The 72,089-nt window shown below is 45.2% G+C and overlaps 1 protein-coding gene and 1 pseudogene across 1 annotated transcript; one reads left to right on the top strand and one right to left on the bottom strand.

Moving 5' to 3' along the window:
* Positions 1-25,197: 25,197 nt before the first annotated feature.
* Positions 25,198-25,281, bottom strand: LOC125128569 (uncharacterized; annotated as a pseudogene).
* Positions 25,282-42,527: 17,246 nt separating this feature from the next.
* On the top strand, positions 42,528-70,765 carry SLC1A4 (solute carrier family 1 member 4). The gene is made up of 8 exons (XM_047781930.1): positions 42,528-43,307; positions 53,225-53,267; positions 55,047-55,109; positions 57,408-57,574; positions 62,657-62,890; positions 64,281-64,475; positions 64,765-64,899; positions 67,870-70,765. The coding sequence occupies exons 1-8, from the start codon at positions 42,781-42,783 to the stop codon at positions 68,096-68,098; spliced, it is 1,593 nt and encodes a 530-aa protein (XP_047637886.1). The 5' UTR covers positions 42,528-42,780; the 3' UTR covers positions 68,099-70,765.
* Positions 70,766-72,089: the final 1,324 nt, after the last annotated feature.

Raw genomic sequence — 72,089 nt, 5'->3', positions numbered from 1 at the left:
CTGGCAGCACTTGCTTGCCCTTTGCCTTGGCATTACCATCCTGCTTGCTGGAATGCCAACTGGCTCCCAGGTGCCCATCTCTCCCTGCCACCTTGGCAGTCGCTCTGGTGCTCCTGGTGCAGCACTGGGGCCTGGTACTAGGACCCAGAGGTGCTGCACCCAGCCCCATTGTTTTACAGAAGTGGAACTGAGTCCCAAAGGGATGTGGTGACTTGCCCAAAGTCCAAGGCTAGTTGGTGGCCGAGCCTAAGCAAAACCGCCCAGTCCATAGTTTCTGACTGTTGCCTCCTATCCGGCTTCCTTCTCCAGAGATCCTCCAAGCTGCTTCCCACTCCAGACCTGGGAGCTACTTCCTTTTGCCAAGTCCTAGCACCAGTCCTGCCCACCTTTGCTCATACCCAGCCATAGCAGTGACCTCCCAGATGCCTCTCAGCCTTCACTTCTGCCCCCTCCAATCCATTCTCCACCCTAAAGCCAGATGGACCTTTACAAAAACCAAGTCAGGTTAGCCATTGCCCTATTAAAAGCCCTGAATAGGAGTTCCCATTGTAGCTCACCTTAGTTAAGAACCTGACTAGTATCCATGAGGATGCAGGTTCAATCCCTGGCCTCGCTCAGTAGGTCGGGGGTCTAGCATTGCTGTGGCGTAGGTCACAGATGCAGCTTGGATTTGGCATTGCTGTGGCTCTGGTGTAGGCTGGTAGCTACAGCTCCAATTCAGCCCCTAGCCTGGGAACTTCCATATTAGGATATGGGAGCCCTAAAAATAAAATAAAATAAGCCCTGGATAACTTCTGCCCACCCTGTGGATGGATCCCTAGTGTGGCATCTGGTCCTCTCCAGCCTAGTCTCCTCCTCCCTCAGCGGGGTTATTCCCAAAGCCCCTCTTGTGTGCACCTGACCTCTCAGCCTAGCTCAAAGCTGCTGTGAGAATCACACACCAGCTGGTGTGCACAGCACCTGGAGCAGAGGAATTGCTCAGCAAACATTGGCTACCCTGGTAGGCTGGGCACTTCCCCTCCAAGTTCGCTTCCAGAGCCCAGCAGGGCTCTGCTCTGAGCCAGGGGACATGCCCTTAGCTGTGACCCTGGCCAGGTCTTCAACTCCTCAGATCCAGGTTACAACCCCCAAGAAAAGGGTAAAATGAAGATCACCTTGCCAACTATTTCTCAGGGCCTTTGTGTGTATGTGTGTGTGTGTGTGTGTGTGTGTGTGTGTGTGTGTGTGAAGAAAAAGTATGGAGGCAATACATTTGGAATAGCTACACAGTTCATTATTCTTTCCTATCCTCTGAGTGCAGGGGAGCCACTGTCCCCTTGGGTCCCTACACACAGCTGCGGGTCTCTATTCAGGACCAGGAAAGGACATAAGGATTATTCACTCCAAAGCACAGGGGTGATATCCGGTAGCAAGTTCTAACTACTTATTACCACATGTAGGTTCTTGTTGTCCGATAGGCAAAAGCAAGGAGCCATTTCAAGAATGCATTGTATTACATCCAGAGGTGAGCAGGGAGCACTCCCGCAGCTGAGGGGGACCACCTCTGTGAACCTGCATGAGGAAGGCAGATTCCAACTTGTACTGAGAACCTGGCAGCTGTTGGTTCATTAGGTTGTCTGTCCATTCATCCATCTGTTTATCCAGAGAACATTGATTTTTGCATCTCTTCCTTGTTTGTTGCCACATAAGACACTGTGGAAGAATACCATGAATTGGATATTTGTGTCTCCACAAAAGTCATATGTTGAAGGCCTAATCCTTAATATGATGGTGTCAGAGGTGGTGGGCCTTTGGAAGTAATTCATTTTTTCTGGGGTGGTGGGGGTAGAGCCCCCATGATAGGATTAGTGCCCTTACAAGAAGAGCTTTTGGTAGGATGGTGGCCATCGGCAAACCAGGAGGAGAACCCTTACCAGACATGGATTCTTCTAGCACCTTGATTTTAGACTTCCCAGCCTCCAGAATTGTGAGAAATATTTGCTGTTTTTACCCCCCCCCCAGTCTATAATGTTTTGTCATAGCACCCCAAAGGAAGACAAAGCATAAGGAAAATCAGAAAAGCAATCCAGCTCTCCCAGGACTCTTGGGATCCTTCCTTCCTCTTTCCTTCCCCTCTTTCTTCTATCTGGAGGATGCATAGGGAGTTACTAATATGATAAGTTACAGACAAGGTAAACTCAGTCCTTTCTCCCCCTTTATTGTAGTCAGTTTTTTATTTGAAAAATTTTTTTAGCTTATGAAGTACTTGAAACATATGGAAAATTATAGAGAATAAGGTAACAGTCATCTAGGTACCCATCCCCCACTCCAATGAATATTAACCTTTTGACATTTGCTTTGAAAAATGTTTTTTTGAAACAAGATGTCACAGATCCAGTTGAAGTGTTTGGGCAGGCTTTGGGCTTTTAGCCCCTGGGTGTAGGTCCATAAGCAATACATAGTTTTTGTAGCTTGGGATTTCATGTAGATTATATCATACTACAGGCATCCTTTTGCAACGTGCTTTTTAATTTTATTGGAGTTTTAAAAAATATCTGTGTAATAGATGCTGGTTGTAACAAGTCAGGCAACACAGACATGGATAAAGGTGAATCATCTCCATCTGCCCCTTCCAATCGCACTGCCGGAGGTAGCCACTCTTAACAGGTGACAGCCTTCCTTCTGCATGTTTGCTTCTGCTCACACAACACACACACAAGGGCTCTAACGCTGCGGGAAGAGCCAGGGAGGGTTTGGGACAGGCTGGAGCAGCCAGGGGTGCCACATGAACTGAGGTAGGAGGTAGATGGGCCCGCAGGCTGAGAACAGATGGGACTTGTTAGGCTGAGTAAATTTAGCCTTGCTTCTCTTTGACACTTCAAGGAGAAAGTTAATGGCAGAAACTCCACTCTGCTGGAGTAGAAAGATAAGATGACCACATCAATCACTCTTGGGGTCAAGGAGATCTCCCCAATTACACATGTACAGAAAGACTCCTAGGTGTCAAAAAAATCCTAATACTGTCCCAGAACGCTTTGGTCTAGAATCCATCTTTGCCAAAACATGTGCACATGTATTGGCGAAGGTCTGGTGTCCAGTTAGGTATGAGACATAAAATAATTGGCCAAAGGAAACAAAGACCCAGAAGAACTGTCCTGTGTAAGTGAAGTAAACCCCCTCACCGGTGCGCTTCTCATTGAGGGGGACGCCCACACCCACACTCCTCTTTGGGTGTGTGTTACAAAGCTTGACTGCTTTTCTGATTTTCCTTATTCTTTGTCTTTGTTTGGGATTCTGTGACAAATAATAGACCAGGGGTGGGGGTGTAGAAACAGCAAATATTTCTCACAATTCTGGAGTCTAGGAAGTCTAAAATCAAGGTACTAGAACATTCCATGTCTGGTAAGGGTTCTACTGTAGATAAATAGACTGCTTCTCTTGTGTGCTCTCCCACATGTTGTACTGTGTTTCTAACAATAAACTTTACACCTGTTTTTACAGTCTTCACCTCCTTGAAACATGCTTGCTTTCAACAAGGGGCAAGAATCAGGGAAATTCTGCTTCTTGCCTCTCGCTGGTCTAGTGGCTAGGATTCCTGGTTTTCTCCCAGGCTATCCAGGTTCAATTTCTGAGCAGAGAATTAAGATCTCACTTCAAGCCATCACTCACTGCTCTCTCTCTGAGATGAGAACAGACCCTTGTGCTGCTGGGTGAGAGGAAGGGCAGTCGGAGGCTGTGGAGGGAGGTGTGCAACTTCTCTGGCCGTTAGCCCACAGTCTGCCGGTTTCGCCACCAACAACCTCTCCCAACAGGCCTTGTGGTCTGCGGGGTGTCCAGGGTCAGTTAAGGAGCTTTGTCCTTCTATTGTGTCCTTGGGATGAGACACAGGAAGGGTCTCCTTCGTCTGGCTGGGTGACTTGTGATGAAGGGCCCATAGGATCTCTGCAGCCCTTTCTGATGGATGATTGTCAGCCAGATTGTTCTAACCAAGAGCTGACCTGCCTGTGGGTCCCAGATGTTAGAGAAGTACTTGGGAGGCCAAGCTGGCTTTAGCCATGACCAAGAAGACTTTCACAGATGATATGTTTTCTGACCGTTCTATGAACCTGGAGTGAGGACACAGAATGCTAAGAAAGTTTCCAAGGTTGTTTTTGGGGTTGGGTTTTTTTTTTTTTTTAACTCTTTAAAAGTGGACAGGACCAAACATGTTATGCTCAGAGCTGGACTGGAATTTTTTTTTCCTCTCCAAAAAAAAAAAAGCTAATAATTAGAGCTTACAGTTACAGCTGTCTTGTTTTGTTTTTCAAAATGAGTTTCATGTCATGGCAAAGCAGTAAAAGAACCTAGATGTGACTTGATCAATCCCTATCGTGGAGCCTGCCCAACTTTTCTACCCTTCCAGGCTGCAATAGTTTGAAGAGAAGCATGAAGTTTGCTGGGGCTTATAAATCAAGATTTGAGATTGACCCTAGGGAACCCTGCAGTTGTTATACTCTATAGTAACGTGTTTTTTCTTTTTTCCCATTCATTCATTCAATGCATTTTTCTTTTGAGTGCCTGCTCTGTGTCAGCCATTGTTCCAAGAGCTGGGGACACCAGCGACAGATCAGACAAACCCCTGCCCTCAGGGAACTAAGAACTCCTGAAAAAGGGTCTCAAAACATGAAGACTTGGAGTTCCTGTCATGGCACAGTGGTTAACGAATCCGACTAGGAACCATGAGGTTGCGGGTTCGGTCCCTGCCCTTGCTCAGTGGGTTAAGGATCCGGCATTGCCGTGAGCTGTGGTGTAGGTTGCAGATGTGGCTCAGATCCCGCGTTGCTGTGGCTCTGGCGTAGGCCAGAGATTACAGCTCCGATTCGACCCCTAGCCTGGGAACCTCCATATGCTGCGGGAGCGGCCCAAGAAATAGCAAAAAGACAAAACAGAAAACAAAAAAAAACATGAAGACTCACACTCTGTATCAACATTCAAATCATTTATTCATTCATCCTTCAGAATAAATTAATCCCTACAACACCCTCCTGCCAGTGGTTAGGACAGGTCTTCCTGGTCCCATTTTCCGAATGGCCAGACCAAGCACTCATAAATAGGAGTGAGGAGCATCCGTAGGAGCCCTGCAGCCTCTGAGGAAACACAGAGGTGGAAAGGCCCCCATCTCACTGCTCAGAACCTCTCTCTAGCTGCTCTCACAGGCTGGGAAAACTGGAAAGTGCACATCTTCCAAAGAAACCTCTGTTTGTTTGTTTGTTTGCTTGTTTCTTTCTTTCTCTTTTCTTCTGAAGAGACCCTAGTTTCCAGAAATGACTTAAGAAATAGGCAATGAATTCTAGAAAATGATAATTGAGTCAGGGAGGCAATTCCTTGAGCAAATAAGTGCTCCCTGCACTTCTCCATTTCTTTGAAAAGTTTGGGTCCCCATTTGACATCCTAAGAGCTGAAAACAGCTCTCTCTCTTCATTCTTTTCTTTCTTGCATTCTCCCTGGCCTTGTGTTGGTCCCAACGACACCACCCTACATCCAGGCTGGGGCCCTGATGCCTCCTCAGGCCCAGGGAATGCATCCCATGCTGAGCCCAGGACTCCCTAAATTGCCCAATGAGACTTTTATACGATATTTAATGGCTTATCCATGGCTCTGGCTCCCCTAGTTCCAGGCTCCCCGCCAAGTTTTCCAAATTGTTTCCATTAGCAGTGAAAGGCCTTCCTAGCCTTGCAGCAGAATTCAAGGGCTTTTCTCTCTTTTCCTTGCAGGGCTGGGAAGACCTTTTCAGGCTGCTGTCCTCTCGCAGCACAGATCATCCATCAGTAGGTGCCCAGTCCCAAATGTGGGCCTCCGGGTGAGATGGTGGCTCCCAACAAACTCTGCAGGAGGCTCCAAGTTGGCAGCACAGGCATAAAGGATTATCCGAACATTTTCTGTTCCTAAAAAGGTGCTTGAGATTTTAGGGTAGCAAATGTCTATATTTTGTTAGTTAAAATGGGGAAAATGATAATGCATTCTCAACTCAACCGAAATCCCCAACAAGTATCCTTGCAATAACGAAAACACTGAGATACTTATAAAAAACCCACGGAGGAGCTCTAAATAGTATATATAAATCACTGGTCCCTAAAGCATGATCCCAGGCCAGGAAGCATCAGCATCATGTGGGAACTACAAAATGCAAATTCTTAGGCCCCATCCTAGACCTGCCACATCAGAAACTCTGGGATTGGGTCTAGCACTCTTGAGTTTTAGGGGATTCTGGTACATGTTAAGGTCTAGGGACCACTAATATAAAACATTTAACAATTAATTATTTAACATATAATGAACTCATCAGTGTACCTTTGCATCTAAGACATAATTTTCCTTCTCCATCACAATGATGGAATATAAACAAATGATGAAATTTTTTCTATACAGCAGAAATAGGCACAACGTTGTAAATCAACTATAATAAAAAAAGAATTTTTTTGTTTAAGATTCAAAATGAATGCATAGAAATCACAGAAAGAAATTGCACACAAGGTTGACAGGATTTGTGCACGGCTACGTAAACATGTCTTGTGTTTTCACATCTCACAATGTACTTTTTGTCTTCTCAACTCTTCCTCTTTGAAACTATGGGGTTTTTTTTAGGCCTCTTTGGCTCAATTATTTAATTCACAGGCTTTTAAACTTTCTTCCAAGACATCTTCGTAATACTTATGAACAACATGGGCACAAGAGGTGCTTCTACCAAGAGAAGAGCTGAGATGTGTCTGTGGTACATCCTTTACCCAGGATTTTGGAAACATCAATGTTGTTGTTGGAGCAGCAATTCTATAATGGAACGATTTTTGTTTTTGTTTTTTTTTTAAATTGAACTATAGTTGATTTATAATATTGTGTTAGTTTCAGGTGTATAGCAAAGTGATTCAGTTTTACATATGTATATTTTTTATATTCTTTTCCAGATTCTTTTTCTATAATGGGATGCACCCATGGCATGTGGACCAGGGTTCAAACGCAAGCCACAGCTGTAACCAGAACCACAGCAGTGACAACACCAGGTCCTTAACCTATTGAGTCACAAGGGAGCTCCTAACAGGAGTATTTTTGCCAAGGTTTTTTTTTTTTTTTTTTTTGCTTTTTAGAGCCAAACTTGTGGCATACAGAATTTGCCAGGCTAGGGGTCCAGTCGGAGTTACACTGCTAGCGAACACTACAGCCACAGCAATGCCAGATCCGAGACACATCTGTGACCCACACCACAGCTCATGGCAGTGCCAGCTCCTTAACCCACTGAGTGAGGCCAGGGATTGAACCCATATCCTCATGGACACTAGTCAGGTTTGTTACCACTGAGCTTCAGTGGGAACTCCATGTTGCCAAGCCTTTATAGCACATACTTAGAGAGTGAGAGTTCAGGTGGTGATGGGGAGCTCAGGATGGTGAAAAACAATGGGTCACCCTCTTTGAGAAAATCATCTCCATTGGATAGATGGATATTGGCCTAAGTTCTGGACCTGCCCATGCCCTGCAGGCTCATTTCAGGAGCTAACTCCATACTCCCTGGAAGGATTACAGACACTCTCCACTCATTTGTTCACAGAATTCCTGTCCTCATTTCAAACACAAACATCACAAGTGCTTCCTCCCTACAGATCCACAAGAAATGGTGGGCAAGTAAGATGCTTTTACCTTGTCCAAAAAAACTCCCATGACAGTTCCCTCTTAGCTCAGTGGGATTAAGGATCTGGCATTGTCACTGCTGGTTACAGCTGTGACACAGGTCCAATCCCTGGCCCAGGAACCTGCACATGCTATGGACAAAGCCAAAAAAAGAAACAAACAAAACAAAACCCAAAAAACTTAAAAAAAAAACCCAAAAACCTTCCCGTGCTCACCACTTCCCATAGGAAACTACATGGTAGGGGGGGCTCCCCCCTGACACTGCTGCTGTCAGGTGGTTTCTGGGGGTGAGGTTCTCTGCAGGGACTTCCTCATTTCCAGTCTGTGATCTGGGTGGATGCCTTTCTCTCCTTTCAAGGGTGGGAAAACTGTGAGAGGCTGGGCAAATGAGTGGCACAATTCTTGGCAGCTTCTCTTGATGAAGGAATCAATGGTGTCCAGTTCCCAAGGCTCATCGTGGAGTAAATGGCTCCCACCTTTCTGCCTGCCCCCACCACCTTGCCTACATCCCGGAGCTTCTCTTGCCTTGTGGGACAATTAAGAGGCCTTTGTTTTCTAAAGCTCAGGTTCAGGTCACAGTGGTGTGAGGCGAGGCTATAAAGTTTAAAGGATGGATATGAACTCAATAGAGAAGAGACAGGTGCACTGGAGATGGAGGACCCAGGGGAGAAAGGGGTGCCACAGTAGTGAAGCCTGCATGCACTCCCCTACAGAGCCCTGGGGAGGCTCCTTGTGACCCCATATGTCATGAAGGCTTTCTCTGAACCCACTCAGGGCAGCAGGGGTGGGACCAGCTCAGCAACTGCATCTTGCAGCAAAAGGGTGACTGCACTGCCGGCCCTTCCCTTGGACTAAGGATCAAGTTCCTCACAGCTTCTTGGCATCACCTAAGCTTCTTGACTCCATCTGGTCCCATGGAGATGGGGGCCAGCTCCAGAAATGGCCACATCAGACTTATCAGTTGGCAGGCACTTGCTCACAACTGGATGGATTAGTGATTTTTTTTAAGAAGATATATGATGGTTTCATACCTGAATATTTCATACCTGAAAATGTATACATATTAGACTTGATCATGGATCAGTGTGACCCTGCAGCTTCCTGTCAACTCAGAGGCATTGGGAGAAGGGCTACAGGGAAGGGGCCCTGGGAGCCTCAGAACAAAGCCCTCCTCCGAGGAGATGAAGAGACTCTCTTTTGGCCAAAAGCAAACAAAAAGGGACACTCACAGGGCACATGCAAAATAGAAATGCCCTTTACCACAGGAGAGTCTGCCAGTGTCCTGTGGAGTCTGTGAGATTCAGAAGGAGTGGACTAATGACTTAGAGCTTGTGAAGGCCAAACATAGGGCATCTGTGTGGTCCCTCAGGGCTGGAGCTGGACAGAGGACTGGGCTGGAACCAAACACTCCAAGAAGACCAGCCATGTCTTCAGCCATGGTGAGTGAGGTAACAGGCTCTCCCAAGATGGAGAATTTGGCTGTAGAGGAGGGGGGAGTGACCCCGATGCACATACTAATTACCTGATCCATATCACTGTACATTCCTCGATGTTCTCTAAACTAAATGTAACTCTGTGCAGAGAGCTTGAGGGAAGAGCGTTATCTGGTTTAGTGGGATGGATAGTCCCCAAAGTTGAGACACTGTTTGAGGTCTATGCCCCACCGCTGCTGGCTCAGAATCCGCCATCTTTTTATCACCCCTTGAACACAGCTGATTGGACCAGGGGAGGACACCTGTCCCAAGATGCGCCAATCAGCTTCCCTTTCTTAGGAATATGGGTGTGGCAGTGAGAGACTGCCAGTTATTCTCAACTTGAGGGTACGTAGTTGTTTCCAAGTGAACTTGGGAGCCGTGGGAAAAGGAAGTCATTGAGCATATTCCATCCTGTGGGCCAGAGAGAGAGAATGAGGATGAAGTAGAATCACAGAATAGCGGAGACAAGGAAGAGTCCCAACAGCCCTCCAATTCTTGACTCCAGTCCTCTGAGATCTCTCAGCCTGCCCTTGGGATCTTGAGATACACACCTGCCTCCTTGCACATCTCTTTTCTTTGCTGAAGCTAGCTGTTATTTGTTCTGTAACTTACAACCAAAGAATCTTAACCAACCACCAGGAATAATACATATGAAACGAAGAAAGTCAGTGACTCACCATATTCTTTTTATTGTGGTGGTGCTCAAATATACATAACATAAAACCTTTTAAGTTAGCCATTTTAAGTTGTACAGTTTTGTGGCATTAAGTGCTTTCACACTGTCCTACAATCATGACTACTGTCCATCTCCAGAACTCCTTGCCATTTTTTTTTTGGGGGGGGGCGTATTTTTGCCATTTCTTGGGTGGCTCCCACGCATATGGAGGTTCCCAGGCTAGGGGTCGAATTGGAGCTGTAGCCACCGGCCTATACCAGAGCCACAGCATTGCGGGATCCGAGCCGCATCTGTGACCTACACCACCGCTCACAGCAACGCCGGATCCTTAACCCACTGAGCAAGGCCAGGGATCGAACCCGAAACCTCATGGTTCCTAGTCAGATTCGTTAACCACTGAGCCACGACTGGAACTCCTCTTTGCTATTTCCTTAATCAGGGTCCTCATGATGTAAGTGTTAATCATTGCAGTTGATCAGCAGGGGCTCAGGTTGTGACACGTCAGCACTGTGAGGTAGCTTTGGGATCCATTTGCTTTAGTTATATTCTTAGTTTATTGTCAAGTGACTTGCTTTTTCCCGTAATTTCAGAAGAAAGAAATTGTAGTTATTTGAAGATTCCACTTCACCCAGTGTTCATTATAAAAATGTTGCCTGTTTGATAAAATTCATTGGCAGTTGCTTTGATTTAATACCCTCTTGCTAAACCTCACAAATAACTTTATACCTAGATATACACCCAAGTAATCTCCATTTTATATAACAACTTCTCTCAAAGGAGTTTATAGGCAGTCCCTTAATTTCCTGCTCCTTAAAACTATTTTAAAATACACCAAATTTGTATATTTCTAGGGATTTCAAAAACAGGTATAAAAGTAACAAATATTCCTAGAGATTTAAAAAGTATAATAGCTCTTGTCTTTTGAACATAATTTTGAACATCTATATCCACCATGTGTGACGGTCACCTTGGTGGAGCCATGGGGCCCAAATATGTGGTCAGATACTGTTCCAGATATTTCTGTGAGGATATTGTTGGGTGAGATGAATATTGAAATCTGTGGACTTTAAGTAAAGCATATTGCCTGTCATAATGTGGGTGGGCCTCACCCAATTGGTTGAAGGCCTGAATAGAACAAATGCTTGAACTTCTTGAGCAAGAGGGAATCCTACCAGCAGATGCCCTTCAGATTTGAACTGAAACATAGGCATTTCCTGATTCTCCATCTTGACAGCCTTCAGGCTTGAACTGTAGATTTTTGACTCGCCATTCCTTAATATATATAGATAGATATATCTATATATATCTATATCTATATATATCCCTCCTATATATCTATATCTATATATATCCCTCCTATATATATATCTATATATATAATCCCTCCATTTTATATATATATATATATATATATATATATATAAAATCTCTCTTTGTGTGTGTGTGTGTGTATATACATACACACAGTTGACATTGGAGTTTAACTGTGAAGGAAAAGAAAAAAATGAAAGAAAAAAAAAACCATGTATTAGTCAGGGTTCTCCAGAGAAACAGAACCGATGCGATGTGTGTGTATGTATATGTGTGTGTGTGTTTATATATATTGTTTCTCTGGAGAACCCTGACGAATACATCATGTCATACTTGGGATTTTGTTTTGTTTTGTTTTCATTTTTCTCCTTTCCTTCACAGTTAAACCCAAAAGTCAACTAGCATAAATAAATATACAAAGCAAGATTAACTATTCCTAGTATTCAGAATACCTAGTGAGCTCCATCTTTGCCTTAATTGAATCAAGTTTGAGTACTTCTTCTTTTTTTTTTTTTTGTCTCCTTTGCCTTTTCTAGAGCTGCACCCATGGCATATGGAGGTTCCTAGGCTAGGGGTATAATTAGAGCTGTAGTCACTGGCCTACGCCAGAGACACAGCAATGCCGGCGCCAAGCCATGTCTGCGACCTACACCACAGCTCACGGCAATACCGGATCCTTAACCCATGAGCAAGGCCAGGGATCGAACCTGTAACCTCATGGTTCCTAGTCAGATTCGTTAACCACTGAGCCACGACGGGAACTCCCCGAGCTCTTCGTTTTTTATCACTGGGATGAACACTGATTTTCCCACTTTATATTTGTTTTGTAAAAATAAACACTGGAAATGTAATAAAATATTTAAATAATGGTCCCCAAACTGCCATGCTGACAAAAATGATGAAACTTCAGAACAGAGCAGTTGGCTGGGAAGCAACTCTGCCATGCGACAGCAGGAAATGTTCATTTTTGTCAGCTGATGCCTGAAGAGCTGAATTTGGCATAGAATCCTGACTTGGGGAGTATCAGGATGTAAAAAGAGTTGAGGGTGTTTTAAAGCCCAGCCATTCATGTTGAGAACAACCAGTGCTATGTAGTGAAGTATAAGTAAACAGCTAACTCTAAGTGACTGAAAGGGAACCAAGGAAGGGCAGCAAGAGGCTGCAGCAAGGGTAGCTCCCATCTGCTTTCAGGGGGAGGGGTTCCAGGGATGGCATTTGTTCTGGGCCCTAATGGATGGAGAAACTTGGACACACAGATAAGGATCATTGGGGTTTTAGGAAGTCAAAGAAATAATATTCCCCCCCGCCCCCGACCATAAGTTTTGAACTACTTGAGATGGAGACATAGGAATCTGGCATTTGGGAATGAAAATATCACTCTTATTATCTATACAGCCGTTAAGATAACATGACTAAGGTCTGTGGCCAAGAGGGTTCATGGAGGCTTAACCTCTGAATTAAACATATTCCCAGTCTGGGGCCCAGCTTGGTGAATTCTTTAACCTGCATAGCAGAGATGTTGACCCCAGGCTATCCCAAAAGAGGAAGGGGTGCAGCCAGCATGCCCAGATCTTTCTCTTAGAGCCACCTACCAGATGTCACTTGTGAGAGGAAGACAGGGCGGGGCAGCAGAGAGGGGGAAGCTGGGAGCGTGGCTCTAGGTAGACTCTTGCATGGGAAATGTGAGCAGTGGGGAGCAGGTGCCCACACAACAAGCTCCATCCACCTGTTCTCCCAATGCCTTGGGTTTCTCCATCACGTTTGCCATCAACTAGGGATGTGACAACCCCCTCAGGAGAGAGAAAACAGCAGACTAGCTGGATGGTCCTGCCCCACCTCTGAAACTGCCTGGTGCTCTGAGCATCCTCTGAGGACTGCTGACAGGCTGTGTACATTTTATCCCCAAAGACTCTGGAATGGGTCAGGCAAATACACTAAGTCAATCATGTTCCAGTTGTCCGTTGCTGCATAATAAGTCACTCCAAATTTAGTGTCAAAACCTGACAATCTCCTACTATTCTCTCCAACAGTTCTGAGTTGACAAGGCTCCGCAGGCAGCGGGGACACTCTCAGCAGCTGGAGCAGGATTGCCTCAAAGCCCTCCTTGTGTGTCTGGCACCTCGGCTGGGGCTTCTTGGGCATCTCTCTATCTCTGTGTGACCTCCCCGCATGGTCTCTCTCGAAGGGCAGCTTCGGCACCATGCAGGGCTCCAAAAGTACATGTGGAAAGGGACAACCAGGTAGAGCCTGCAAATCTTCTATGACTGAGTCTTGAAATTGTGCAACATCACTTCTGCCGTCCTCTGCTGTCCTTGGAGGTTCAAAAGAGCAGAGCAGTCATGGGGTTCCTGTTGTGGCTCAGCAGATTAAGGACCTGAAATTGTCTCAGTGAGGATGCAGTTTCGATCCCTGACCTCATTATTAATGATAAATCTTTTATGAAAGAAACAAACTTGAAGGTTTCTCCCCATTCCTGCACAAAGCCCATCACTGGGCAGACTTCATTTGCCCTGGCCAGGAAGCCACACCTGCATCCGGAAGGCCTACAGAGCACAGAACGCTGGAGGGGAAGCAAGAACTTGATAAGGCTTGAACCCAAACTAGATTGGACTCTCTGATATGCTGAACCAAAACCCCTCCCCAACACCACCATGCCTCATTTGCCTCTCATCTGGGGAGGAGATGTGAGGTGAGATGCAATTTGGATAATCAAGTTTCCTCCTCCCAAAGCCCTCAATCATTTGGGGTGATTTTTTTCTCCTAAAATATCTTGCCTATTTTCTTGCCATCTTAAACACACCATCAGAAACCTCTTCAGTATCTTATTAATGTGGCTGCATCATCACATTGAACATCTATACCAGGAGGTGAGATTATTAAGCTATTTTATCTTTTAGCTGTTTAGTGTTTGTCTTTTTTTTTTTTTTCTTTCTGTTGTCTTTTTAGGGCCCCACCCACAGCATATGGAGGTTCCCAGGCTAGGGGCTGAATTGGAGCCGTACCTGCCCGCCTACACCACAGCCACAGCAATGAGGGATCTGAGCTATGTCTGGGACCTACACCACAGCTCATGGCAACACTGGATCCTTAACCTGCTGATCGAGGCCAGGGACTGAACTTGTGTCCTCATTGATGCTAGTAGGATTCATTTCTGCTAAGCCACAACAGGAACTCTTTTTTTTTTTCCTTTTTTTCTTTTTATGGCTGCACTTGTGGCATGTGGAAGTTCCTAGACCAGGTTGAATTGGAGCTGCAGCTGCAGGCCTACACCACAACCAAGGCAACATCAGATCTGAGCCACATCTGCAACTTGTGCTGCAGTTTACGGCAATGCTGGATCCTTTTTTTTTTTTTTTTTGCTTTTTTAGGGCCACACCCACGACATATTATGGAGGTTGCCAGGCTAGGGGTCCAGTCGGAGCTACAGCTGCCAGCCTATGCCATAGCCACAGCAAACATCAGATCCGAGCTGAGTCTGCAACTACACCACAGCTCACAGCAAAGTCGGATCCTTAACCCACTGAGCAAGGCCAGGGATCGAACCCGAAACCTCAGAGAGAAAATGTTGGTCCTTAACTCACTGAGTCACAAGAGGAACTCCTGTCAAGGTTTTGACATGAAAGGATATCTGAGGCTCCCAAATGTCCTTTTCGCCTGAGGTGAAATGACATTCTTTCCCTGTATTATTGTCCTATTGCTGCTGTAACAAATGACCACAAATTTCGTGGCTTAACATAACACAGTTATATTATCCTATAGTTCCAGAGGTCACAAGTCTGAAATGGGTCTTAATGCGCTGAAATCAAGGTGTTGGCAGGCCTGCAGTCCTTTCTGGAAGCTTAAGGGGAAAATCCCTTTTCTTGACTTTTGCAGCTTCTATAGGAACCTGCATTTCTTGCCTTTAACCCCTGTCCAGCTTCAAAGCCAGCCATGAATGACCAGTCAAATTTTTCTCACTGGACACCACCCTGACAGTCTTCTGCCTCCCTCTCTCACATGGCAGGACCCTTGTGATTATATTGGGTCCACCTGGATAATCCAGGATAATCTCCCTATTTTTGGGTGATCTGATTAGTAACCTAATTCCATTTACTACAATTCTCCTTTGTTGTATAATGTAATATATTCGCAGGTTCTGAGGATTTGGATTCAGACTTTGAGGGGTCATCATTCGGATTACTACAGTCCCCTTATTTTATGATAAACATCTGAAGGTGAAGCTTTTAATTTTTGAAAAACTAGAAAATAGAGTGATGGCCAAGTGGAGGGGAACAATGATCACCCCAGTGGCCCTCATTCTTGTGGCATCTCTGAAATAGGTTTGATTTCCATGAGGCCCATTTGCCTACCACCTTTCGGAATGACCTTGAAAACCATAAGATGCCTGTAGCTCTTATACATTTTCTAATTTGCAGTTTTATCTGATTTGGTGCAGTTTTGGAAACCAAATAATTTATTTTGGGATTGTATCAAAAAAGGGAATAACAAATGTTTGTGCAATGCTCACTAAGTGCCAGGAATTATTCTAGGTGCTTTTCTTTATTTTCTTTTTTTTGATCTTTTGTCTTTTTAGGGCCACACCTGCAGCATATGGAGGTTCCCAGGCTAGGGGTCTAATCCAAGCTGTAGCTGCTGGCCTATGCCAGAGCCACAGCAACGCCAGATCCGAGCCTGTCTGTGACCTACACCTCAGCTCACAGCAATGCCAGATCCTTAACCCAATGAGTGAGGCCAGAGATTAAACCCGCAACCTCATGGTTCCTAGTCGGATTCGTTTCCACTATGCCACTACGGGAACTCCTTATTCTAGGTGCTTTTATTTCCAGTCCTTCCAACACTCTTAGAGGGTAGATTTATTCGGCCCATTTTAGAGAAGAGGAAACTGAGGCTTTGAGAGATGCTGCTGCTGAAAAGTGAGTTTTTTTCCTCAAGAAAAACAACTAAGCCAAAATAATTTTTTAAAGAAAAACCTCCTAGTAATCCCATTTCAACCAAAACCATAAACCATAATATAACTAAAATACCACTTGACGGAGTCCTAAGTTCCCTAAATATAACCTGATAAAATTTGAGGAGCTGCTCTGTCTTTGGCAGACACCACTGGTTGCTCACCCAAAAGCCCCACCTCCACCTTCACATGGCACTTTCCTCCCCATCACTTGATTTTATTCACCCTCCTCCCAGTGGCTGGGGATGGTTCTTGATTAGTCTGAGCCTATCCTAGCTGACTCAGTCCCGGGTTTCTAAGTGATTGTTTAAACAAAGACATGGATGTGATTGAAGCTAATAAGACATGGAGTAAAGTTTGCAAGAGTGTTTTGGGAAAAATTTCCCTCACTTTCGAAAAGCAACGGATGATGGGGAAATTTCCTTTTTTGGTCATGGTATGCCATTCTGTAAGTATGTGACGCTGCAGCCTTCTTGTATCCATGAGAAACAAGCTTGAAAACAAGAGCCAGTCACTGAGCATGGCAGAGCAGAGACACGGAGAGACGTTGGGTCTTGATGTTGTCATTGAACTTCTGAGCTAAGAACAGGACTCCCCCGACCCCCTGCCCTGCCACCCAGACTTCTCATTATATGAGAGAATAATAAAGATTCCATCTGAAAGCCTGTTTTCGACAGATTTTCTATTTTTATGGTGAAAATGATCCTAATATATATATTATACAACTTTCCAAAAGAAAAATATCTTTCAAGGGTAGTTCTGGAAAATTTCTGACTCAGAAATCTTGACACAGGATAACACTAAAATGTTCTTAATCAAATCATTCTCTAGAATATTGGTTTTGCTACCTTACATGTCAAAATTAGGCAAAATTCATTTCAAGATTGCAGCAAATTCATTTCAAGTTTAAAAGACTGGAAGCATTTTGTTTCAAGTGAAAAGGAAGACCAAAGAAACTTTGTGGTAACATCAGCAAATTCACCTTTCAAACTTGGAGTCCATGAGGATAGAACAAATGAAAGGGGGAGCAGAGTGTGGAGTGAAAATGGCAGGTACAGAATAATTCCATTAAGAGAGACTGATGAGCAAGCAACAAGTTAAAACGTGATGCAGTGCTTCAGCCGTTTTTTGTTTAAGGATTCTGTTGCCTACTCCCGGATCATTTTATTGCAAAATCTTAGAAGCAAAGAAAAAAAGAGTTGAGAACTGAGTTACATAACTCTTGCAACCAACAAGAAACAATATTACTGATAAAAAGAATGGGTTAGACTAGCTGTTCTCACTGTGGCTCAGTGGGTTAAGAACCCAACAAGTATCCATGAGGATGTGGGTTTGATCCCTGGCTTCAATCAGTGGGTTAAGGATCCCGTGTTGCCACAAGCTGCAGTGTAAGTTGCAGATGCAACCCGGATCTGATGTTGCCATGGCTGTGGTGCAAGCTGGCAGCTGCAGCTCTGATTAGACACCTAGCCTGGGAACTTCTATATGCTGTGGGTACAACCTTAAAAAGAAGAAAAAACAATGGGTTAGACTAATTTACACATATATAATGAAATGACCCATCCAAAGAAATTCTAAATCACTGCATAATTAATAGAGATATGGAAAGATATGCAGGATGTATTAAGTGAAAAAAAAATTCCAGAATTTTCTATAATGTAGGGTGACCAATGGTCCAGGTTTTCCAGAGACTGAAGGGGTTCCTGGGATATAGGACTTTTAGTTTTAAGACCTGGAAAGCCCTGTGCAAATGGGGACAAGATGATGAACCTAGAAAATGAGATTCCATTTCTATAATAATAACAAAAATATATAACTTGTCCATTATGATGTCGTCAGCTGAAAAACACAGAACCCTCTAAACAATAAGAACTTTTGCTCACATGCCCTTACAAGAAGTCCATATACAACTTACCTTTGTCTTCTGGCTCAGTTCCTCAAGGACAGAGATGGTGGCCGTGGTTCTGGATGTTCAACTCAGATAAGGCAACAACCAGAGGAGGAAGAGAGGTTGCCTCTGCCTGGTCATGTGAGGAGTCTCCCAGAAAACCCCAGCCAATTGCTTCTCATTGGTCAGAATCTCATCATATGCCCTTTTCTTGGTTACAGGCTTGAATAATAGCTTGAGTTTCTTCCACAAAATGGGGTTGTTTAGAAAAGAGCAAGAGTGGATGCTGTGTAGACAGTCAACAATATATTCTATCTGTACATTTTACATGTTAAAAATATATATGTGTTCAAACATTCTGCAAGAGTATAAATAATGTTAACAGTTATCTATGAGAGGGAACTTGTGCTAAGGTATTAATGTCTGTGATTTTTTTTTACAATGAGCCTGTATTTTTTTCATAACAGGCATTATTTTTACATTTAAAAATGAAGTCATGGAGTTCCCACTGTGGTACAGTGGGTTAATGATCCAGCTTGTCTCTGTGGAGGCGTGGGTTTGATCCCCAGCCTGGTGCAGTGGGTTGAGGATCCAGCCCAGGATTGCTAAAGCTATGGCAGAGGCCGTGGCTCCAGCTTGGATTTGATCCCTGGCCCGGGAACTCCCATATGCCTTGGCTGTGGCCATAAAAAAGGAAAAACAAAATGAAATCATGACCTTGTAAATCAAAAATACTTCAGTAAAAATAAATAAATAAAAAAAAATGAAATCGGAATTCCCGTCGTGGCTCAGTGGTTAACTGACTAGGAACCATGAAGTTGCGGGTTTGATCCCTGGCCTTGCTCAGTGGGTTAAGGATCAGGCGTTGCTGTGAGCTGTGGTGTAGGTTGGCGGCTACAGCTCTGATTGGACGCCTAGCCTGGGAACCTCCGTATGCCCTAGGAAAGACAAAATAAATAAATAAATAAATAAATAAAGTCATTCAGAATTGAAAGCAGGAAAGAAGGATTAATTTCACTCAGGAAGTGGACCAGTGTCAGTAGAAAGAGTAAAAGAAGACTTTGTGACAGTAGCAGGGAGAGAGGACCAAAATAATGAAGCAGACACTCCAAAGATTCAGATTAACAAATGCACATCATTGTTTCTAGAAGGGTTATGTTAGAAGTGCACAATGTGTTACTATTGATCTATTTGGAATTTGGAAATGAAAATTTGTAGACCTCAGTAAGATACACTAAGTTTTGTGCTGAGATGTACAAATGGATTTTTAAATCTTAATTAAATTAAGAAAAAAACTTAACTGAGAGAGGTATGAGTTAAAGAAATCTTGAGGTTGGGGTTTTCTTTCTTTCTTTCCTTCTTTCTTTCTTTCTTTCAGCCATGCATAGGGCATGAGTAAGTTCCCCGGGGTCAGGGATCAACCCACACCACAACAGTGATCCAAGCCACAACGTAACAACACCAGATCCTTAACCCCCTGTACCACCTGGGAACGCCAAGGGTTTTCTCAATGTAAAATATACCTGTCATTTGGAATACGTTGTTTCTATCACTTAAGGCCAGGATTTCCTAAACTGTGCTCTGAAGATTTTTTTTTTTTTTTTTGTCTTTTTGCCTTTTCTAGGGCTGCTCCCACAGCATATGGAGGGTCCCAGGCTAGGGGTCTAATCAGAGCTGTAGCTGCTGGCCTACACCAGAGCCACAGCAATGCCGGATCCTTAACCCACTGAGCAAGGCCAGGCACCGAACCTGCAACCTCATGGTTCCTAGTGGGATTCGTTAACCACTGCGCCACGACGGGAACTCCCTGAAGAAATTTAATATGTGTTCTGTGAAAATAACTAATGCCGATACTATATTACAAAAATTTACTCTAGAAAAAACACATATGTTAAAAATCAGCTAAATAAATATTACTTTAATCATGTAGTAAGCTGCCTTTAGCAGAAACAGCAGGAGCAATCCCTGGAGGACATTTGCTCTGTGCTCTGATACAGGAGCAGCACTTACCACCAACAGACTTTTAACTCTTGGTGGCCAAGACTGAAACTGCCTACACAACATCCACTCTCAACTTCCTTACCAGTAGATAACCTGGTTTTGTTCAGGGTGCTCAAGGCCCAGGTACAAGATTTGATTTTTATCAGCTTCTTGACAACTAGTAGTGGCCATGAAATGTAAGGGACATCTGCTAAATGGGCTTCCTGAAATAAGCTTTCCTGGCGAAAGGGGAAAACTCAGCTGCTTTGCACCTTTTTCCTTTGGCCCTGTCTGCCTTTCTTCTGCCTGAGACACAGACTTGACATCTGGAGCTGCAGCAGCCAACTTGTGATCAAGAGGACATATGTCACATGCTAAGGATAGTGACCCAAGGAGCCAGTCTAAGTTGGAGTCCTTGATGATATCACAGAATCAAGGTACCAATTCTGGTCTGCTCATCTCTTAATTCCATGTTATAGGGGGGAAAAACCCTATTTAGTTAAACCATTGTTGTTATATTCCTGTTATATGCAGCCAAATGCATTCCTATTGTACACCCATGTACATCATCTTTTGATTGATTACCATAAATGTCCATACCTAGGCACATAGTTTCAGCAACAGTCCATGAAATTAAGCAGTGTTTATCCAATATTAAGCTATCAGCCAACACTAACATCCTTTCTCCTGATCTATGGCTAAAGTAAGAAAGATTTGAATGAAATGAAGTTCTTAGGATCCTAAATGGTATCTGAACCAACACAAATTTAGAAGATTTTAAAGTAGAAATGAGTAATCTGAGCTTTAACTTTCTAAAAGAAAAAAAAAATCTTGGAGTTCCTGGTGTGGCTCAGTGATTAACGAACTGGACTAGTATCCATGAGGATGCAAGTTTGAACCCTGGCCCTGCTCAGTGGCTTAAGGATCCAGCGTTGCCTTGAGCTGTGGTATAGTTTGCAGACATGGCTAAGATTTGGCATTTCTGTGGCTGTGGCATAGGCTGGCAGCTGCAGCTCAGATTTAACCCCTAGCCAAGGAACTTCCATATGCCACAAGAGTGGCCCTAAAAAAAAAAAAAAAAAAATCTAGATGTGTGCTGCCCAGGATGAAACAATGAGCACTAAATGAGCCTAACTTAAGAAGACACAAATATCACACAGCAGATAGCTCACATCCTTTGTCCCTTGGTGCCAATGTATCTGGGCAGGTAGGACTTTTCTTTGCACACTGCATTGAAAGTGCAGACTAGCAGCTACATCTGATGTATCGCTCAGCAACAGCAAGGCTGTTTCCAGTAGAGAGGTGAATTTTAAAAAGACAAAAAATTTAAAACACAAATATACAGAAGACATAAAATATATAAAAACAACTTTAAAAGTTTTGTAAGAACATGGAAACCAAAAAGATGTTTTGCTTCAATTTTTTTCCTTAAGGAAGTTCGTCAGTGAGACCCTTTACACCTGCTTTCTTTCCAACTAGCTTGCATTGTAGCAAATGTGCACCGGCTGGGGTTCTGTCAATACGCTATCATTTCCATGATCAAGGGTGATAAGTTTGGAAAACACTATCCTAAACTGATCCATCTCTAGTCTCACCCAAAAAAATGTTTAAAAATCATAGTCCAAGGATAGGAGTTGGTCTGGCTTAGGAAATCCAGGTTACCATTCATAAGGAGAGCTTACTGCTAATTGCTTTTATTCAGCTTTCTGTTGCATTTTTTATTCATAAAAAAATCAGATTACGAAAGTAGGTCATGTCCATTGAGAGCAATTCCCACAGTACGGGAGTGCACAAAGTCCTCCCCTGCTGGACTGTAGACTCTGCAAGGCGAGCCATGCCCATTTTATCTACCTCAGCCTCTCCAGTCCTTAACCCTGCACACAGAAAGGGTTCCAAGGGACAGCACTTTCTTTCCAGAGTTACAAGGCTAAGGTGTTGCATTGCAGAACTCTCCTATGCAGAGCTGTAAAATAAATTTTAATTTTAGAGAAATCTCAGACTTACAGAAAAATTATAAAGGTAATGCAGACAATTTCTATATACCCACATTTATCTTTCCCTGTTTTGAATATCTTACTATAGGATGCTACATTTGTCACAATTAATGAACCACTTATTGACACTTTATTCAGATTTCCTTAGTTTTTACCTAATATCCATTTCTGTTCAGAATCCCATCAGGCTACCACACTACATTTAGTCATCATGTCTCCTTAGGCCCCTGTTGGCTGTGACAATTTCTCAGACTTTCTTTGTTTTGATGACCTTGGTAGTTTTGAGGAGTATTGGCCAATTATTTTATTTTTGGATTTGTCTGATGTTCTTATGACTAGATAGGGTTGTGAGTTTTTGAGAGGCAAACCATAGAAGTAAAGTCCCCATCCTCATCACTTCATTATTATTCTTATTATTATTATCATCATCATCATCATTATTTTTTGCTTTAAGAGCCATACCCATAGCACATGGAGCTTCCCAAGCTAGGGGTCTAATTGGAGCTACAGCCGCCAGCCTACACCACAGCCACAGAAACATGGGATCCAAACCGTGTCTGTGACCTACACCACAGTTCATGGCAATGCTGGATCCTTAACCCAGCGATTGAACCTGCAACCTCATGGTTCCTAGTTGGATTCATTTCCACTGCACCACAATGGGACTCCCTCATCGCTTCATTATTAAGGGTTATGTATTATACAGATGACTTTTTTTTTTTTTTTAATTTGGCCATGCCTGCAGCATATGGAAATTCCTAGGCCAGGGATCGAATCCAAGCCATAGTTACAGCCTGTGCCACAGCAGTGGCAATGCCAGATCCTTAACCTGCTAGGCCACAGGGAACTTCCTCAATATGACTTACTGCTGTTGATATTGACTTTGGCTCCTGTGCAGATTTAAACATCCCTCACATACTGTAAATGGAATCCCTCTGCCTTTCACATCAAGACGAGGATCTTATTCCAATTTGTAACAGTCAGTGTCCCCATTTAGATTGGACTTGGGCAGCCTAAACACTCAAATGATTCAAAAGAGAAACATGTGACCTTCATACTGGCCCTGAGCATAAGAGGAGGGGGCAGGGTGGAGAGGAGGCAGGATGACCTGCCCACTCCAACAGCATGCCAAAACCACCAGGGAGGCTTGCCAAGGGCCAAGGTCAGCCGCCAAGCAGGGCCAAATGCCCAGTCCCTTTCCTATCCACTGCTGATGACCTTTCATGGTGCCACTTGGAACTTTCAGCCCCCTCCCTTCTGCAAGTGCCTTCTGTGTGTGGTGACTCACTTCCCAGCACTCTCAGAGGCAGTAAGAGTTCAGGATAGCCAGGCTAGCATACAAAGCGAAGAGAAAAGAACACATGGAATTAGATATGACAGGTTCACTAGAAAAATGTCTAACCTGGCTCTCTGTTACACTGTGAGGTTTTCTTGGATTCTTCCTTGCATTATTCAAACACAGCATGAACAAGAATTCAAATTCTTTTTTTTTCTTTTTCTTTTTCTTTTTTTGTCTATTTGCCATTTCTTGGGCCGCTCCCTCGGCATGTGGAGATTCGCAGGCTAGGGGTTGAATCGGAGCCATAGCCACTGGCCTACACTAGAGCCACAGCAACGCGGGATCCGAGCTGCGTCTGCGATCTACATCACAGCTCACGGCAATGCCAGATCCTTAACCCACTGAGCGAGGCCAGGGATCGAACTGCAACCTCATGGTTCCTAGTCGGATTCATTAACCACTGCGCCATGACGGGAACTCCTTTTTTTCTTTTTTTAAAAAAAATTTTTATAGTTGATTTACAATGTTCAGTCAATTTCTGCTGTACAGCGAAGTGACCCAGTTATATATACATGTATATATATATGTGTATATATATATATATATACACACACATTATTTTTCTCACATTATCCTCCATTATGCTCCATCACAAGTGATTATAGTTCCCTGTGCTATACAGCAGGATCTCATTGCTTATCCACTCCAAATGCAATAGTTTGCATCTACTAACCCCAGACTCCCAGTCCACTCCACTCCCTCCCCCCACCCCCAGCAACCACAAGTCCATTCTCCATGTCCCTGAGTTTGTTTCTTTTCTGTAGATGGGTTCATTTGTGCCATATATTAGATTCCAGAATTTGTCTTTCTCTTTCTGACTTAATTTACTTGTATGAGAGTCTCTAGTTCCATCCATGTTGCTATAAGTGGCATTATTCCTTTCTTTTTTATGGCTGAGTAGTATTCCATTGTACATATGTATCACATCTTCTTAATCCATTCATCTGTCAATAGACATTTAAGTTGTTTCCATGTCTTGGTGATAGGGATAGAGTAGACACAGGTGGTTATAGAAGTCCCAATAGGGAATCAGAGATAAAGAGGGGAACCTGGGAGATGTTGGGACCACTGTAGAGAAAGACATCAGAAAAAGGCAGCTTTGTTTAATTAGTGAAAGTGCCTCAGGTCATTGGGTGGGGGATGGAACAAGGCCTGCATTCAGGTTCAGACCAAGGGCAAGAGTTTGAAGCCCACCTGTCAGCTGATTTGAATACACACCTTACCAGACACTAAGAAGGAGCTACTACTCCTGGAAAGGAAGAGGCAGGCCTTTCCAACCCCTTGGATGATAAAACTCCCATCGGATCCTTGGGGCAGAGCTTCCTTGCCAGCCTGCTTGCCTCTCTTACAAGCATCCTATCCTTAACAATCTGCTCCTTGCCTATCACTTTGTCTCTAGCTGAATTCCTTCTGTATGGAGGCATAAAGAATGTGAGCCTTAGTGAGTCCAGACACAGGGTGAGTAACTCGAATTTAAAACTGTGGTTTAAGTACTAATCTGGCTTTTGGCTAGGTTTGAGTCCTGTCACATGGGTTCAAGTCCCAGTTTGTCTTTTGGCTGGGTTCAAGTCCTGGCATTTGAGTTCAAGTCCCAATCTGGGTTTTGGCTGGATTCAAGTCCTGGCATTTGAGTTCAAGTCCCAATCTGGGTTTTGGCTGGATTCAAGTCCTGGCATTTGAGTTCAAGTCCTAATCTGGGTTTTGGGTGGGTTCAAGTCCTGGCATATGAGTTCAAGTCCCAGTCTGTGTTCTGGCTGGATTCAGGCCATTAGTGCTGTTGTTTTCATTGGCTATTGTGAATAGTGCTTCAGTGAATACAGGGGTGCATGTATCTTTTTCAGTGAAAGTTTTATCTGGATATATGCCCAGCAGTGGGATTGCTGGGTCGTATGGCAGTTCTATGTTTAGTTTTCTGAGGAAGATCCATACCGTTTCCCATGGTGGTTGTACCAGTTTATATTGGGTGCTCTACACGTCTGGAGAAACTTCTCTAGTAACGAACTATAGAAATGATTCCTGAAAGTATAGTTTTCAAATTATTTCTCATTGGATACGATTAGGATTTCCTTCCCCCTCTTTATTCTGACACATTAACTAGTTCAAGTAGCTGAACTAGATCACACAAAATAATAATAAAAGTATGTTATGTGTCTATTATTTTGGTTAACAGGTATTAAATATTTTACAGTGCATCAGGAACTGTGGTAATTATTTTATGTCCATAGCTCGTTTTATTCTCAGCAACACGATGAGTTTGTTAGCCCCATTTTCTACAGGATAAAATGAGGCACAGAAAGGTTAAGTAATTTGCCCAAGATCACATACTAATACATGTCCAGGAGGGAAATAAACACAGTCTGACTCCTCACTCCACACTGCTACACAGATGAACAAACCACTATACCGTATTACTTTACTATTCAGAACCACCACCACTAACTTGTTCACCTAACCACCCAACATACTGCCACCCTGCTCAGCCAGCCCCAATAACTACACCGTAGTGTCTACAACAGTCCCAGCAACTTACAAGGTGCCAGGAGTAGGAAGATGACCACAAGGACTTGGCCAAAAGGACCTCACTGCTGGTTCCCTTATGCCTAGAAATGCAGGAAATCCCATGGTCAGACTCAGTGGTGCTGGGAGAGTTGACTAGCTGGAGCAGACCTCAAATCAGGATAAAGAATTCCAGCATGTGGTGACTTTTTTTTTTTTTTTTTTTAATATTTTTAGGGCTGCACCCGCGGCGTGTGGAGTTTCCCAGGCTGGGGTCGAATCAGAGCTGTAGCCACCGATCTACACCACAGGCACAGCCACACAGGATCCAAGCTGCATTTGCGACTACACCACAGCTCATGGCAATGCCGGATCCTTAACCCACTGAGCAAGGCCAGGGATCAAACCTGAGTCCTCATGGATGCTAGTCAGATTCGTTTCTGCTGAGCCACGATGGGAACTCCGTATGTGGTGACTTTGAGATCAAAGGAAATGGCATGGAACATGACCATGATCCCAAATAACTAACAATATTCGAAATGTTGAAAATCAGGTCAATTCCAGCCCATCAGAAAAGATCGACACCCATCATGATGGAGGACAGGACAATCAGAATGGTGGCCTCTGTGGAGGGGCTGGACATTAGATAACCCCCAGAGATGGAGAAGCAGGGCCCCTCAGGCACTCGTGGTTACCCAGGAAACCCTCCAGGCCATGCTGAGAGACCCAGAAGAAAGAGGATGGTTGATAAGATTTTCAGCATCCACCAGCCATTGTGTGTGGAATAGGACACTAAATGTTACTCATGTTTTCATTAATATTGTATTAGCTTATAAACCTATGAACCTGGTTCTTTCCTAAAGACTCTAAGCTCAACATATAGCTTTATTTATTTACAAATCTAGCAGTTTTTGTGTTGAAATAAAAATACCCTTATTTTTATTTATTTATTGAAGTATAGTTGATTTACAATGTTGCATTAGTTTTGGGTGTACAGGCAAAATGATTTAGTTATATATATATATAAAACTAAAATATATGTAAATCATAATGGAAAAGAATATGAAAAAGTACATATATATGATTTTTTTTTTGTCTTTTTGCTATTTCTTGGGCCGCTCCCGCGGCATATGGAGGTTCCCAGGCTAGGGGTCGAATCGGAGCTGTAGCCACCGGCCTACGCCAGAGCCACAGCAACGCGGGATCCGAGCCGCGTCTGCAACCTACACCACAGCTCACGGCAACGCCGGATCGTTAACCCACTGAGCAAGGGCAGGGACCGAACCCGCAACCTCGTTGTTCCTAGTCGGATTCGTTAACCACTGCGCCACGACGGGAACTCCATGATTTATGATTTATAACAGAATATTGAATGTAGTTTCCTGTGTTATACAGCAGGATTCTGTTGTTTATCTGTTTTATTTATAGTAGTTTATATCTACCAATGCCAACCTCCTGATTTATCCCTCCCTCTTTCCCCTCCTTGGTAACCATAAATTTGTCTTCTTTGTCTGTGAGTCTGTTTCTGTCTTGTAAATAAGTCTATTTGTATCATATTTTAGATTCCACATGCAAGTGATATCACATGATATGTGTCTTTTCCTGTCTGACTTCACTTAGTTGAGAGTCTCTAGGTCCATCCATATTGCTGCAAAAGGCATTACTTCTTTTTTGTGGCTGAGTAGTATTCCATGGTACATATATACCACATTTATCCATTCGCCCTTCAATGGACATTTAGGTTGCTTCCATGTCTTGGCTATTGTGAATAGTGCTGCTATGAACGTAGGGGTGCATGTACCTTTTCAAATTACAGTTTTCTCTGGATAGATGCCTAGGAACACTTTCTCTTTGATTTATTCTCAATAAGTTTATACATTTGACAGATTACTTTCTCCATAAACATTTACAAACTTGGTTAATTAAATTCCTTTAGAGATTTTCAAACCAGTCACCAACATATCTGATTCTCTCAAGAACTTCAATCATCAAACAGCAGACTTATAAATCTAAAAAGTAAACTCTTCCTAAAGACTCACCGGTCTTATAAATTAAAACAGATTTACAAATGTAACAAATAAATTAGATTAGCTTACTCACTTAGAGCATCATAAAGAACAGACTATACACAAGCAGCACAACATTTTAAAAATTTGTTAATATACTTATTTAAGGGCAATGAATTGGATTCATTACTTCATTCTGGAATTACGCATTGCTCATGTAACCAAAGGGAACACAATTGCCATCTTAGGCTTGTTATATGGACCGAGGTCGTGGACTCTGCCTATTGGGGGGCCCAGGAGCTCAGTATGGGGACTTCACATTTTCTCTCTCTGCACTCACTTCCTGGTCATCTCATCCAGTCCTGTGGCTTTGAACGCCATCTCTAAGCTGATGACTCTCTATTATATATCTCCAGCTCTAGTAGGTATTAACAATGCTTACCCATTATTTCTGGTTCTTTTCTTTCTAGGAAAGTAGAATTATATGTCCTTACTTTCACCTTACGGCCACTGGACTTGCTTTGGCCAAGAAAGTGTGAGTGGAGTTGTGGGCTACTTCAAGGCAGAAGAGTTTCCTTGCTGGTATGAGACTCTGCAGCTCTTTTCTTCCCTTTGCCACAGCAATAGCCCAGGGAGTGGAGCTTCACTCTGACTTCCAGAGAGATAATGACATGGTGCAGGGCCCTACACAAAACACGTCAACGTTCGTTGTGTTAATCCAGAGAGATTTTGTTACTGCAGCCTAGCCCTTGCCTACCCTGCCTAACATTTATCAGCCCACACCTCTCTCCTGAACTCTAGGCACAGATTCCATTGGGATGTTGAGGCTGACACTTCAAACCTAACAGGCCCACAAGCGAATTTCTTAACTTCCCCGCTAGAAACCTGCTGCACTCAGTGTGCACCACCTCCATGGGGGTGGAAATCGGTTCCATCCTCATAATAGCTTAGGCCAGAAATCTCAGAGTCAACCTTGTCCCTTCTCTTTCTCTCACATCCTGTATCCAATCCACGAGCAGACACCTTTGGTCCTAACTTCAATGTATATTCAGAATTGAACCATTTCTCACCACCTTCTGTGCCACCACCCCGACCTCAGTCACCATGATCTATCACTTTGATAACTACAACAGGTCCTCCCAATAGGTCTCACCTCTTCTATTCTAATGCCCCCATACAGTCTTATTCTCAACTTGGCAGATCATTTCAAACCATTCAAATCATGCCGCAACCCCTCATTTCACTCATGATAAAAGCCAAAGTATTTTTTTTTTTTTTGGTCTCTTCAGGGCTGTACCCTTGGCATATGGAAATTCCCAGGCTAGGAGTTGAACTGGAGCTGCAGTTGCCTGTCTACACCACAGCCACAGCAACGCCAGATCCAAGCCTTTAACCTACACCACAGCTCACGGCAATGCCGGATCCCCAACCCTCTGAGAGAGGCCAGGAATCAGACCCTTGTCCTCATGGATACTAGTCGGGTTCATTACCGCTGAGCTACTATGGGAACCTCAAAAGTCAAAATTTTAATGACCTGCAAGGCCCTGCTCAATGTGGTTCTCCCCATACCTCCCATCCCTTCTCCCTTTCTTCACTTCACTCCAGCCACACTGGCCTCCTTGCTATTCCTTGAACACACCAGGTATATGTCCAAGTTAGGTCTTGTGTTAGCTTTTTCTCCATGCCTGGAATATTCTTTCCCCAGATACCTGCTTGGTAAATCTCCTCACCTCCTCCAGGTTTTTCTCAAATCTCATTTTTACAATGAGGCCTACTTACTTAACACTGCAAACTGCCCACCTCAGAGTCTCCTCATCCTTTTCACCCTGTTCTACCTTTTCTTTCCTCCATAGCATTTCCTACCCTCTAAACAATTATGTAATCTCTTTCTTTATTAGGCTTATTGCATGTTGATCTCTCTTAGCTGAAAAGTAAACTTCATGAGGATGGATATTTTTGTATTTTTTTCTTCACTATCATATTCCTGGCATAGTGCACATAACAGGAACCCAGTAAATGTTAAAATAATCAGCTGAGGAGCTAGCTCCCTTGTGGTGCAGTGGGTTAAGGATCTGGCATTACCACTGCAGTGGCTCGGGTTGCTGCTTGGCTTAGGTTTGATCCCTGTCCTGGGAACTCCCACATGTCATGGACCCAGCCAAAAAAAAATTGGTTGCATAATTAACATATGAATTACTACTTGGGACTTGAACACAGGACCAGAGTTCTCTTTCCAGGATGATCTTGTTCCAAGTGTTTTTTGGACTGAGCTGAATTGTTACTCCCTGGATTTTACTGGTAGTACTTAGGTGCTAACTAAATCTGACTGTACATAAGCTTGCATTAGAAAAAAGAGCATTTTCTTCAAACACTCTCTGAAACTCATAATTGCCTTTCTTTGAATGTGTATTTTAGTTACTCCTTTTGAGCATCATTATGTAGTCATTTTCTGCACAGAAATTGTTTTTTTCCTTTTCAATGGTCAGGTTGTTGAAATCTGGCCAATGGGAGTCCCAGAGGTCTTTGTAAGCATTTTTTCTTTTTCACAACAAGATTTCCCTAACACACTTGGGTTTCTCTGCCCTAAACATAGAATAATAGAGTCAGCTACTCTTCAAGGAGCCCTGGATCCATTTGTAGAAAGTAATATTAGAGACTAAAATCTAGCTGCCTTAGGGATGGGTATGAGATTGTTCCCCAGGAACACAGATGGAGGCAGCATCACTACTGGACCACTTTAGTGACAGATGTGGTGTATCTTTAAAAGATTTCATTAGTCAGGATCGAGGCAGGAAAAAAAAAATCACATGAATTTCCAGTGGGAGAAATATAATACAGACAATTAATTACAAAAGTGTTAGGTAGCTGGGAGGAGAAACACAAAGGATGCCGAGGTAAACCAGCGATTATTAGGTGAGGGCGCAGCTGCCCCCAGGCTGGAGGACAGAAGGAAGGGGTGGTATTACTAGAATCCAGAACTTCAGAGGAGGGCTGGGTGGGCCTGACACCCAGACCTCTGCCCACACGTGTGTGCTGTGTCCTGGATGAAGGTGCCAGTGGATGGGACCCTGGATGATGAGGAAGCTGTGGGCCCGCTGATGTGGGCAGCTTTAAGGGGCTGCATAAGACTGGTGTTAGGACAGGAGAAAAAAAACTGGAAGCTAGAGCTAGAACTGTCCAGGGCTGCCAGCCACCTCCTGACAGGAGGTAGGAGCAAGGAAACAGCCTTCTTTTCCTTTCTTCTGCCCTCCCAGTTCCTCCCAGTGCCTCCAGAACCAGTGGAAGCCACTAGCCAGGGAAATCGGGAAGTGTGGCTCAGCCCCAACACCACAGGGAGAAAGGTAGAGTGGGGAACAATAAGGAATAAGCAGCACCAAGGTCATGAGGTCGGCCAGAGCTTCCAATTAAACGCCAGCCTTTTTTCCCTTTTTTATTAAAATACAGTTGATTTTTAATGTTGTGTTAGTTTCAGGGGTACAGCAAAGTGATTCAGTTACACATATGTATATATATAGTTTTTTGCAGCACATTTTCTATTTAGTAATTATAAGATATTGCATATAGTTCCCTATGCTATGCAGTAGGTCCTTGGTGTTTTCTGTTTTATATATAGTAGGGTGTATATGTTAATCCCAAACTCCTCATTTCTGCCTCCTCCTACCCCTTTCCCCCGTGGTACCCATAAGTTTGTTTTCTATGTGTGTAAGTTCCGACTTTTTAAAGTCCTGTTTTCTCAAAAAAAAAAAAATCTTGTTTTGGTATAAATTATTTCCTTAGTTACCAGTTTCTCCAAGTGTCTTATCATTCCTGACCAATTTTAATATATCAAATATGTGTACACATTCGTGTAAACCTATGTATTTAAACATCATTATAACCTTGATGGATGCTATTCCTTAGTAGTATCCATTTATATGTTACTCAGAGCCTGACCTAGGCTGGAACTATGTGCTCTTTCTCTCCCTCTCCCTCGCTCTCTCATTGTGCTAAAACACACACAATATAAAGTTTACCATCTTCACCGTTTTTAAGCGTACAGTCCAGTAGTGTTAGGTACATTCACATTGTTGTGCAACCAATCTCCAGAACTCTTTTCATCTTGCAAAACTGCAACTCTTGGCTCACTAAACGGTAATTCACACTCTCCCCTTCCTACAGCTCCTTTCTACTTTCCGTCGCTCTGAATTTGCCTACGCTAGGTACCTCATATAAATGGGATCATACAATATTTGTCCTTTCGTGACTGGCTTCTTGCATTTAGCATAGTGTTGTCAAGATTCATCCATGTTGGAGCACGTTCAGAATTTCCTTCCTTTTTAAGGTTTTTTAATATTGTGTCATATACATAGAATATATACATTACAGATACACGTATGTATGTATATATGTGTAGACCACATACACACCGCATTTTGTTTACCCATTCATTTGTCAGTGGACGTGGGTCTCTGCCTTCTGTTTGACTATTGTAACACTGTTATGAACATGGGTATACATTTCCCTTCTCTTTTATAATCCTTCTATAGACCTTCATGATTCTTTTTTTTTTTTTTTTTTTGCTTTTGGGGGCCGCACCCGTGGCATATGGAAGTTCTCAGGCCAGGGGGCCTATGGCAACTTGGGATCCGAGCCTCATCTGCAACCTACACCACAGCTCATGGCAACACCAGATCTTTTAACCCATTGAGCAGGGCCAGGGATCAAACCCACGACCTCACGGATACTAGTCGGGTTTGTTTCCTCTGAGCCACAATGGGAACTCCTCTATTGGAGTTATTCTTAACCATGTCAAACCTCACCTTGTCTCATCCTAAAATGAAAATGTTCATAAGTAATATAGCCTGTCTTCCACATGATTTCAGGAAAGTCAATATAATAAAGTATCTAATTCACTGTGAGTAAATACCTGAGAACAATGACACAGGGCACATAATGAAATAGTCAAATGTTTGCACGTTGCTCATGGTGGCCACAACCACAAATGTAGACTGTCTCAGGAGCACTGTACTAGCGATTCGAATACAGAAGTAGTGTTGCTTGGTGGCATGGTTTCCTAACCTGGGGAACCAACACAGTGCAGTTTGAAACAAAGCAATCTTTTTTCAGTGTCATAGCAATTGTAATCTTAGAAATGCAGTGCGTATTTATGTGGCAAAAATATTTGATGTTTCTGTGTGAAACAGAATTAGGTTCTTGGCTCAGATCATTTTAAACAGATGATTTCTGTCGTGGCTCAGCAGTAATGAACCCGATTAGTATCCATGAGGACGAGGGTTCAATCCCTGGCCTCGCTCAATGGGTTAAGGATCCCATGTTGCCAAGAGCTGTGGCTTAGTTTGCAGATGCTGCTCAGAGCCCTCGTTGCTGTGGCTGTGGAGTAGGCTGGCAGCTGCAGCTCTGATTCGACCCCTAGACTGGGAACCTCCATGTGCTGTGGTGTGGTCTAAAAAAAGACCAAAAGATGATTCCCTTTGTGGATACCATATAGGGCATTGAGACTTGGTGAAGAACCCACGAGATCATTTGTTGTGCATGGTGGCCCAGTGATTTGTATGACATCTAGCGTCTTTGGCCCATGCTCACTCAATGTCAGTAGTACCCCCTCAATCATGATGACTGGTGGCCAGGAAATGCCCCCAGACATTCCCAAAATGCCCTCTAGGAGGCAGTACCATCCACATTAAGAACTGCTGTTCTGCAGTTGAGTCCCCATACTTGTATGTATTGTCTTTATTTTTTTATTTTTTTGTCTTTTGTCTTTTTAGAGCTGCACTTGCAGTACATGGAGGTTCCCAGGCTAGGGGTCTAATCCAAGCTGTTGCTGCTGGCCTACGCCAGAGCCACAGCAGTGCCAGATCTGAGCTTCGTCTGCAACCTACATCCACAGCCCAAGGCAACGCCAGATCCTTAACCCACTGAGTGAGGTCAGGGATTGAACCCGAAACCTCATACTTCCTAGTCGGATTTGTATCTGCTGCGCCACGATGGGAACTCCCGTATTAAGTCTTAACTAATAAAACTGTGTTACCACCGCAGCCATGAGGAGAAAACCTTATAGACTTATTAGACTAATTGGCTGATTAGTGTACTCTGAAACCCACTGCCAAGTTTATGCTCAGGCCATGCATCCCACAGGTTGCTCCAGCCAATGGCTGAGCACACTGGGGATGCTAAGGTGACCCTGTTCCTGGAAGGCTTGAGACTCCTCCGACAGCAGACATTGCCTGGAGCTTCCCCAGTAGCCTTGCTGACCTTTCTTGGCTGGACGACAGGCTAAGATGTTTCTTTCTGACCTTCCTTCCCTCTTTCCTTTCCCTGGGGTCACACTTGCCCTCTGACAGCTCTGCTAGTTCCCCTTCTTCTGTATTTTCTCTCAGAGGTGTCTTCCAAATAAAACCCCACAGAAGCTCCATGGCATGCAACAATAGGTGTTTACTGCTCATGTTTCGGGTGGGGGGAGGTTGGTGGGGTGCTGACTAGACAGTTCTGCTGATCTTGGCTGGCCTTGCTCCCATATCTGAGGTTGCCTGGCTGGTAGCTGATCTCGGATGACCTCCGCCATAATGATGGGCACTCAGCTGTGCTCCACATATCTCTCACCCTCCAACAGGCTAGCATGGGCCTGGTCTGATGGCAGTGGTGCAGGCACAAGAGAAAAGCCCAATGTATACGCCTCTTTCAAATTTGCACTTGCCTTGGATCAGTGACACACATTGGCTAAGGAAATTAGAGTTGAGCCCAGATGGAGTTGGAGGACGCTGAAAAGGAATGTGACAAAGGGTGGGCTGGAGGGAGAGGTGAAGAATGGGACTCTTTGTAATCTACCTCAGTGTCCATGCATTTTTCTTATTAGTGAAGTATGACTGTTCAGGTTTTCATTTTTTTTTAAATTGTAACCTTTCTCGAAATTATCTATAATCTTCACATCATTGTAGAGTCATTTATTGGTAGAGAGGAAGTCTAAATACTGAGTATTTTCTAAAAGACTCTGAGTTATCCACATAAGTTCATTTCAATTGGAAAAGATTTCCATTGCATTCATTGTCAAGTTAAAGCTATTTTCACCTCCCTGCAATGACCCAGTGCTGTGACTGACCGTGACAAAGATTAGATAAGCTACAGATAGCAAATAATCTACATTTTCTTTGTATTTCAGAATGATTTAGTGAATTTTCAAACCCCCTGTACACAAAAGGAAAGTTCAGACACTATTTTTAAAATAAAATTTGAATGAATTCAAAATTATCCCTAGGACAATATGATTTACAGTCCAACATTCTTTCTTAAGTAGGAGGAAAATCTGTGCTGTTACACATCAGTAGCCAGGAATTACATCTAAGCCCAAGTCCACCTGTGGCGGTGCCTACTGTGTATAAGCATCGTTTGTCATGTGTGTCGTGGCAGAAAATGAGTGGAGGACACAGTGCTAGCCCACCTTTCTGTCCCAAGCTTCTGTAACCTATACCTTCCTGCTTTTTGTTTAATCTATTGTGCAATAAAATGAAGGCTGGAGACTTTCTCTTTTATTGTTTATTCTCTCTTGTAAAAAAAAATTATCGTTTTGCAATTTTGTAAAAACTTCAGCCTACAGAAAAATGTCAAGAACAAAACAGTGACTATCCATATTCTCCCTACCTAGTTTTACCTGCCTTTGACCTGTGGCCTCCCCTACTACACTGCCCTCTTTATATTTCCACACATTACCCCTTTATTGAGCCATCCAAGTGTGGTGTGCAGACACTATGACACTTCACCCATGAATAATACTTTTTTTTTTTTGTCTTTTTAGGGTCACACCCACGGCATATGGAGGTTCCCAGGCTAGGGGCCGAATAGAAGCTGCAGCTGCTGGCCTATGCCACAGCCATAGCAATGAAGGATCCAAGCCACGTCTGTGACCTACACCACTGCTCACAGCAACTTCTCATCCTTAACCCACCAACTGGGGCCAGGGATTTAACCTATGTCTTCTTGGATGCTAGTCAGATTTGTTTCCACTGAGCCACAATGAGAACTCCCATCCCTGAATAATTCTCCATTCACTCCCAAGAATGAGGCCAGTGTCCTATTATTGACACAGTTGCCACACCTGAGAGGCTCAATGTTAAATTCAACATACAGTTCACATGAAATTTACTGAATCGTCTCAAAATTATGCTTTAGCTTCTTTTTAATCCAGATTCCATTGCATTTGGTTGTTATATCTCATTAATCTATTAATAGGAAGAATAAAAAAATAAGGGACTGGGTCTTGCCCTAGAGCTACAAAAACAAAATTTCCAGGGTTGGAGCCCAGGAATTAGCCTTTCGAAACTCTTTCTGGATGACTCTGCTGAGAGTCAAGTTTAGGGATCACTGAGTTCTACTTGGAAGGTTAATTATCTTTTCAGCCGTCTGTGGCTATTTCCCAAACAGATTTCAGTGAATTCTTGTGCCAGGAATAATGAATTGTCAGGAGAACTCATTCTACTTGATATCCATTTCCTCTCTATCCTAACCAATGTCCCTCCCCTCTAATCCCACCTGCTTCTGACCACTTAGTATTATGCTCAGTAAGAAGGACTTCAGTGATAGGCTTTGAAGTCCTGGCCCTAGACATTATCCTGGACTTCTCTTTAATTCCAAACTCTGTTAATTCAATGCCCTTGTAAGTACTCTTTAACTGAATAATCTGGGGCCAGGGTAGGCATCCTGGGAGGGAAGGATTGGCTCATTGAAATACAGATTCCTAGGCTCTCCTCCAGGCTCAGAAATGTGCATTTTAATCGGCTCCCCCAACAGTCCATACTGCCCCCAACCCTTTTTTTCTTTTCAGGGGCATACCTGCAGCATATGGTAGTACCCGGGCTAGGGGTAGAATCCAAGTGGCAGCTGCTGGCCTACGCCACAGCCACTGCAACACCAGATCAGAGCCACACCTGGGACCTACGCTGCAGCATGTGGCAATGCCTGATCCTCAACCCACTGAGCAAGGTCAGGGATCAAACCTGCATCTTCATGGAAACAGTGTCAGGGTTTAACCCACTGAGCCACAATGGGAACTCCCATAGTCCCCTTTTTCATTTTTCACTCTATGAGCCTTGCAGAGTGATTTACTCTTAGTGAGCAGTCAGTAAACCTCTTGCGTTGTTGAATGAAATCCCTAGCCTTAGAACCTCTGCCTGTAAAACCCAGGCACCAAAGGAACTTACCTCCCCATTTTTAAAATCATCTCTTTCAACGCTATTTCACAAATCCTTTCTCAGAGGAAAATATCTTTTCACAGAGCTTTCTCTCGTCTCTAAAACCGTAGAAACAGGTATCTTATTTCTGCTTCACTCTGCCTTTTACCCCCACTTGGACGAAATTCCCTTTTAGTGTTGACTCACATTGTTTATCTGAGCCTGTGCCTGACCTTTTGGTTGTAGGGACATCTTTATGGCCCCTTCCCCCCCTCATTTTTTTTCTTTTTGGTGAGTAGAGATGATACAGAGGGGAGCCTAGAGGAAGGATTTCAGATTGTTAAGTCACCCACACTTTGATTCCAGTGTGCCCCTGAGTACTAAGTTGTCCATCGTGGGAGAAAGAGAACTTATTTATTAGTTTGGATTTTCACGTTGCTTGCTCTATTTGCTAATCTGATCTATTTGAAAAGCAAATATTCTTTTTTTTTTTAAATCATTGTATTTTCTACAAAGCTGTGTTTTGCTATCATGGAAAGAATTAAACTGAAGTGTGATATTGTTGAACAATCTGGTGTCTCTCAGTAAAGGTAAAGAAGCACTCCAGAATCCAAATTTGATCGTGATGAAGGACACACGTTTCCCTTTTCAGTCCACTCATGGAAGAAAATAATTTCTGCTCTATGATGTGAGTCTAATGATGCCACTAGTAATTCTAGTGAAATAATGTGGAAAATATGAACCTGTCATCAGATGTGAAGTTAGAGCTGAGATAACCTCCTTACTAGCAGAAACCAGTATGTGTGTATAATATTCATTAGTATATCGATATACAGGTATATTGGGAGTGATAAACAGTCCGTCTGATGAGGTAGGAAAAATGCCATTCTGCACAGGTGAAAAATCCATACCATTGCTTTAATGAGGGAAACTGATTCTTCTTCATGATGGATAAGATACCCAGCCAGTCCCAGCTGTTCTAGCCACATTAGCCCAGATACCAGGCATGTGAATGAAAAAGTCATTCTGCACATTTTGGTTTCAGTAGATGCAATGTATAAAAGAACCAAGAATCTCAGCAGATAGCAAGAAATGAGGTCACAGGCATATGGCCCCAGTTGAGCCAACCTAGCCATCTCTAGCCATTAAGCTAGGCCAGCCGAGGCTACAGTCAGGAAACACTGTAATATGTTCCCTCTGAATGTCTGGCCTACAAAATTATGATCATAAGAAAATGGTTATGGAGTTCCCATTGTGGCACAGTGGGTTAAGAATCTGACCGCAGCAGCTTGGGTTGCTACGGAGGCTTGGGTTCAATCCTCAGCCCAGCACAGTGGGTGAAAGGCTCCAGCGTTGCCATGGCTGCAGTATACATTGCAGCCGTGGCTTGGATTCAGTTCCTGGCCTAGGCACTTCCATATGCCGTAGGTGAAGAAAGGAAGGGAGGAAGGAAGAAAGAGGTTGTTATTTTATGCCACTACATTTTGGAGTGGTTTGTTAGGGTAATAGAGAACTGTTAGATATTGAAGAGAGGATTTGTATTACTTGGCTATTGCCACATTAACACAGGACTCCGTTGTCCGTGGGTTTCAAGGACGCACTTATTTTTCTCACTCACGGGTCTGTGCATTGCCAGGAGTGCTCTCCATTTAGCTGTGAGAGAGCTGGACTTGCTCAAGGCCGTGGGGTGGATTCAGACACATTCCTCTGCCTTTGTTCTGGTGCCAGACTGAAGGTGGAGCATCTCCCTAGGGCATGCTGGGTCACAGGTGTGCAGAAGTCCAAGCACAACTCCACAAAAACATTTGGACTCCTCTGCTTATTTCATTGGCCAAGTAGGTCACATGGTCAGGCTCAAAGTCAAAGGGGTGAGTAACTACACTCCCATCCAAATGAGGGGAACAAGAGAGGAAATACTTGCTGACCTATACTCCAACCTGTCAAGAGATTCAGGCATCAGATGATGGTGGTGGTGATAGTGAGTGGTGTCAGACTGGCCGACTTTTAAGGTATTTCTGTAATTTGGTACTTATACATCTAGAACCCAGAGAGAACACTTACAAGTGTTGTGGGGGAAGGTGTCTAAATATAGGAATCAATATTTGTTATTTTATAAATAATACTTCTATTAATGATATAGATATAATTTATCAATTTATATTGCTTTTGGATTCTAATCTCCACAAGCAGGAGGCATGTAAAAGCATGAAAAGGCAAAAAAAAAAAAAAGTAATAGAAGAACAAAAGGAGAGGGATTTAAAAAAGAAAGGAGAGAAAAAGAAGCCGAAAGTGAAACAGTTAACCAGCTGCTGGGGAGGCCAGGCGCGGACACCTGTTTCTTGGTTTGCCTATGCAGGCAGAACTGTTACAGAGCAGCCAGTCTCTGAAAGAAATCCCGAGAGACCAGCTCCTCTTTATGGAGAGGTTTTGCTAGTTCAATGACAGAGGCATTTGGTATGGCATAAGACACCCCAAACACACTCTCCCACTCAGCACTGTATTTATAGCCAACAAAAGTGCCAAAAAAGTGGGGTTCCCCACTGCCAGTTGAGGTTTAACTATTAGCACAACTAGAATCTTTGAGGGACATGGGAACAGCCCCCAAACTATGGGCAGCAGGCAGAATTAGAGCAAGGGGCATTAAGAAAGACTTTGGGAGGGATTTCCCATCGTGGCTCAGTGATTAATGAATCTGACTAGGAACCATGAGGTTGCAGGTTCGATCCCTGGCCTTGATCAGTGGGATCTGTAGCCGGTGGCTACAGCTCGGATTAAGCCCCTAGCTAGCCTGGAAACCTCCATATGACACAGGTGCAGCCCTCAAAAGACAAGAAAAAAAAAAGAAAAGAAAAGAAAAGAAAGAAGGGCTTTAGGAGAGAAGTGGTGTCTGAACTGGGACTGGATGCAAAGGCCAGAAAATGTGAAGGACCACATAGTCTCATTTTTGTTGCATGCATAGAGGGTACAAGGCTGGAGAGTGAGCTGAGGCCAGATCATGGCAGGTCTTGAATGCCCAGTTGGAGAGCATGTTCTTAGTTCAGTAGGAGCCACTGAGAGCTTTTGAACAAGAAGTGATCTGAAGGAGTTGTTCTCCAGTATCATTCTTTCCTGGTTGTTTAGTAACAGAAGCCCCAGTTTTTAACTGGGTTTAGGCCTTGTGCAAATTAAGATTAGTGTTCCTAATTTCTCTTGAAATTAGATATGGTCATGTGACTAAATTCTAGTTAATGAAATATAAAAGAAATAGTGTGTGTAACTTTTAGGAAGTGTTCTCAGAGAGAGAAGGCATTGCTCCTTTTTGCCAATCTAACCCTAACATGCATATTATTCATTAGGAAGATTGGCTGGGGGCAAGGCAAAATATAGGATGGTTGGAACAAGAGGAGCATCGGAGGTGGGAAGACTCATTAGAACATTTTGACAGTTGAGATGAGAAAAGAGGAAATAAGAACTAAGTCAGTATGGCTGCTTTGGGAATGGATGGGGGTTGAAGTAATGTGATAAATATTGCAAAAGGAGTGCCTGTGGGACTTGGCAATTGGTCAGCTGAGAGGAGAAACCAGGAAGAAGCAAAGGTCCTTCTGAGGTTTCAAGCAGAAGTGACTGGGAAGTTAACAATGCTGGTAACAGAAATAGGGGAATCAGCAGGATGCGCAGATTTGAGGAAGGCAACCAGGAGTTGGGTCTTAGAATGTTGAGCTGGGATGCCTGCAGGATATCCAGGTGGAGATGTAAAATACGCAACTGAAAATTCATTTCTGGAGCATGATTTGTGAATCCTTTGCATAACAGTGGTAGTCAAAATAAAGGGAGGGGCTGGTTGGCAAAATAGAAAGTGTGTCTGTAGAAATGCCTCTTTCTTCAATGCACACGGAGAAATAAACGTCACTCTGCAAAACCAGTTAAAAATATGTAAGATCTTTACCTAATATGTACCACCCTCCTCAAAAAAACCCCTGCAAGCTCCAGTCAATGGCTGGCTTGCTTAAAGCCACTTAGTCTTCACTGTCTCAAAATGTGTACAGCTCCTTAAAGTTCCATACTAAACACCTTTTTTTTTTTGTCTTTTCTAGGGCCGCAGCTATGGCATATGGAGGTTCTCAGGCTAGGGGTCCAATCCAAGCTGTTGCTGCCGGCCTACGCCAGAGCCACAGCAGTGCCAGATCTGAGCTTCGTCTGCAAACTACACCCACAGCCCAAGGCAACACCAGATCCTTAACCCACTGAGCAAGGCCAGGGATCGAACCTGCGACCTTATGGTTCCTAGTCAGATTTGTTAACCACTGAGGCACGACGGGAACTCTTTCTTTCTTTCTTTCTTTTTTTTTTCATACTAAGCATTTTGATTTGCACAAATATTGGTGCTGATATGTCTTAAGATGACTCCTTTTCATCAAGAGAGCTATAGTAAATCGTCTTTCTCCTTGATTCAGGTCACATGTGAGAAGATTTCCCACTCACATAAGTCTTAAAAGTATAATTCCTTCAAAAGCAGAGTGAGAAAATATGAAAATCTAATAAATGTGACAGTAAAATGACTCTGCAGAGGTTTCTCTCATATCTGCCATGACCAGAGCAGATATTAAGATAAATAAAAGCTGAAATAGAAAGGAAACTAATTTCATGTAAACATCAAGGAACCATCTTTGTCGGCCGGCTGCACTATTTTCATTAGATGGCTGGGGGTCCCGGGATGGAAAAATCCAGTGCTTGTGTATTTCAGTTGAAGTTACTTGGTAGACACGCCACTGGAAGTGGTGGTGAGAGCTCTATTTCTTCTACAAGAGTTTTGCATCTTCAACTCACATTCTGCAGACAGCGGCCAGAGGTCCCAAGCTACGCGCCTTGGAGCACGCAGCAGTGTGGCCCTGAAGCTGAATTATGGACCCCATTTCACTTACGAATGAAGATTTGTCAGATCTCTTAATGAGTGTGATAAAGCTTTTCTAATTCATTCACTCACTCACCCATCCCTCCATTCATCCATCCTTTGTCTCAGGGCCGGGGCCTACGATGGGCACCCCAGCAAGCCTTATCGCACGCAAACTCACAGGACCAGAGGAGGACTCAGCGGAAGGACCGCCCTGCATCCCCTCACCGCGCGAGTCCCCGGTAGCTGGAGAGACAAGCGGGCCCTGGGGCCGACCGCACGCAGCGCTGGGGCGGCAGCGCCAACCCTGTTGGGAACGCCACCCCTCCCCCAATCCCAGGACTGGGAACGCGGCCGCGTTCCACATTCTCCCCGACCCTCTGACCTGGAGGGCCCAGACCTCGGCCGGCCCGAGCGGCCCCGGCAGGTGCCAGCGAGCCCGGGCCGTCCCTCAGCCCGCGCCGCCCCGCGGTCGCCAGAAGCTGGCCTCGGTTGGCAGGGCCTCGGAGGCTGCGGAGCCCGGGATTGACCGCTTCTGCCCACGCCCCACCGGCCTCCGGAGGCTCCCGCGGCCCGGCCGCCCCTCCCCCCGCGCCCTTGGCTGAGAGCTGGACGAGGGGCGCGCGGCGGCTACTCTCGAGCGCTGATTGGCCAAAAGCGCGGGGGGCGGGGCGGTGGGTGTGAAGGGGGCGGGCCCAGGTCGCTCTGCGCTCCTTCTTTCCTCCGCATCTGCGTGCTCCCTCATTGCATCATCTTCAGCCGGTGGCCGCTGTGAAAGGCTGGGCGCGGCGCGATCCACTCAGCTGGGGGCTCCAGACTGCACTCTCGCGTCTCTCCTGGTCTTCTTTGCACCTGCTTCAGCGCCCGGGCCGAGAGACCCCCTCGGGCCGGCTCTGAGAACTCGGGGGACACAGCTAGCGGACCTTGCCAGCTCCGCCTGATCCATTCATTGAGACCAAGTCCCCCGCCTTCTCCAGCTCGAAGCTGCGGGCCGCGCCATGGAGAAGAGCAGCGAGACCAACGGCTGCCTAGACAGCGCCCAGGCGGGGCTTGCAGAGGGGCCCGATGGGCCCGGGGCCACGGCCCGTCGCGCGCGGCGCTGCGCCGGCTTTCTCCGGCGCCACGCGCTGGTGCTGCTCACGGTGTCCGGGGTGGCGGCTGGTGCCGGCCTGGGCGCGGCGCTGCGTGGGCTCAGGCTGAATCGCACACAGGTCACCTACCTGGCCTTTCCCGGCGAGATGCTGCTCCGCATGCTGCGCATGATCATCTTACCGCTGGTGGTCTGCAGCCTGGTGTCGGGTGCCGCCTCCCTCGACGCCAGCTCTCTCGGGCGCCTGGGTGGCATCGCCATCGCCTACTTCGGCCTCACCACGCTGGGCGCCTCGGCCCTTGCGGTCGCTTTGGCATTCATCATCAAGCCTGGATCTGGCGCGCAGACCCTTCAGTCCAGCGACCTGGGTCTGGAGGAGTCGGGGCCCCCACCGGTCCCCAAAGAGACAGTGGACTCTTTCCTCGACTTGGCCAGGTAACTCCCCCCACCCCGCACTCCCCCCTCCTCCGCCCCCCACGCGCTGAATGCACATTGGGAAATGCCAGCTCTCTAACGCACTCAAGTTTATGCATACACATCTTCATATACTTCTAAAAGTTAATTCTTAACTGGCTACTTGTGGCCTTTAACTTTTTTTTAAATATCAAAAAAATACGTCTGGTATCTTTGCATGCTAACCACAGCTTTGCGAACGTTAGTCGTTAGTCGGCTTGCACCGGACATTCTCCGGGATCAGAGCTGCATCTTTTAGCAAGAACCAGTTAGGTGGAAGTGTGTTAGGGAAGAGGCAGCAATCTCACCTGTACTTTACTCCTTATACTCTCTGGCTGCCCTCACTGGGAAAAACGTTCCAACCCCGCCACAATATCCTCACCCAATTTTCTTCCCCAGCAGTGCCCAAAAGGTGCTGGAAGCATTGGTTAACTTTTGCCTGTTGAGCATTCTTATTTGTAATCTGTGGCCTCTGTTTCCACCTTTTGGCTGGGAGGAAGAGGGCAGTTTTTTTGAAGAGTTGTCAGTAGACCCAAGGATAACAAGTCTGAGGTTAGTTGGGTGCTACTCATTGCCCAGAAATGTGTCACTTCTGGGGGCCTGGGATAGGTAGGAACCTCCACAGTTAGGACCACTGTAGAGTACTGTGAGTTTCAAGGGCCTTTTTGTGGGAAGGTGTAAATTCTAGAGAGGTGAGAGAACTAGTCTCACTTAGCTTTGTCTGCTTTTTGGGACTCTTAGAAGTTGCATTTTATCCTCTGAGATAGAGAGTACTTTTTATAGATTTGCCATAGACTCAGCCTCCTTTGCTTCCTCCGTTTGCCCAGAGTTCACAGATGGGAAACTGCAGCCTAGAGGCATTTACTGACTTGGTCAGGTTCAGCCGAGTGAGGAGTTCAGCTGTCTCTCCCTCCAGGTTTCCAGTAATTCTGGATTCAGAGCCTTGGACATATGTTTTGTTTCGGATCACCGAAGCAAAGCTCCTCATTGCTGAGACTGTGAAAAACAGCAAACTCTGGGTGAAGTGTCTTGACTTCCTCCTGGTTTCCATTTCTCCTTCTGGAAAATGTGATGCCTGTCTGCCACTTAAGAGAGCGTGTGTTCACTTAAAACTACAACAAAAAAAGTCCAAGGAACTTACAGTGGGAAAAACTCTCTGATGAGTTCTGATGAAGACCAAAAAGGTCTTACCAAAATTTTTACCAAAAACACAGGTGGAGGTGGCCTGCTAGAACTTTGATGAGGTACAGCCTTTGTTTAGTGTCTGACAGCTTGATATTTGGAGCCTTTAGAGATTCTTATAGTTTTGAGAACTAACTTTTTTTTGGGGGGGGGTCTTTTTAAGGGCTGAACCCACAACATATGGAAGTCCCCAGGCTAGGGGTCAAATAGGAGCTGTACTTGGGGGCCTACACCACAGCCACGGCAATGCCAGATCCTTAAGCCACTGAGTGAGGCTAGAGATCAAACCCGCATCCTAATGGATACTAGTCAGGTTTGTTACCGCTGAGCCATAATGGGAACTCCGGGACCAACTTTCAATTGGGCACTGAAAACAAAGTCTACTGAGGTTGAGAATGCCTTTGGCTTATTACCTTCAGTATATCAGTCAGGGAGGATGGTTGGTGGGGTTAAAGGAGTCTTTTTGCAGGGGTCAGTGGCTCAGGGAGGCAGTGCGGATGCCTAGCCCTGAAGTACTCATGGTACCCCATAGGGAGGCTAGTAGCTTTCTTTTATCAGCAAGAGGGGCAATGACCAAAAAACAGGACAGGGGGTGAGGTGAGGGGTTGCCTTATTACTGCTAATCCCAGAAGGAACTTCTCATTTCGTGAACATGGTTTTCTAGTTTTAGATCCAAGCCCCCTTCAACTTCTGCTTCTGAAGTGAATGACCAGCATCATGGCTTAGAGGTCAGTGTAGGTGTAGACTTGACTTGGGCCGCAGATGCAGGCAAGGACCAAGAGGACTTTGTTGTGTCTTGGGGGGAGGAGGTAGCATTTCATGATGCTTCCGATGGCCAACCTCTTTAATCCAGAAGTTCATGGATAAAGGTAGGGCAGGTGGCATGATCCTATCTTACCAGTGAGGAAAGAGACAGAGATTTGAGTTGCCTCAAGGCCAGAGTGGTTTATCAAAAGAGGGATTAGATGAACTCTGGGTCTTGGCTGGTTCAGGGCTGTTTCTCTCACTCTTCCCTTCCCCAAGTCAACACACCATAGTAATGAGGCCATGCTGCTGGTATGGTCCCATCTTGAAAACTTTTGCTCTGAATCAAAGGTTGACCAAAAGAGGAACCAGGTAAGGGTCTGCTTGAGTCAGAGCAGATGCTCATTTCCTGTTAGCAGAGGAGGTGAACCCCTTCTGTGAAGGAAAGCAAGCGCACAGGTAGGATCTGGCTTTCTCAGTGAGTAGCTTGTGAGCAGAAACTGAGTCCTGAGCCACGTGGAAATGCCTCCTGGGTCTCGGGAGTCTGGGTAAACATTTTAAAATCGTTTCCTTCAGAGAAACCTCATGGATGCTGATTTTATGTGACTCTGGGCGTGTTTTCTGGCAAAGGCAGAGCCCAGTCCTTTCTGCCTGTGGGCAAGTGAATGAAAGGAGACTCTGCTGGCAGAAAGCTCAGTGATCCCACAGGCCGGTACCTGGTAACTTCCTAGAACTTAAACACCTGGAAGGAGTGGAGAAAGCCTCTGGTGATTTAGGGCAGCTGCTGCCGAGTCTGTGCTGTTGCTCAAGTCTGTGACCCTGATGGTGGAGTGCCTGGGAACTTCTACTGGGTCTCCCTGTCGTGACTTCTAATTTATTTTTTTCAAGACGGAACTACACGTCAGAAAGAAAGGAAGCTAATAGATACTGATTATGCCTTTGAGAAAATTGAGAATGCCATTGCAAGTGGTTTGATTTCCCACCGTATAATGGCTTAGACATAGCATAGCAGGTGGGGCGGGAGAGTGAGGCTAGAGCAGAGCCTCTGAGAGCGGAGAAGGGAGAATGGACAGCAGCTGGCAGGTGGGAAAGTCTCAGTCTCCTCTGGAGCAGCCCAGAGCACCATGCTTTGGAACCTGGAAAAGTTCAGGACTCAGAACTGGGTGTGACCCAAAGTGACTTTTAAGCAGGTCTTCAGGAACCCAGGCATAGTGGAACTTCTTGGTGCCTAACAGTGCTTACTGGTTGTGGATCCTGAGACATGTCCATAACTTTCAGCGCCTTGGCTTCCTCAACTTTATAACGGGCATCATGAGAGTGCCTGCCTCACAGGATTGTGATGAGTTAGGTCTGTAAAGCTCTAAGAATAGGGCTGACCCAATAGATGCTTGCTCTTGTTATAAATGGAGCAGTATCACGGAGCAGTTGGTTCACATGAGCTAATGCGGATGGCTCTCCTTACATAGTCGGAAATAAATGAGAAGAAAAGGATGTTTGGGGAACTCAAGATGACTTGAAGCCAGGGTCGCTTTTAGGTTTATTGGAAACCATGTGGAGGCTGGAGGGAGAGGTGAACGGTGACTCTGTTTCGGACGAATAGAATCAACACTGTGGGAAATTTGGAAAATGGAGAAAACCCAAACTAAACACAGAACAGCCTTCCATTCTGAAATGGGGCTGAAATCCTCACATAGCCTCCCTGACATCTCAGGTGCTTTTCCCCCTCAATTATCCGTCTCTGGTCTCCAAAGGTGACCTCGGTTTTCCTCACCTGCAAATGCAAAGGATTGAGGCAAATGAGTGCTAACATTCTTCTGAGTGCTGATATTTGTGGTTTTCAAATATCTGCCAAGGTGGCGGGTACCTCCCGGGCCCAGGGCACTGTCTGCACTGGCAGCCAGAAGACTGACCCTGGGCCACAGTCATGCAGAAGCGTAGCAGCAGGAGAGCAGGGGCTGCCGTGTGCCTGCTAAAGACAATTGGAATTTTGCCTGCTGCCCAGTTTCCTAGGCTTTGTTGCTTTTCTTGTGCCCATTTTCTCAACAGTGGACTGTGCTGGAAGCCTTTCCCTTCACAGAAGGAGGCATGAGGGACTTACTTTCCTTCTCGAGAACTGGGTGAATATGACGCTTCTCAGGCGTAAGGAACACCCATTTCTTCAATGGGTGCGAAGAAACCTACCAGAGACAGATCTGATGTAAGCCTGGAGATTACAGTCAAGGGAGTCAATGACGAACCTTGTATTTTAAATGTTGACCATGGCAGGTTATCTGACCTATGGCTCTGTTTTCTGTAGGCAAGATGAAGACTTTTAGCAAATCTAACAAGGATCCAAATTAATGGAGGTTTCTCAGCGTAAGTAGTTGCTAAAAGTGGCAGCTTGTAATTTAAAGAAAAATCTTTTTTTAGCTTTACACCATGCCTGCTGCCACCTAGGAGAATACCTGAATAGCTCAGAAAAGAGTGTAAACCCAGAGGGTAGTGTGAATAATAATTATGAACAGACACTGAAGACAGCTACCAGGGTTTGAATCCAGTTCTGCCTCTTACTAGCTATATGGACCAGTTGCTTAGCCTCTCTGTCCCTCAGATTCCTTATCCGTAAAATGAGGCTAATAATGCTGTGTCTACTACCTATAAAGATGAAAGGTGTTAATATTTGAGTGTCTTGCTGATGTTCGAGTGTGTCCCAGCCTCTCAGGGACAGCTGAGGACTGCTCCCTACAGAGCATGTGTGCTGCTTTTAGCTCTATTTCCTAACCCCCACCCCCCTGCCCCCCAAATTAGCCTTTCTGGCTGGAATCTGAAATTGGATGTGGGCCTCAAAAGGAGGCTGGGTTACTCCCCCTCCCCCCACCATCTCCATAGAGCTCCCGGCCTTGTAGGGGGTACCAGGATCTAAAGGGGGCATGTCCCTGTTAGCTGACTCTGTAACAATAAGCACACGGGATAATAAATATTTGTCAGGTGTATATACCATGTCACATCCTGTTCTGAAGAGTCTTTGAAATGTTCATTAAGTTTGGTAAAGAGTTTTTGAACTTAAATAAAAAGGAAATACTTTGGAACAACAACAAAAAATAGACCTAAGCAAAAGTGAATTGTTTTACATTCTTCTCACATGAAACAGGGAAATGCATACCACCCTTGACAATAGGATCAGAAGAACACAGAGGACCAGATGTATAAAAGAGGAACATTTTTGAAGTTTTTTTCATGGTGTGAGCTTCGTGAGTCTGCACAGTATCGCTAACATGCGTTCTGCTTTCGGCACTTCAGCCTCAGCTCATACTAGTTTTTCTGTTTAAGTAACATGTCCAAAGGTTCCTATAGCCCTGGGTCGTCCATTTGGCCTCTCCCAATTTGGTCGACTTGGATCTCTGGATTTAGTAGGACAGTCTTGGCATTTTTGCAGGTGTTTTTGACCCAGACCCACCATGAGAAGTACATTTTAAACGATAGCATTCACATACAGACACTCCCATCCCAGCATATATAACCTGAAACACAAGGTCCACAAAACAACATTTTTAAGTGTGACACATCTTACCTTTTCTATTCTGTCTAGCGTATTACATGTTTTAAGTGCTGGATAGAGCCAGGAAATTGATTTCATGGCCTACTAATATTTGAGAAACTTTAATCTAATGTATACCTGGTTTTGTGTAATTCAAGGAAGTTCTCAGGGTCAAATAACAGAAAAAGAACATATTTGAGAATTTGAATAAGATGAAGAGGTCAGTGGTTAGAAGGTTAGAAGCATCTAATACCCAACAGCATTGAGTGCTGTGCAGAGGTAAGCTTGAGAAGACCATTTGATCCTTCTGATTTCCAGACTGTGGATCTCACAACTCCAGATCTGTACTGTTCAGTAGGATAGACACCAGCCACACATGGCTGTTTAAGTTTAGCTAGTTTAAATGTAATTAAAATAAAAAAATTCAGACCCTCGATAGCACTGGCCATATTTTGAGTGGTCAGTAACCACACGGCTACCCTGTTGGACATTCCTGAATACAGGGGAGCTCAGGAGAAAGAAAACGCCCAAGTTCACAGCAGCATCTGTGTTTAGAAGCCAAAGGAAAGAGGGGTAACAAGAGCACAGAGAGAACAACATCTGAGGACTGACACACCCATCTCACTACAGTAATCAAGACAGTGTGGTGTTGGCAAGAGAACAGACAAATAGATCAATGGAACAGAAGAGAGAGCCCAGAAATAGACCCACGTAAATATAGCCAACTGATCTTGAACAAAAGAGTCAAGGCGATACAATGGCACGAGAATAATCTTTTCAACACATGGTGCTGAAACAGCTGGCCGTCCACACACAAGAAAACGGATCTAGACACAGCCCTTGCACCATGCACTAGAGTGAACTCACAGTGGGTCACAGACCTAAATGTAAACCGTGAACTATAAAACTCCTGGAAGATAACATAAGACGACCTCTGATATGGCCATGACCTCACCCGCCACTCCTGCACCCTGCACCAAAGGTGCAGCCCATGAAGAATGGAGAACAATGTTGAGCTTAACTCCTGCAGCCTCACTCTATTGCCCCTCACTTCTGCTCCTGGCCTGTGGCAACCAGAGGAACTAAAGCAAAGGATTATGATTCTGTGGGTTCAGCTCACTGCCCTCAGCCGATTCTTCCCAAAAGATTAATATTTGAGAGTTGAGCTATATAATCTAAAAATAGTTCAAGAGTTCCCATTGTGGCTCAGCGGGTTAAGAACCTGGTACAGTATCCATGAGGATGTGGGTTCGATCCCTGGTGTTGCTTCAGGCTTCGGTGTAAGTCGCAGATGCAGCTCGGAACTAGTGTTGCCATGGCTGGGGCGTAGGCTGGCAGCTGCAGCTCCTATTCGGCCTCTCGCCCAGGGAACTTCCATATGCCTCAAGTGCGGCCTTAAGAAATATAAAAATAAAAATAAAGTAAAATAGGTCAGTCATTCCATTGAATGTATGTATTCTTTGGTTGTCAGATCTCCTTTGCAGTTAGCACTGTATCTTTTGTTCTGATTTTAAGCAATTTTGAGACATAATTTACATACCAAAGATGCACCCATTGCAGGGGTACAGTTCAGTGCGTTTCGACAAATAGATAAACCACTTAACCACTATTACCATCTGAACACTGAACACGTCTAGCTCCCATGACCCTTCTCAGTAGTTCCCACTCTCCATGCCTGGCCCCAGGCAGTTCTGGATAGAAAGTTTTGCTTTCTATCCCTAAGGATTAGTTTTGCTTTTTCTAGAGTTTCATATCAATGGAATCACTCAGCATGTACTTTGCTTTGTCTGGCTTCTTTTGCTCTGTACAGTGTCGTTGAGATTAACCATGTTGTGTATGTTAGTGGGTGAATCGTTTTTATTGCCAGGTAGGCTTCTGTTGTATGGATTGATTTATCACAAGCTGTTTGTCCATTTGTCAGTTAATGGACGACATTGGAGTTTTGAGCTATTATGACTAATGCTGTTATATATACAGGTCCTTTTTGCAGACATATATTTTCATTTCTCTTGGGTAAATATCTAGGAGTAGAATTGCTGGGTCATATGGTAAGTGTATGTTTAAGTTTATAAGAAACTGCCAGAATACATCATGTTCTTCTCAGGAACTTGATTTTCTTGGCAGGAATTGCTGTTTTGCCTCTAGCATGGAATGTACCCCTTTGTTCCCATTGGGTTTTGTAGACTCGATATTATAGACTGTCTGAAAACAGGTTGGTGGGTCAGTGGCTGTTTGCTTTAGAAGTTCTGGGTTAGGGTCAGGGTCCGTTTTGGGAGAGATAGTATTGGGTTATTGCTTATGCTAAAGACACGAGGCAGGCCGGGTAGAAGGGTTTAAACAAATAATGTGTGCTCTTTGGAAGGAAGTGTGTTTCAAGGCTGTGGGAGAGACTGGGCTGGCACCCAGTGAGGGAACAGCCCATTCCTGAGGATGCGAAGTATTTGCAGGGGAAGCTGTCCCCCGTGGGGAAGGTGGAGGTCTTCTGCCCCAGCTCTTCCCTTAACTTCCCTGTCCTCTTAGGGAGAGTGGCAGGGGGCCAGCTCAGTCTGGGAATCACTATGGTGGAGGTAGAACAGAGAAACCTTGGCTTGGGGCCTGCTTCTGCTTCTAACTAGTATAGCAAATGGAAATGTGATACCAAACATACCCCCACAAGACTGAGAAAGGTGCTTTGTAATGGAAATAATAGGCAAAATAAGTTGCTCTTCCCCTATACGCTAAAGCGTAGCCAGTGCAAATCCCTAGTCTGTTTCTACCTTTCTTTCAAAGTAAATATGCTTGCAATAGGAATCAAATTTCTGATCACTGTTTGGCAACGGTTAATTCAACTGAAGATCACATTTTGTCTGTTTAAACACAGGCGTGTCCTTTAAGTATGTTAAAAGCAATTCAGGTTTCATAGACAAGCACATTGGGAAATGCCGAGGTGCAGTCTCTGGATGCTGGCTGTCTTATGGAAGCACCTCCAGTGTTCTAAGGAAGTCATGTTTGCATCTCGTTAACCATGTTGGCGGGTGCATTCATTACCTATTGTTGTATAACAAATTAGCATCTATTTAACAGCCTAAAAATCACACATATATAGGAGTCCTCTCTGTGGTGCAGTGGGATCAGCAGTGTCTCTGCAGTGCGAGGAGGCAGGTTCGATCCCTGGCACAGCACAGTGAGTTAAAGGATCTGGAGTTGCTGCTACTAAAGGAGAGTAATTTATAATAAAAATATGTGTTTCAGGATGTAAATGCTCTAAACAAAGTGGTTGGGTGCTTGCTTTTGAATTGAGAATCACCGTTCATGAGAGAACTTTAAACGCAGACGTACTTAATACTGGTGTGTGTAATTAAGGACGCAGATCCTACAGCTCTCCATTGGTGATGTGATTTCCCAGAAAGACAAACAATTCTTGGAAACATTCTCAACAAAACAACAAAAATAATCATCCCACATTTTACACGGGAGCTTCAGTCCTAGAAATGTCACTTTATGTCCAAATTGTGCAAGAGAACTTATTTTTGTTTTTTTTTTGTTTTATTGAGATATGATAATTGAGGTTGTGATAATTTCTGCTGTACAACAACTTGATTCAGTTAATACATGTATACACATCCATTCAGTTATACACATACACACATCCATCTCTTCCAGATTCTTTCCCCCATAGATGCTCAAAGAACACTGCGTGGAGTTCTCTGTGCTCTGCAGCAGGTCCCTGTCGGCCAGTCATTCCGCATACCTCAGTGTGCATGAGCCAATCCCCAACCCCAGTCCATCTCTCCCCCACCACCTGTCCCCTTTGTTAACCATAAGTTTTTTCAAAGTCTGTGAGTCTGTTTCTGTTCTGCAAATAAGTTCATTTGTATCCTTTTTTTAGATTCTGCCTATAAGTAAGTGATAGCATATGATGTTTGTCTCTCAAAAATACACCTTGTTTGAAGTTAGTTTTAAGCTCAAGACATTTATAAGATTTTCATCTGCAGGTGTATCATACAAGATGTTGGAAATTGTGAGACCATTTATTACACAGGACTTTGCCTCGATTAGCAGAACAAATGGCTGGGACCTGGCGCTTCCCCCTAAACCCACTCCCCCAATTCCAGGAATGCCCCCCCCCCCCATTATTGTAACAACAAAACACTCGCTTGGGTTTCCCTAGTGAGCAGCACTGCTCTGGTGAAAACCACTACAATAGGGCTTTGCTCCTGGGGCAAGGACAGTGATGCAGTTATTCTGGTTTGCTTGGACTCGTGGAGCGTCAATATCGAGGGCCACCACTAGGGAGATGAGGAGAAAGATCCTCACATCTCCTGGCTACGTGGATCAAGCAGAAGGCGGCAGGCCCTGCTGCAGGTGGGGCCAGAGGGAACCCTGTGTGTTAGGCTGTTGGGACTGGGCACCTTAAAACGGACACTTTGAAGGCTGGATTTTAAGAATACTGACAAAATGCTTTCTTTTCCAACAGAAACCTCTTTCCATCAAATCTCGTGGTTGCAGCTTTCCGTACGGTAAGCTTGATGCTTTGCTGAAAATACGAAACTTTCAGGAGGGAGGGCCGTATAAGTTACTGCTATAGAGTTAAGTAAGGTGGAGCAGGGAGGTTTGTGTTGTTGACAAAACTTAGTATCTTTGGCCTCAGTTTCTAGTGATGGGTCCCTGGGGTGAAAACAAACACAACAATGAACAACCAAAAAATTTTCCAAAATATTCCATCAGTCCCAGCATCTTTTCATATCACCTGAGAAATACCCTCAAATCACGTTTTGGGGATCTCTTAAATATTTTAGAATTTCTAAAAATATATTTTTGTCTTTTTTCTAATTATAGAGATAATGTATGCTTATTACAAAAAAAATTTTAAATAAAGTACTACAAAAAAAACAGAAGAACATAAAAATCGCACATAATCACTACCGAGAGCTACCCACTAACACTTTGGTATCCATCCTTCAGATGTGTTTTGCTGTGCGTGTGCGCACACACATGATTTTAAAATAATCATGCTACATACATTGTTAGTATGTACACATGCTACGCACATTTGTAACCTGCTCTTACTGTGACCTGTTTTCTCATGTGGCTGAGTATCCTTCTGCATAAGTTGTTGGCTGTGTTCCAGTGCATGAGCGAATCATAATTGTACTCAGTCAGTGCCTTGTTGATTATTGTTTCGGGTTTTCCCCTAATTTTAGCAATACTGCAAGTAACATCCCTGCAACCATGCTTTACACAGAGAAGGAATATAAAAATTTAGATTAGATGTACTAAACTGATTGCCTTTTCAAGCAAAACCTCTTCTGTTTCTACTTACAGCCTCTCTTAAAAAAAGCAGCCTGCACATAAACACAGCTGTGGCTTCTATAGAAAATGTAAGATAGAAAAATAAAAGGTTGGTGGGGCTTTCAGTGCCTGCCACAGAAGGTAGGGGGGTGGATTTTGTTCCCCCTGCCACCCTCGATCATGAGATAGCCAAACACCTGCCTGTCTGAAAGCCTGAGACCAAGCTGAGAAGGACCAGAGCTCCTTTAAGGCGGGTTCAAAGCAGGCGTCTGGGTCTGAACCCGTTAATGGGGTCCTGTTGCCAGTTCAGGAGCCAGGTGTCCTTAGAAGGTTCAGGAAGGGTGTCTCATAACAAAGTTCCCTTGACCATAGTGCATCCTGCCCCAGGAAGACGCCTGTGTGCCTGGGGCAGGAGTGCAAAGTCACACCGCAGGACCAAAGTGGTACAGACATTTCCCCTCTGAAAGCAGACCTCCCAGAAGGCTCAGCAGAAAACGCCACCTTGCCTCTCGCCCTTTGCTTTGGAGAGTGGAGGTTCAGGAAGATTAGAAACAGATGCTGAAAAGCAGTCCCGCTCAAGTAGGTTCTGGAACAAAGTGGAGCTTAATAAATAAATGAACGGAAATAAAATGACATATCAAAGTTAACTTTGGCGTGATGGAATCAACAGCAAGTTTCTCCAAATAATATGAACTCTCAGCTGTTTTGAGGTAGCAAACTATCAGCTTGAAATTGCACAGACGTTCCCCTCCAAACCAGTGTCCAAGGGACATAGGACATTCTCTGCATTTCCTTGGGTCCCTAAATAACCAGTAGGCTCCTGGACCGCACTTGGCCTTAAGTCATTTTTGTGCAGTTCTCAGAGGCCCTTGTCAGGCCACGCAAGTGAGGAATGCGCAGAAGACGCGGGGTGGAGAAGGACAGGGTAGCCGGAGTCCCCGAGGTCCTCGGTTCCTCCTGGTAGGTCCTCAGCTATGAACTGACAGGGGTTTCTCTCTTGCCCACAGTATGCAACCAGCTATGAAGAGGTGACCCACAACACGAGCAATGGGAACATCACCCGTGAAAAGGTAAACTCTTTGTGAGAGTACTTGGGGCAAATGCTTAAAAAGCAGATAATGCTTCTTAATGGAAGAGCATGCACGATGTGTGTTTTCTCAGCGGGGCTGAGGACTTTGGGGTTTGAATGGACTGTTTGAATCACATGGGTCATGTTTGCTCCTTTGGACATTTACATACATGGCCAAAGGCCAGTGTCTGTAGCATTGGCTCTTCAGCGGATTCATTTCACTGGATCAGAACTAATGTCCCCTTTCTTAAAAAAGATAGGAGTTCCCGTTGCAGCTTAGCGGATTAAGAACCCAATTAGTATCTTCGGGTTCAATCCCTGGCCTTGATCAGTAGCTTAAGGATCCAGCACTGCCATGAGCTGCAGTGAAGGTTGCAGACATGGCTTGGATCTGGCCTTGCTCTGGCTGTGGGTAGCTGCAGGTCCAATTCTACCCTTAGCTGGGGAACTTCCATATGCTGTGGGTGTGACCCTAAAAGGACAAAAAAAAAGAACACCCCTTGTTCTATATTAAAATATAATTAATAGGTGATTTAACCTATCCCTACCCAGAGAACTTGTCTTCGGGGCTTAGCTCACAAGTATTTTTTGAATACCTGTTGTTTACCAGACACTGAGCTAAGTCCCAGCCTTCGTGCTAGAGCTGGAAGGGACAAGGGGCCTCAAGGGTTATTCAGTCCAGCTTTAGAACTGCCCTGAGAAGGAGGGACTTTGCCCCTCCCCCACCCCACCCCAAGTACGACTCCCTAGGGCTCAGTGGCTCTGAGTTCTACCGGCCTTTCTTTGATTTAAAAAAAAAAATTAAAAGCTACTCATTTAGGTCATTTCACTCCATCTTGCAGATGAAGCATCTGAAGCTCAGCGGAGTTATTTAGTATCAGAGCTGGGACCAGGACTCAGACTAGAAAGATGGTAAAAATGCTTTCAGTTTTTACCACGCTGACATGTTTCCCGTTCAGAATTTCATAATGTGTTGGGATGGAATAAACTGTGTGTCTCACATATGCTTTCCATAGTAGGCGTCAGCACTGCTGGAAAAAATAAAGAATACATTATGCTATACATTTTAAGTCAGTGATTTAGGAAAGAATATCCCAGAGCTCTTGCTGTAGCTCAGTGGGTTAAGCACCTGACAATGTCTGTGAGGGTGTGGGTTCGATCCCTGGCCTCACTCTGGGTTTAGGATCTGACATTGCCACAAGCTGGGGCATAGGTCGCAGATGCAACTCTGATCTGGTGTAGCTGTGTTTATGGCATAGGCTGGCAGCTCCAATTCAACCCCTAACCCAGGAACTTCCATGTGCCACAGGTGCAGCTGTGAAAAAAAAAAAAAATGTAAACAATATCCTGAAAATATCCATGTTGATTCTGAACACCTTGTTTTGAAATTTGTCAGTGAGGAGATGATGGTAAGAGCCCGGCAATGAAGAATTTGTTGTTTTTGGTGGTGGGGGGGGGGTCTTTTTAGGGCCGCATCCACGGCACATGGAAGTTCCCAGGCTAGGGGCCTAATCGGAGCTACACCTGCTGGCCTACACCACAGCCACAGCAACACCAGGTCTGAGCTGCATCTGCGACCTACACCACAGCTTGCAGCAACACCAGATCCTTAACCCACTAAGCAAGACCAGGATTCGAACCTGCATCCTCTTGGATACTGGTCAGGTTCAGAACTGCTGAGCCACAACGGGAACTCCCAAGAATTTGTTGATATTTAGGGGGCAGAATTAACAATCATTGACTCTTGATCAGAAGGACCTTTTCACCAACCAGCTCTTCTTTTATAAGCAGCCTTTCCAAGTGCTTGTCCGACCTCTAGTTGAATATATCCAGTGATAAGGAGCTCACTACTTTCTGCTTCAACCTATGCCCATTTTGAACAGCTTTCAGAGTTAACAAGTAGGTGAAATATTTTTTTTCTTGGCCATACCCACGGCATGCAGAAGTTCCCGGGCCAGGGCTTGAACCCACACCACAGCAGAGACCTGAGTCACCGCAGTGACAATACCGGATATTTAACCCACTGTGCCCCTGGGGAGCTCCCAACAATTGGTGAAATTTGTGTTTGTTGACTTTCCATATCCTCAGACTCCATCTCCCCTCAAGTTTCCTGCCCATTGATCTGTGAAACCGCTGGGCGGCGGGCAGGGTGGCAGAGGGAGGGGGTTGCTGAAGGAAATATAGGCCTTTTCCCCTTTCGGGCGTGGTGTTTGAGTCTGGTGGAAACACTAGCAAATGTATCTTTAATTCTCACTCATCTGTTGTCGACTTAGTTCCGCTGTCCCCTCTGACCCTACAGATCCCCATTGGCACCGAGATTGAAGGGATGAACATTTTAGGTTTGGTCCTTTTTGCCTTGGTGTTGGGAGTAGCCCTGAAGAAACTCGGCTCTGAAGGAGAGGAGCTCATTCGTTTTTTCAATGCCTTCAATGAGGCAACGATGGTGCTGGTGTCATGGATTATGTGGTGAGTGTCACCCTGCCACTCTCTCTCATTCTCGTTTTTCCTGCCGTCCAGAAAAGAACCTGACTCAACTGTGCTAGGTCCCCCTGTGGGGCCACCTGGCCTGGGGCTTGTATGTGATGGATGGATCACAGGCCAGTCCTGGTACAAGCAGACATGAGCCATGTCACTTCCTCGTCACCACAGTGACCCCTAGGGGTCTATCATTGGCGTTATAGCTATGAGTCCCCCAGCATCCCATAACACATGGGAGGCCCCTGTGGTTTTGGGGGGCAACAAATTCTGTAGGTTGCTATCTGCTGTATAAAATAAGGCTCATTTCTCTTAAAAGGATAGACTTCAAGCTTCAGAAGGACCCCTTACTGTAGTACCTTATAACAGACATATATGTCAACTGGGAATGGTCTTTCCTTTACAGCAATGTTTCTTTATATAATATCAATGAAAGGATCATTGTTTAATAAAAACCATTAGATTGATTTCTGGCTAACGAGGAAAAATTTGATGAGATCGCTCACAGCAGCTTCTCAGAAATCCTACTGATTCCGGTGGCAATGCCTCAGAAGCTTTATCCTGCTGTTTGACTCAAGCCAATCTTTGTGGGTTTTAGCTTCTACCTATTCATTGTTGAGAAACCAGTTTATCCTTTCATGCACAAAACATTTTCCTTATGGTCGTCCCTTAAATATCCTAGAACTTCTCTCTCTCAAATGGCATTGGAGTGGCCATTAGACTGATTTTAGAAGTGAAGCCTGGAATGTGGTAGGAAAGTTTGGGATTGAATGGGAAGCCAAGTTTGGTGCCTCCACTGGTGGTGTTTCTCTTGCTTAACCAAATTTTCTTGCTCAACCTAAAATTTCAGTTTGACTCTGTATTGTAAACATGACACTTCATAGGACTCCTGCAGTTTGGGGAAGGAAAATATTTTCAGAAAGAAAAAAGTGTTTTCATCACATCAAATTCTTTTCCTGGCTTATTTTTTTTTAATCTAAAATCCTCCCAAAGGTTGGATTGAAGGAAACTCTGTGCAAGAAAATGATGTTCCTATGTCAAGACATTTGTTTTCAATTTACAGTCATTCCTTCAATGTTATGTATTTGTTACAGAAGCAGATATTTGGAAAGGCGGACTTGGCTGAGTGTCTAACTCCGGTGGGAAATCTGCTGCCCAGAAAATGCATCCCACACCGAACTGGGGTTTTAAATGCCTTAACCAGGAGTTCCCATTGTGGCTCAGTGGTTAACAAACCTGCCTAGTATCCATGAGGACACGTGTTCGATCCCTGGCCTTGCTCAATGGGTTAAGGATCCGGCAGTGCCATGAGCTGTGGTGTAGACCGCAGATGGGGCTCGGATCTGGTGTTGCCTTGGCTGTCCTGTAGGATGGCAGCTGCAGCTCCAATTCAGCTCCTGGCCTGAGAACTTCCATATGCCGCAGGTGCAGCCATAAAAAGAAAAAAGAAAAAAAAAGAGTTTTAACTATTGAAAAAGAAAAAAAGACTTGATAAACTATTGGAAAGTGGACAAAGTATGTGAGCAGGGAATTTCATAGAAGAGGAAACCTGAATGACCAATAAATATTTCCTTCCTTCCTATCTTCCTTCCTTCCTTTCTTTCTTTCTTTCTTTCTCTCTCTCTCTCTTTCTTTCTTTCTTTCTCTCTTTCTCTCTCCCTCTCTCTTTCTTTCTCTCTCTCTGTCTCTTTCTCTCTCTTCTTTTTTTAGGGCTACACTGGCAGCATATGAAGTTCTTGGGCTAGGGGGTCAAATTGGAGCTGCAGCTGCTGGCCTGTGCCACAGGCACAGCAACACTAGATCCAAGCCACATCTGTAGCCTACACCACAGCTCATTGCAATGCTGCATCCTTAACCCACTGAGTGAGGCCAGGAATCAAACCTACATCCTCATGGATACTATTCAGGTTCATTACTGCTGAGCCATGAGCAGAACTCCAGTAAACATTTTCAGGGATGCTTAGTTTATCAGCAATCAGGGAAACGAAAAGTTTGGTTTTATTAGACATTGATAAGGGTGGGGACAGGATTTCTCAACAGCAGCACTATTTTTCCCCCCTTTGGAATTTCAGGAATTTTAATTTTAATTTTCCAACTCTCTATAATAAACATCTGTTGCATTTTTTATGGAGAGATAGTTGACTTACAATATCATACTAATTTCCCGTTTACAGCATACTCTAAATTTTTATAGATTATACTCCATTTATGGTTCCTATAAAATATTAGCTATGTTCCCTGTAAAATATTAGCTATGTTCCCTGTGCTGTATAATACAGCCTTGTTTTAGCAGCACTATTGACCTTTGGGGCTGATCATTCTTTGTTGTGGGGGGCTGTCTTGTGCGCTATCGGATGTTTTGCAGTATCCTTGGCCTCCAGCCCCTAGATGCCAGTATCACATGCCTTCCTCTACCCCGTCAAAGTTGTGAAAATCAAAAATGTTTCCTGGTAATGCTTAAAGTCCCCTGGAGGCAAAATCATCCTCGGATGAGCACCCTGGTGCAGGGAAAGGATTATTCTCCTAGACAGCTGGTAGAAGGTGAATTGGAACAACCGCTTTGGAGAAGAAAACTTAAGACATGCACATACACCGCCCCCATGACTCAGCAGTCTCGCTTTGTAGACAATACAAGAATCTGGACACAAAAAGACTTGTTTGCAGTATTCTTTGTCATGGTCAAGACCTGAGAATGATTTAAATGCCCATGAGCAGGGCAGTGGCAAAATAATCTATAGTACAGTTCTGAGGATGATATTTAAAAAGAATGAGATAAGGTTGGAATCAACTCAAATGTCCATTGACAAATGAATAAGCAAAATGAGGGATGTACATACAATGGAATATTATTCAGCCTTAAAAAAGAATGAAATTCTTCTTTTTTTTTTCTTTGTCTTTTGTCTTTTTAGGGCTGCACCTGTGGCATATGGAGGTTCCCAGGCTAGGGGTCTAATCAGAGCTGCTGCTGCCGGCCTACGACACAGCCACAGCAGCACCAGATCTGAGCCTTGCCTGTGACCTACCCCAGATCCTTAACCCACTGAGCGAGGCTAGGGATGGAACCTGCAACCTCATGGTTCCTAGTTGGGTTCGCTTCTGCTGCGCCATGATGGGAACTCCTGGAAGAAATGAAATTCTGACATATGCTATCACATGGATGAACCTTAAAGACATTATGCTAAATGAAATAAACCAGACAGAAAATTCCATTTAGAAGGAGGACCTAAACTAGTTAAATTCACAAAGCCTGAAAGTACAACAGTGGGCGCCAAGAGCAAGGAGGTGGGAGAACGGGGTTATTGTTTACCGAATACAAAGTTTCAGTTTGGGACCATGAAAAAGTTTTGGAGATGGATAGTGGTTATGCTTGTACGACAGTATCAGGGTACTTAATGTCACCAAGCTGTACACTTAAAAATGGTTAAAATGGGGAGTTCCCGTTGTGGCACAGTGGTTAACGAATCCAACTAGGAACCAAGAGGTTGTGGGTTTGATCCCTGGCCTTGCTCAATGGGTTAAGGATCCGGCGTTGCTGTGAGCTGTGGTGTAGGTTGCAGACGTGGCTCGGATCCCGTGTTGTTGTGGCTGTGGCTATAGCTCCGATTAGATCCCTAGCCTGGGAACCTCCATATGCCACGGGTGCAGCTCTAGAAAAAGGCAAAAAGACAAAAAAAAAGGTTAAAATGGTAAATTTCATGTTACACATACTTTACCACAGTTAAAACCAACAAACAAAAAAAACAGAATTAGGTAGATGTCTGTGTATTGAAAAGATCTCAAAGATGTAATGGGGAGTTAAAAATAAATGTACAGATTTAAACCTATACCTATGTTATTTAAATGCATAGGAAGTGGACTGGTCATGAGAAGAGGGTCCAACTTGAGGATAGTGCCGAAAGATCTTGGTCTAGTCTCCATTTTTTTTTTTTTTTTGCCACACCTGCAGCATATAGAAGTTCCTGGGCCAGGGATCAAATCCAAGCAGCAGCTTTGTGGCAACACCAGATTGAGCCTTAACCCACGCACCACAGTGGGAACTTCCTATGATGTTTTAATTTTTTGAAAGGGGAATGTATTCATGTATTACTATGTGAGTTAAAAATAATAATACTGCTTAGAATATCTCTGGGAGGAAAACTCAAGGAACCAGTGACATTGGCTCTCTCCTTGAAAGTAAACTGGGTTCTTGGGGGACAGAGGTGGGAGGGAGACTTCATCCACTTGTACCCTTTGAAATTTGAACTATGTTACATTATATAATTAAAATTCACAGAGTCAGTAGTTATAAAATTCTTCCTCAATGTATATTAAATTCAAAACAGCAGCCTTTTCTTCTTTGCAGCTCCCGTAGTTCATTTCTTCCCTTCCTTCTTCCCCTCCTGCCATTTAAAAAATCTTCACGCTCCAAGAGTGTTCCCAGAGGGTCATTGTTAGTGACTTTTTCCCACGGAATCATGTTTTCCCAACCACAAAGAATTTAAAACTTCACAAAAGTCTCAGCTTTGGCTCAATTCGGCATCACAGCAATCCTGCGAAATAGGTGTTAGTCTTTTGTGTTTCTAAGTTCTCAGAACAAGCCTGAGAAAAGCTGAAGTCAAGCTCACAGTGCCTGAAGCTTTGATCTCGAGGAGTTCCTTGCCTTTCCACTAGGGAGCCCCTGAGGTTGTTAAGAACATACTATATCTGGGGGAAAGAAGTCTGGGTCCTGGAGTTCCCTTGTGGTGCAATGGGTTAAGGATCTGTCATTGTCACTGCAGTGGCTTGGATCACTGCTGTGGCACAGGTCAGTCCCTGGCCCAGGAACTTCCACACGCCATGGGCATGAGCAAAAAAGAAAAGAAAGAAATCTGGGTCCTGGTCCTGACTCTATCACCCACAGCGAACAATCATGTTTATCTCACTCAGTTTCTAGCCTACAAAATGGGCCCGTCCTTTTCTGTCCTCAGGGTCATCCCAGGGAGAGACGAAGACCTCCTCGCTGAGAGTCCCTGCGTTCTGTGTCAGGAAGGGCCTGCGTCTCCCAGCTCCAGCATCACCACCCTCACTGACAGGTGCCCTGTGCTCATGTCCTAGGTACGTACCTGTTGGCATCACGTTCCTGGTGGGAAGCAAGATTGTGGAAATGAAGGACCTCATCGTGCTGGTGACCAGCCTGGGGAAATATATCTTCACATCCATATTGGGCCACCTTATTCATGGAGGAATTGTTCTGCCCCTGATTTATTTTGTTTTCACACGGAAAAACCCATTCAGGTTCCTCCTGGGCCTCGTCACGCCATTTGCAACAGCATTTGCCACCTGCTCCAGGTGAGTAGGCTCCGGGTGCCTTGGGCTGCTCTGAGCTATGTTAATATGGAACCAGGTGAGCCCATGGTGAGTCCACAACCAGCATCTTGATATATTTTAATTCCTTGAAAACCCTGAATTGACCTCTTCTGATTTTTTTTTCTTTTTTGTATTACCATCCCCTATAGCTCTTACAGAAGTGGATTTCTGGAATTGCCAGAATGAGGGATCGCCTCTCCCTTCTGCGTCTTGCTCCTTAGAGACCAGTCCGATCATTATTTAGCCCAAGCGTGGGTCCTCTGCACCCTCACTAGACCTCTGCCTGAGTAGAAGATGGCAGTCTCTTAACTCAACATGCATTTCAGGGACATTTCTAGAATGATACCTGCCCATTTCTCCCTCTGGGTGTGTGCTCTCTAGGAATTCATACTATTGTGGGATTATCTAATTTAGCACAAGAGACGCACCTTGTCATTGTTGGAAATCCTTCAAAAAAACATTGGGGAGCTGCTATTGTGGCTCAGCTGGTTTAGAACCCTACATAGTGTCTGTGAGAATGTGGGTTTGATTCCTGGCCTCGCTCAGTGGGTCAAGGATCCAGCGTTGCTGCAAGCTGCGGTGTAGGTCGTGGATGTGGCTCGGATCCCGCATTGCTGCAGCTGTGGTAGGCCGGCAGCTGCAGCTCCAATTTGACCCCTAGCCTGGGATCCTCCATATGTTGCAGGTGTGGCCATTAAAAGAGAAAACAAACAAACAAAAATATGGGGCTTTCCAAGTACATTAAAGAAAATCTTCAAAGGACAACCACACATCGTTTCCTTCACACAGTTAGTGTTTCCCTCTCTACTGCATGTCTCCTCCACTCCTGCCTGGCACTGTATCTGACACGGTAGTGGTGGGGAAAGAAGGGAGGGAGGGACCAGTTTCTCCAGCTTAGGAGAGAGCAGGTCTTATTCTTCATTAGCGAGGAACTCAGATTCTCTTTACAAACTCTCGGTGTCATTCTGTTTCTTGGCCTAAAAGGGAAAAAAAAAATCACAGTTTGCCTTTTACTTTTTGGGGGCAAAAAGCATTTAAGAGAAGAGCTGCACCTATAGAGTAAATTGTCCTTTGTTCTCGTGAGAACATTTTGCCCTGTGAGACAGTGTTTGGTTCTTGAGAAATTTGGAACAGGTGTATATCCAGGTAACAAAATAATAGGTAAATCCGGGGTGTCCGGTTTTAAATAGTTTGGGAGTTGACAAAAACCCCATGTGGTGTCAGAAACTCTGAAGCAATTCTGATTTTTCTCTTATTTCAAGAGGAAGCACCATAAACTAGGATGGTGCTAGCTGCTCTGTTCCTGGGTCAGAGCTGAGTACTGTGTTAGCCTGGCCAGGAAGGACTGGTCTCATGGTTTTTGCATTTTTAGCTCAGCAACCCTTCCCTCGATGATGAAGTGCATTGAAGATAACAATGGTGTAGACAAGAGGATCAGCAGGTTCATTCTTCCCATCGGGGCCACCGTGAACATGGACGGAGCTGCCATCTTCCAGTGTGTGGCCGCCGTGTTCATTGCCCAGCTCAACAATGTGGAGCTGAAAGCAGGACAGATTTTCACCATCCTGTAAGTTCTATAGTCTTCATCTTTAGGCCTGGTTCAAAACCTGAGGGTTTTTTCTTGTGATATCCTTTGAAAAACTTCATAAATACCAATCTCACCATGACTCCAGGTGTCTCATTTGTAAAACGAGGATGGCATCAATTCATTACTTGAAGAGAGTGGATCCTCTCTCAAGGCACAGCCGACAGAATCTAGGCTTGGGCGGGTTTCAGTTTTCAAGCCACGGCTGCCATGTTCTGCACGTCTCTGTGCCCCCTCCATGCTCTGGGCTAATGGCTGTCCCATCCCCTAGAGTGACAGCCACGGCGTCCAGTGTTGGAGCAGCAGGTGTGCCAGCTGGAGGGGTCCTCACCATCGCCATTATCCTGGAGGCCATCGGGCTGCCCACTCAAGACCTCTCTTTGATCCTGGCTGTGGACTGGATTGTGTAAGTATCAAGTCCTAAAGGCACTGAATAAAAGAAAGTCTGATTGAGCTCCCTAGGAGCTTGGACTCTGCTGGCCTGGGGCACGCAGAGAAACTCAAAACATGTCATTACCGAGAACTTGCTCAGAACATCCAGGAAAGCTGGGGGCCTGAGGATCTGTGGAGACTGTTGGTTGCACAGCATTCGTAGCCATTGGAGCAGTGAGCCTTTGGAATGAGTGTTTTGGCCTGGAACATCCAAGGAGTGATTTCTGGGAGGGAGGAGAAGCTGAGCCCAGCTGATGTGAGTGCCTTGGCTTGGGCTCAGGGGAGGAGTTAGGATGGAGGCGTCATCAGGTGGCCTTCCCCAGGGCTCCCGTAGAGAACAGTCTCTTTGCATTGCTTCCTTACGTTGCGTGGCACCTTTCTTGGATACGAACAGCACCTGTTGTACAGGGCAGGTCAGCTGAAGCACTGATGTTGACAATTCACAGTAGAGCATGTGAATAAGAAATGAGCTTTGGAGCCCAAGTACCTGGTTTTGAGTCCCAGCTTTACCATTTACTAGTTGTGTGCTATGAACTGTCTGTGCCTTGGTCTGCCCATCTGTCAAATGGGAATAATAACAGAACCTACCCCAGACTTGAGGTGGAGATTAAATGAGTGACACACATAGCAGGGAGGAGTTCTGAGCATGCAGAAGAGCATTCAACAAACATTGGGGAAGAAAGCCTTCCTATTGTTGAAAGTTGGCCTCTGAACACTGGTGCCAAATAGAAATGCGGAGACGAGTTTTGGGCGAAGGAGAAATGAGTAGCTTTTATTGCTTTGCCAGGCAGAGGGGGAGGCCACAGCAGGCTAATGCCCTAAAGACTGTGCCCTCCTCTGGGAGAGAATAGGAGGTGGTCTTCCAGTTTGGGGGTGGAAAATAAGGCCACAGATAAGGATCAGGGTAGATGCAAGCTTGCATTCTTTGTTTTTGTTTTTTGTCTTGGTCTTTTGTCTTTTTAGGGCCCTTCCCACAGCTTATGGAGATTCCCAGGCTAGGGGGTCTAATCGGAGCTATAGCTGCCAGCCTACACCACAGCCACAGCCCAAGCCTCGAATGCAACGTACAACACAGCTCATGGCAACGCCATATCCTTACCCACTGAGTGAGGCCAGGGATCGAACCCCCAACCTCATGGTTCCTAGTCGGATTCCTTTCCTCAAGCTTGCATTCTTAAAGCTGGTATCAGGCATCCCAGGATAGGTTCTGGTGATCCTGACCTTTTTTCTGGAATGAAGAATGCTTCATCAAGTAATTACCATCTTCCATTTGTTAGGGGTTTTAGTTCTGCAGAAGAGCTCAAAGATCTTGTTTTATATATATCCCTTGAGGAGGAGCCAAGACTCTGCCCCGGAGGCTGCACCATTGTTCCTTGACTGCCTCTTCCTGGTCTCTGCATCCCCTTCCTTCCCTGATTAGCAGCTGTTTGCATTCTTTGGAACTCAGGGAGGGTCATGGGGGCTGAAGGAGACCTATTCCTACAGAGCAGAAGTGGGGGACTTTTGTGCCCAGGAATCCCACAGGGCCCTGCTGGGTTTTACTCCCGGCCAGGCTAGTCAGAGCCAGGCAGGGGTTATCCTATACACTGGAGTCTGGCCCACGTTCATGGCTCTACCCATGGTAGTTGGGAATGGTGGTTTCCAACCTTTTTTTTAAAGCCCTGGAAACATGAAGGGGCTTCTCAGAATCCCTAGGGCCCCTGGGGGGTGAAATGTGCATTGGAGACTTGCATTGTCCAGACTGCACATCAGCGGGAACTCAGTCCCTGCAGTGGGGCCAAGTTGGATGGGACCCGAGCAGAGTGTCAGAGGCCCCACCTCCTTCCTCACCCAGCTGCCTCCTCTAAGCAGCTGAGGCAGGCCTCTAAGAAGCTCAGCCAGGACTAGGTAGATAGGGCACCTAGCGGGCTGTGCAGGAGAGACCTGTGGTCACGTGAGCCCTCCACCTCCCAGGACCTCAGATTCTATAGCCCTCAGCTTCTCCAGTGCTTCAGGCAAGTTCACATTTTCTCCTTTCTCCTTTTTTTTTTTTTTTTTTTTTTTTTGCCATTTCTTGGGCCGCTCCCACAGCATATGGAGATTCCCAGGCTAGGGGTCGAATCGGAGCTATAGCTGCCAGCCTATGCCAGAGCCACAACAACTCGGGATCCAAGCTGTGTCTGTGACCTACACCATAGCTCACAGCAATGCCAGATCCTTAACCCACTGAGCAAGGCCAGGGATCGAACCTGCAACCTCATGGTTCCTAGTCAGATTCGTTAACCACTGTGCCATGATGGGAATTCCTCCCCTCTCTCCTGAATGGGCACAGTACTCCCTCTGATCCCCAGGGACGGGGGATGGTTATCGGACTATGGGAAGACAAGCTTCTGGAAAGGACAGTACTGTTTTCTGTGAGATGGTGTTGCCAGCAGCCCCAGGAAGCATGTGAAGGTTACAGTCCAGCAGAGATGCTATGTGGAAATGAGCAAAGAAGGGACACTCCCGCAGCATGACCATGAGGGGGAGGGAAGCTGGGCTGAGAACCGGATCTGCACTTTCATCCCAGTTATCTGTAACTTCTCTACCATGGTGTCTCTCACACAGGACATGCATATATAGAAAGATTTCTGGAAGTCAGCAGACCCAGATGTCAGTACAGGTTAACTTAGGGTGGTAGAGTATGGCGGTTGAGGGGGGGGACTTTTATTTTTTTCTTTGTACTTCTCTTTTCCCAGGGTTTTTTTGTTTTTGTTTGTTTGTTTGTTTTTACAGAGAGGGTCTGTTACTTGCATAAAAATAAAACATATCTGAAGGAAAGCACTTTATAGCATCAAGGGAGGCCTTGTGCACGCTCTTCCTCAAGGTCCCCGCCTCCCCGGAGCTCAGCCCGCGGTGACGCCCCCGCCCCCTAGTGGCTCCAGGCGGTATCGGCTCTAACGCCAGCCTTTTTTCTTCCTCGCAGGGACCGCACCACCACTGTGGTGAATGTGGAGGGCGATGCTCTGGGTGCCGGCATCCTCCACCACCTGAACCAGAAGGCCATGAAAAGGGGAGAGCAGGAGCTGAGCGAGGTCAAAGTGGAGGCCGTCCCCAACTGCAAATCAGAGGAGGAAACATCACCCCTGGTGACACACACAAACCCTGCCGGCCCAGCGGCCAGCACGCCTGAATCCAAGGAGTCGGTTCTGTGATGGGGCTGAGCTTCCAGCTCGCCTGCCAGGGGTGCCGTCCCCATCAGTCTGGCCGCAGGGTCCCCCCAGCATCACCCTCGCCGACTTTTAGTCTCCCGAGCAACGCTTTGGCCCAGTTACCAGTTTGAGGATTACTTCTCGGCACAGGCATCGGGCTTCCCAGTGGGAAGTGGTTCCGAGGACCACAACACTCTGACACTTGGCTTGACCATGTCAAGGTGCAACTATGTGCACCCAGGCTCTGTTTGGAATCATGCCCTCCAGCTTCCAGGCCCTGGGAGTAACACGCTCGTGGGGACCTGATGGTCAAAGCTTGGAAAATGCACCTGTTACTTCATTGCTCCTATGAAAGCTTGGCATTGGATGCTTTCTGGGTAGACCTGGGTGGGTGGCAGTCATCTGTCGCATTGCCTTGTGAGCCATAGTAATTGGAAAAATTCCCAAATTCTTAGCCTAAGCTGGAATGTGCTGAGCCTAGGACTCGAGGTGTTGGGAGTCTGTGCCACAACAGGGTACAGCTGGCTTATGGGTCACTGGGCTGGGGGCAACTGCACGTTGTCAAGTTAGAAATACTCCATGGTGTTAGCACGGCTGTGGTCTCTGGTCAGCAGTGTTAAGTAAGCAGTTACATTCTGAGGTCAAAGAAAGGAGGGGGAGGAGAGCCCTGTGCAGGGGAAGGAAAGCAGCCTAATCAGGACAGGACACACACACACACACACACACACACACACACACACACACACGGCCCATTCTGGCTCCAGCCCAGGGGGTTTTTCTGCTTTCATGACCTGGGCCTCTGCCAACATCATGGCTTTATCCTGGACCACTCCGATTTGGCAACAGGCCAGAGAGGGGAGGTATGAGGTGGTCATTACATTCGAAACCCATGTTGGTCTAGCAATTTATTTTACAACTAGACCTTCCCTAAAATGCTGCATTGCAGAAGAAACTAAACAAAAAAACGTTTTAAATTGCAAACCCACCTCCTCACTGGGGTGGGGTAGCCCCCTCCCCAGATCCCCTGGCTTTGGTGATTTCCATCGACTGGGCTTCCTTTCCTTCTACTACATCAAAAGTTTAAAACTGTAAGCCAGATGGTCCACCTGACACTTGCTGACCCCTCTAGGTGAAGGGGCTTTATAGAGAGGACTGGTATTGCCAGTGCAGGGAAAGACCTCAAAGGCACAAGACTGCCGTCTCACTAAGACCGTTGGCATGTGCCATGGGGTGACCCGCAGCAAGTCCTAGGGCCTCACTTTACCCCATTAGTAAAGTGGGGCTGACGTCACCTGCCCCTTACCTACCTCAGAGGGATCGGGTGAGGTGAACTGAGTGAATCTATGGAAACGACCATTTCACATTTCACTTCTTGGAGGTCAAGTGCTAACACCCCTGTAATCCTCCTCACTGTTACCTAAGTGATACCTAAGTTCCCCAAGGAGCTCCTTCTCCCAGGGAGGACAGCTTTTATGAGCAGAGCTTTGTTCTGTGTGCAGGAGCAGCTTCGATCACGTCACTCATTCTCTGCTACTTTCTTGTTAGCATCAGATGCAGCGTCTTCCGGATGTCCTTCAACTTTTTGTGATTCACTACTCCCTCCCACCCCACTTCCGGGTACCTGGCCTCCCCATGACTCCCAGACCCAGGGCACCATTTCTGCCACCGAACACTGGCCATCAAATAGCTCCCAGGCTTTAAGCCTTGTTCATTTCCTTGTTTTTCCTGTCACTGTCACCTAGGCACTGCAGAAGGGGAGCACACTGTCAGGATGCATCTCCATCACAACTAGAATGGGTGGGAGGGACAGAGACAACCAAGCTCCCCAGTATTAAAATTGAAGGGGGCGCGTGCCTGAGTGGAAGAGGTGGGGGAGAACCAAGAGGCGCAGAGCAGACCCGGCCAGTGGGCAGCCCCCGCTCCCTCCAGCCCTCTTCAAACCAGCTAAGCCACTCCCGTCTCCTATGATGTAGGAGTGACTAGGAACTGGGCTGAGAGGTGCCTGGAAACCTTGACCCTCTGGCTCATTGCCAATGCCTTCTGTTTTCAAAGGGGAAACAATCCCATGGTTGGAATGCAAACTACAGTTGAGCATTCACTGTTTTTCAGGCTTCAGTCAATCTTATCTTTCCTTCTGCATATATACAGTTATATATATACATACATATGTGTAGCCTATATAGGGGGGTTATCTGTGTGTGTGGCGTCTATGTGTGTGTGTGTGTGTGTGTGTGTGTGAGTGTTTTAGCTCCAGTCCAAGCAAGTTTGATTTGGGACAGAGGTGAACTAACTGCCAGTGGTGTATGGCTTAGGCATCGGGATATTCCTGTTTCTAAAGGTGAATTTCACAAAACGTGGACATTAGAGCCGGACCATCGGACCCCGGGACTGCGCATCCTCTGCACTGGGCCTGGAGCACCCTGGTCTGGGGAAGGTGCTTCCGTTTAAAATCCCGACCATGGCAGCTCCCCTCTCCTGGTGGCTCCCTGTCTACAAGAGGGACGAGACCACACGTGACCTGGCTGGGGAAAATGCTACTTTGTCATTGTCTGATGATGTCTCGTCTGCTCTTCTAACGTAAATACTGTGCATCTCTGACCGTTTTGTATGCGTGACACTTGCCTTAAAACATAGCAGTCTTCCAAAATGAATATAGCATTTCTACTAGAATCTGCTTGTTCCTTTATTCCTTTCTTGGGTTTTGAAATGGCATTTACTGGTGGAGTTCTAGGGGATGGCTTGCAGGTGCCTGAATTGATTGCTTTTCTAGCTGCCTTTAGCCAGCCTGACATCCTGAGGCAGGGGGAGCTGCAGGGGTGGGCAGAGCTGCTGCAGGACGCACAGTGACGTGGCTTGCGGTGGTGAGGGTCCAGCCTCCTGGACACTTCCCTCTCAACACTAGCAGGGCCTCTGCCAAACCTGAGTGGCTTTGCCACATACCTCCCTAAAGTTAGGTCTTGTTAGGACAAGTAGGTCTGCAGGCCTTAATTGACCATCTACTGCAGGCGCAGAGCCACGCTGGAAGAATGCCCCTGCAGAAAGCTGTTGCCCGTGCCTACCGTCACCTCCACACCCAGCCCTTTTTTTTTTATAGCATCTCATTTTCAGTGACACCACATTCCAGCACAACTAGGGAATTTAGAAGCCTTTTATAATAGGATTAACCTACAAGCTCCCACTGGAAGACTTAGTTTCTAGACCCTGGGGCCTGTTCTCACTTGGATATTTCCAGCTCTTTATATAATATAGAAACCAGTTTTACTTTCTGGGCAAGGACCAAAGGGATGAGAAGAGAGTATGCAGAGCTCGAGGGCTGGAAGGGGGCTGTTACTCATGACCATTTAGATTCCACCTTGGAGTGTGGCTGCCTTGATTCTCTGTTGTGAAGTGTTTGGAGGCTGAGATTAGTACTCAGTGGTTCAGCTTTTTTTTCTTTTGACCTGTTAAAGTTCCTGGGCCAGGGATCAAGCCTGTGCCACAGCAGTGACCTAAGCCACTGCAGTGACAAGGCTAGATCCTTAACCTGCTACACCACAAGAGAACTCCAGTTCAGCTTTTCAATGATTCTGTAAGCTACCTTTTCCCAAAGGAGCAGAGAGAATGCTGTTCTGTTGGGTCACCTGTGCCTGCTCAGAGGAACTTCTGATGACATCATGAATGGCATAAATGATGGCACAAGGAGCGCCACAAGGAATCCAGTCCCAGCTCTGCTGCTTGTCTGCTGTGTGACCCTGGACATGATAACCTCTCTGCGCCTCAGCCTCCTTGTCTTTGAGGGGATAATGAGCCTACTAGTGGCATAGGCTTGTGAAGAGTAGAGGAGCTGATAGATGCAAAAAGCTCAGAAGAACGTCTGGCTCAGGGAAGATCCTGTCAGTGCTGGCTCTCAAATCACACACAGAGTGGCAGGAAAGCTCCCCCGTCAGTCTGTGGCCCTTTGCATCACGCCCAATGAGTGGCTGGCTCACGTGTAACCCTTTTTCCCCTGGGAGAG

Source organism: Phacochoerus africanus, chromosome 5, assembly GCF_016906955.1.
Source record: "Phacochoerus africanus isolate WHEZ1 chromosome 5, ROS_Pafr_v1, whole genome shotgun sequence".
In the NCBI taxonomy this organism is placed as follows: Eukaryota; Metazoa; Chordata; class Mammalia; order Artiodactyla; family Suidae; genus Phacochoerus; species Phacochoerus africanus.
Note: the sequence above shows the minus strand (reverse complement) of the source record. Positions and strands in the feature narration are given on the sequence as shown.

Excerpts from the sequence above, each read along its gene's own strand:
- SLC1A4 (XM_047781930.1), top strand. The coding sequence starts at position 42,781 with ATGGAGAAGAGCAGCGAGACCAACGGCTGCCTAGACAGCGCCCAGGCG. Across the intron at positions 43,308-53,224 it reads TCTTTCCTCGACTTGGCCAG|AAACCTCTTTCCATCAAATC; the intron begins GTAACTCCCCCC and ends CTTTTCCAACAG. Across the intron at positions 62,891-64,280 it reads GCATTTGCCACCTGCTCCAG|CTCAGCAACCCTTCCCTCGA; the intron begins GTGAGTAGGCTC and ends TTGCATTTTTAG.